This window comes from Adiantum capillus-veneris, chromosome 7 (assembly GCF_014529385.1).
Source record: "Adiantum capillus-veneris isolate H3 chromosome 7, ASM1452938v2, whole genome shotgun sequence".
Classification (NCBI taxonomy): domain Eukaryota; kingdom Viridiplantae; phylum Streptophyta; class Polypodiopsida; order Polypodiales; family Pteridaceae; genus Adiantum; species Adiantum capillus-veneris.
In genome coordinates, this window is record NC_140937.1 from 168,999,591 (window position 1) to 169,067,938 (window position 68,348).

Sequence of the window (68,348 nt, forward strand, 5' to 3'; positions counted from 1 at the left end):
TTTCCTACTTTCTGGCTTCCATGCTTAAAGGACAATGATCTCTCATCTTCTAATAAATGTGGGCAATTACATTCAGAATGAGCTTTTTTCTTCTTTTGAGATTGCCTTGAGTTAAAGTTTCATTGCATTTCTTCTTTCAATATTAGGATTATGGTTTGGGGTGGGAGTTGGGACATCCCTAGGACAAAGAACTTAAGAGCTACTACAGCACCACCATTCACCTGGAAAAGAAGAACCACGCATCCATTTACACGGTGCGCTTGTGAGAGAGCGCATTACGTGATGGGGTGAGTGCCGAGTGACAGTCAAAAAATCGGATGAAAGACCTTGGTTCTCTAGTGGTTTGAAGCATCTGCTTGTTTGCTGTCTGGTATCGTGTGTAGACATCATAGCTAGAGTCGGATTACATCCCCTTTGTCACCGATGAGCTTAGGGTTAAGACCTTCTTAGGCTGGATTCAGTCGAGCCTACATCTCTGTATATATTCCACCCAAGCTTCACTTCAGAATCTTTACAAGTTTTGAAACTTGTAGAGAGCTACTGCAATAACTTATTAACATGTGCTTCACAAGCATTACCATTAGCTCTCAGTCGGTGAATCAAGAAAATCATGGTTGCACTTGATTGAACATGTAGCTTCTTTCCTGAAGCCTACTAGCATAACTTTGTGACCTTAGACATTGAAAATATATCTATTACCCGTACCTATCAATCTGTAGGTATTACAAGCAAGATTCAATGGATCCATTGATGGTTATAAGTCTGCACAAAGTAGCCTTTCCTCCCGACACTAGCTCTCAAAACCAAGCCACTTATCTATGTTATGGCCGAAGTACACTCTAGTTACCACCCCAAAAGCACTAGTATTAGGATGGGAGGTGCTCAAAGTAACAATTGAAAAATAAACAAATAGACAAGCATGCCGCTATGCTATCGGTGAACCTTAAAAGAGTCCATGACACTGCGAAAACTAACGTAAGTTTCTTTCTTTCATTACGGCTTCGATTTTTGAAACGTCCTCTGGTGAATCAACTCCATGAGCTTCATGGTCGACTTTAATGACCTATATGGCAACATGTTAATTACATTATTAAATGTCATACACAGAAAGTCCCAAAACTTTTATAATGTATGTCAAAAAGAAGGAATTATTTACCTTCATTTTATAACCATTTTCTAGCACCTTCAACTGCTCCAAATCTTCTTCAAGCTGAAGAGGCGACGAAGGTAGGCAAACATATGTGTCTAGGAACTTCGCATCATAACACTAGAAATACAACCACAGAGGCATTTAGAATGCTGAAGATACAACATGACGTGGACTCCGCCGAATTGCTTACCTGTATGCCAAGGTGTAACAGATAAGGAAAGTCTGGATTCACTTGGCTTGACCTGACAAAGCAAGACCTTGAAAGTCAATACACAAACCAGACAATAAGCTTTTACACAAAGGGAATGAATTACCTACTTGTTGAATGGAATGAGACCCCTAGAGAAGTATATGGCATATCCCTTCGTATTCACCACACACTTCACTCTATTTGGGTTCATTGCATCTTCTGGTTGCAAGGCTGTAACTGCTGTGCTAAATACTGCATCAGGAGCTGCCTGCACAACAATCAAACCACATGGTTTCTAAAACACTCGAAAAAGAGAGATAACTAAGTAATTAACTGAGCTATCATCTGTAAGCATGCATGATGCAGGCAAGTTTGCAGAAAGATTTAGTATAGAATATTTTCAGAGTAACCCCATGAAACACATCTAAAATAACAGTCTTGACTCAAAATATTCATCTCCTAATTAGGTCACGTAAAAGGGATACTGTGATGTCCAAACAAGGAAAATACTCCAAGAGGGTAGCGGTAGTCTGTGCCATGCTGAACTGCTCCAAGAAAGATGTCCCCGAACTGTGTGTAGAAACAACTCTTGGCATAGACTCAACAGTAGTGAAGGAGTGCCCATAAGCCTGCAAACGTCAATCCTACCAAAGAAGATTTGTGGTCACTCATCTAAAGCAAAGAGAAAGCAGCTGCAACCCAAAGTGGCCAAGCAGCCGAGCCATGACGGTTATTCACCTCCCTGTCAGACTGCGCAGCAGGAGAGAGAGAGAGAGAGAGAGAGAGAGAGAGAGAGAGAGAGAGAGAGAGAGAGAGAGAGAGAGAGAGAAGAAGAAGAATATTGTTTTAACTTCGTAGGAAACTATCCCAAGAGACCTTAAAGATCTATCCGACGAGGAGAGTTGAACTCAAGATCTGTTATTCAAGAGGGAAATGGCATAACCAATCTACCACTCATGAGTGATAGAAAGGTTATACCATTTTCCTCTTTTTATTAGCGCGCACCCCCCCCCCCCCCCCCCCCCCCCCCCCCCCCCCCCACCCCACACCCACCCGAGAAGAAGATTGTTTTAACGAAACTATCCCAAGAGACCTTAAAGATCTATCCGACGAGGAGAGTTGAACTCAAGATCTATTATGCAAGAGGGAAATGGCATAACCAATATACCACTCTTGGGTGATAGAAAGGTTATACCATTTTCCTCTTTTTATTAGCGCGCGCGCACACACACACACACACACACACACCTGAGAAGAAGATTGTTATAACGTCGTAGGAAACTATCCCGAGAGACCTTAAAGACATAGTAACAGGGAATGGCCATTTTCAGGTCCCCGTTCCCCGTTCCCATCCCAATTTCCCGTTCCGGATCCCCGTTCCGTGTTTCAAACGTGAGTATCCGAAACAGGGAATGGCATTTCATGCATGTTGCCGTTCCCCGTTCCAATTTCCCGTTCCGGGTAACTATGCTTAAAAATCTATCTGACGAGGAGAGTTGAACTCAAGATCTGTTATCCAAGAGGGAAATGGCATAACCGATCTACCACTCTTTAGTGATACAAAGGCTATACCATTTTCCTCTTTTTATTAGCGCACACACACCCACACCCACACCCACACCCACACCCACACACACAACCGAGAAGAAGATTGTTTTAACGTCGTCGGAAACTATCCCAAGAGACCTTAAAGATCTATCCGACGAGAGAGAGAGAGAGAGAGAGAGAGAGAGAGAGAGAGAGAGAGAGAGAGAGAGAGAGAGAGAGAGAGAGAGAGAGAGAGAGAGAGAGAGAGAGAGAGAGAGAGAGAGAAAGAAAGAAAGAAAGAAAGATTTTTAACGTCTATGTCAGACCGAAATCGGCCTATGAGACAAATCAAATGTACATGGTGTGTATGTCATCCGTCTATCGGAAAGACAAATGAAACAAAAACTGATACAAAACTGAATTGAGTGTAGGTAGTGGGGTATCTGAGGAGGGATGGAGCTCTTATCTCTAGGGGTATATGCATGTCTATATGCTCAAGGTAGTACAATCATGAGAATGCATCAAGCTATCTAGCTCCATCCTGTACTAATGGGGGGATGTAAGATGTGGTACATGGGCGGGTCTGGTGCCAAGGCTGCCCGGATGAAAGCTGTCGGGTCGGCCCTCATCCGGGCCACTCGCTCCTCAGTGGCACGGCGCTCCCGGGCTCGGATCTCCTCGATCTGTCGGTGGTGGGAGCTCGCGCCCCTGTAGCCTGTGACTCGTGGTCGTCGTCTAGCTCGGCTCACCTCCGCCTGTGGGAGTGTCACTCCCCTCTGAGTGTCTGGTGGGGGAGGGGCGGTAATCCTCTGAAAGAAGTCTGTGAGCTGCGACTGTCTCCCCTCTGTCAGTGTAGCTGTGTGTGGCAACTCAATATCTCCGTAGGAGATTCAAAATACAGGACACCCTATGATTGGAGCCTGGCCACACTTGATATAGAGAGAGAGAGAGAGAGGACGGCAACTCAATATCTCCATAGGAGATTCAAAATACAGGACACCCTATGATTGGAGCCTGGCCACACTTGATATAGTGTGCCAATGCTTGGTCAAGAAAATCCTCTATAACTCTCCAATATTTTCTCCAAAACTGGGAAAAAAATATGAAATGGACAAAAAGCCTCGTGAAAACCCTATCTGTCCTTAGAATCCCTACCAAAAGGGAGAAACGGTGGCCAACACACAACCAAGGGCCTAAGTGTACGGGTGCAAGCTGAGCAACAGTAGTGAAAGCATCTAGAGGTAAACATAAAGGTCTAACACCCCAACTCAACAATAGATGCTGAGAAGCTGTGGAGGATATGGCTACTAGACTTTTTGCCAAGCTTCCCTCGCAACATGATTGTCTTTACCAGTCCCTTGTTTCCTCTGCTAGTGCTACCACTTACATCTCCCCCAAAAAACATCTTCCCCCCAAAATAAAACGTGAGGCAGTAAATTTTAACGCTAAGTAGGTAGCATAGGAAAAACTTCAACACACGCACACGGTGGCAATCCACAGAGGTAGCAAATGCTAAGGCTGAAGGGAGGTTAGGCGATAGCAATCCACACAAGAAACTCCTAGAACTGGGATACCATCTCAAAGTGTGCAGTAGAGGAGAAGCGACAATGGCACGCGAGAACACGGGGCGGGGGGGGGGGGGGGGGGGGGGGGGGGGGGGAGAAAGAAAGAAAGATTTTTAACGTCTATGTCAGGCCAAAATCGGCCTATGAGACAAATCAAATGTACATGGTGTGTATGTCATCCGTCTATCGGAAAGACAAATGAAACAAAACTGATACAAAACTGAACTGAACTGAATGTAGGTAGTGGAGTATTTGAGCATATAGACATGCATATACCCCTAGAGATAGAGCTCCATCCCTCCAGAGAGAGAGAGAGAGATTGAAACTCATTGAATTATCGTCCACGGAGGTCATTTATGACCCATGGGACCAAAACATGACATTACAGTAGTTTCATCTCAATGAGGGCTGATACATATCAGTTAAGGACTGAGGGTCCATCAAGAGGGTAGAGTAAAGAAAAGGATTTAACAAAATCTAAGGGGGGTCAGCTGAGGCGATAGCTGGTTTGGGCTTTTGAAACTCATGGATGATCACTTTGCCGCCTCGGTAGACTGTCCATTTGCCTTGCTTACGTGATTCATGCAACTTGTTGAGCTCACTCGCTTTACTCTCGAGTTGATTCGTTGTCAATTCTTCAGCAATCCAAAGCTTTTTTCCCTTGAGAAGTTGAGATTGGCGTAGCAGCTTCATACGCTCATCTTTGTCCTTAAAAGTGAGTATGCAATGCTCGGGTGGCACATGCCTATGTGTGTAGTTTCGGGCTTGATGTAGACAGGTTGAAGAATGTCGTTGAGCTTGGTGATTGCTTCCTGGAGTGTGTCCTCACTGGTACACCACGGTGAGTGGAGCCCTCTAATCCTGACCTTGAGGCCAAGAGATTCTTGTAGTCGGCATTCATGTAGGGCCGCTTGTATCTGTGTCAATCTTCTTATGTGTTGCTTCATGTGATTCTTTATGCACTACCATGACAGTCTTGGTGAGTGAGGCTTCAACTGTGTGTGCTTTTGCAAGCAGGGCTTGGCTCTCTACTTCCCTCGCATCTTCAAGCTTGCGTGCACGTTTTTTGAGTCTCTCATTCTCCCCGATGAGTTATTGAATCTGACCTTCGAGGGCTGTGATCCTTGCTTCTTGGCGGGTGGCAGGGTCCCTCCTTGGTGACGCTGCCACCACAAGAAAACTCTCGCGCGCAATGGGAGTACTAAAGGACGACATCCTTGCCACAAATGGGTCTAGTGATGCCTTCTCAAAGTTGCAATTGTGTCAAGCTGAGAGTGTGGTGAGATCAAAAGCTTACTGTGGTTCAAATAAATGGAAGCATTAATTAAGCTAGGCTTTGTGCCGGCATGTCCAAGGGTCGACAGGTCAGTAGGTCGAAAGCCGTGGTGTCTCGGGTTGAAGGGTTGGCGGGTCAGCAGGTGCCTCAAATAGCGTAGGGGGTCTGGCAGGTAGCTTTTGCACTAGGCAGGAAGCTCGCATAGAGACGAGGCAGAGGAGTAGGATGGAACTCAGGCAATGGGCAAGGCTGGCACATTAACGCCCCCCCACAGGGCCGCCCTCACCTAGGGGGAGACACAGAGATTATATTAGGTTAGCTTGAGGTTAGGGTGGGGGTTGCTTGCCCCCCCCCCCCCCCCCCCCCCCCCCCCCACCCCCACACCCACACACACACACACACACACACACACACACACACACACACACACACACACACACACACACACACAGAGTGAGTTAATCCCTTGCCAAATCCATCCTACACGCATGACATGACACAAGCCATGCTCACACATAAACGAGCATAGAGAGAGGACATCAGACTCACCTCCCAAATATAGAGCCAATACGGGCTCACCCTCGAGCTTGGGAGCTTGTAACTAACGGACGAGCCCCCTACCACAAGGGCTAGTGTCCCATACCACCAAGCCCACACCGATACGGGTGTGCAAGTAGAATTGCCAAGGGCCTAGAGTCCCAACTGTGGTGATCACACAAGATAGCTCACAAATGAGCCTAGGGTCATATTTATAGGATTCCTACCGCCTTAAACCATAGGGCCATGTTCACACTTGGCCAAACGTAGCTCAGACGCCCATCCTGATGTCTAGGGACGTAACACTTTCCCCCTTATTTTTAATTGTTGTCCTCAGCAATATCCTCGGTTAGAAAATGGAAGAAACAACTCTTCAATGAGCGTCACGATTCCCAAGTAGCGCTTGACTCAGGTCGATGCTTCACTTGATCAAATACTCGGGGTAAGAAGCCTTTCGAGACCACTTGACCCTTCGATCAAGAACCAATTTAGGTTCAAGTGGAATATAACGAGTGGTATTCTCCAAACTCGGAACTTCCTACAAAAGAAGCACTCGTTATCCTGTCGTCCCAACCGCTCCTTCAAGTGGCTAATGTGGAACACGTGATGGACATTGGGGACAGTAATGTCAGAGGGTAGATCCACTTTGTAGGAGACATCACTAGTCTTTTTTATAATTTTAAATGGTTCACAACATCGCAAAGATACTTTTGAGCATTGACCAATACAGATCGTTTTCAGAATCCTTCGGTACCTTATGGTACACCCACCTCCCCTCCTAGAGATCACGAGGCTGGGCGATGCTGGTTAGCGTAAAAAGTAGCCCTATCTTAGGCGATCTTTATGCTTCCCTTAGCGATCACGAGCATTTCTTGCTCCAACTACAAAATCCATAAAAATGCTAGTCCATTTCTTGTCGGGAATGACAGAGGATGTAAAAGCCCAGCACGGCTTTTGACGTTCAGCTTTGTTGAGCTGACAATGCACACATTCTCGCCCATACTTCTCAAATGAAATCTTTTACGTGGTGGGCTGCGGCTAATAGAACGTACCGGCTAACTAAGACCAAAGTATGGTGTTATGCCAGGGTGTCCCACACTTGAGCTTTGTGACACTCAAACAAAATTTTCTAGTGGATATCCTCATCAATGGGCGCACACATTTTGCCTTGCTTGAAAAGTAATCCACCACGGATGGAATACTTTTCCGCCACCTTTCTATCCGTAGCCAGCCGTCCGACGGGCGTACTAACTGCCATTGCTTTCCAGGCTACATAACCCTTTTTGGACTCGTCGCAATCTCACCAAAGTGAGGATCTGTCTAGCAACGCCCCCTTGAGAGAAAGATAGAAATCAATTGAAATTTAAGTGAATGAAAGAAAATTTACATTTGAGATCGTACTAAGGGCATCCGCCATCGCATTGGTAGTGCCCTTACAGTAGCGTATCTCAAAGTCCAACTCCTCCATGAGCTTGGCCCACCTTGCCTTGCAGCCTCAAAGGTCGAGTTGATCATAGAGATATTTCAATAAATGGTGGTCAATCCATACCATGAAGCGGGAACCCATACAGGTAACAACGCCAAATTTTTAGTGCATGGATGACTCCAATATTTCCTTCTCCTGTGTGGAGTAACGGGTTTGCATGTCCGCGAGATTGTGACTTCCAAATGCTACAGATCCGCCATCTTGATAGCAAACAACACCCATGGCAAAATTGTTGGCATCCTTTTCACCACAGAGGGTCTATTCGGATCCACTATCTGCAACATCGGTGCAAATGTAACAAGTTGCTTCAATGTTTGAAAACATTGATCGAGCTCATGGTCCACGTGACAGATGGACTAGCATTACACTTTTTGCTTTGACACCCTTTAGCAAACATGTAAAGGGTTCAGCAATCTTGACGTAGTCTTTGATGAGTTTCCCAAAAAATCCGGTCAAAACTAGAAAAGATGTCACTTACCATACAATTCATAAAACGGGCAACCATTGGTACCTTTTCAAAATCGATGCGGATGCCATCCACTGAGATGGCATGGCCGAGATACGACAACTTGTGCGGAAAAATTCGCACTTGGATTGCTTTGCATAAGACTTCTCTCGTCGTAGAATACGTAAGATGAGGCGAAGGTGTTGCAAGTGTTCTCGAAGATCCAACTACAAATAAGTATGTCCTCGAGGAACATGACTATCACAAGTTTGTCACGTGACATGTCCAACTTAAAAATGGGTTGAGAGGACGAGGGGGGTTAGAGGTTAAAAACTATAACGCTACCAACTTATGGAGCACCGGCCAAGGGGCCTAAACCCTCAAAACCAAAAGGGTGGGGGCTGGAGGAGATTTTCGTAAATTGCGCTAGCTGCCACGTGGCACTTTTGTGCGGATTTCCGCGTTTTGCGCTGGCTGCTGAGTTGGCAGCTTTATGCCATGCTTCTGGGAGAAGAGCTTTTGGTGCAGGAGCTTTTAAATGTAATGCTTTCAGGGCTCTGGTTTTGTGCATCCCTCCTACTCTTTATAAGAACTCATGGGGCTAGTCTTTAGAGAGCATCTGGACGCAGAGTCTCGAAGAGCTGGATCCTCAGGGAGTTGTACCTTTGTGAAGCGATAATGATGAAATAGAAGAAGGGGTGCCAATCGTTGGCGCCAAGTCTATTACAGTGGTATTAGATTTTAGACAATTCTTCTTCTACGGAGCATCCGATTCTTTTTAGCACAACACATGGGTTCTAGCAGTGAATCTAACAAACACCCCTCCGACTGCTCGTCTGCGAGGAGATGAAGAAAACCCGAATCCCCATGGGGGATATCACAAAGTGATGACGTGGCGTGCTCAACTCGAAAGAACTAGCCAAGAGGACAAGGGGTGAAAGAACAATTTGAGCCCAAAAAGTGTGGCTGAGGGGCCTAAAAGAGAGGGAGGGGGTTGGCATTTTTAATCCTAACCTCTATCAACTTGTGGAGCACCGGCCGAGGGACAAGCGATCCCTCGAGTTGATTTCCGTCAAAAGCATTAACTACTGTAGTGGCATGACTGTATGAAATTTCGTAATTTGCGCTGACTGCTAACGTGGCACTATTGTACAGATTTCCGTAAATTATGATGGCAGTTTTTGGCATGAGCTTTTGGTGGCAGAAGCTTTGGGTGTTTAAAACTTTTGGAACTAGAGATTTGGGGCTTGCTTTTGGGCATCCCACCCACCAAGGACCCTTTTCCCCTTTTATTTCTTTATTATTATGCTTCGCAAAGTACAACTCGCGAGGCTTTGTGTCCAGATGCTCTCATGAAAGTGGCTCCAAGGGTTCTTATAAATAGTACAAGGGATGTCAAAAGTAGAGCCCCAAAAGCTCTAGTTCCAAAAGCCCTTGCACCCAAAGCTTCTGCCACCAAAAGCTCATGTCAAAAACTGCCAAAAGCTGCCAGCGTAATTTACAGAAATCAGTATAGTAGTGCCACGTCAGCAATCAGCCCGTTTTACGAAAATCAGCTCCAACGATCAAGCTTCTGATGCTTTAGCTTTTAGGCCCCTCGGCCGGTGCTCCATAAGTTGGTAGAGGTTAGGATGAAAAAATCGTAACTTTCTTCCTATGTTTGTGTGGGTTCTTTAACCCCTTGTCCTCTTGGCCAGTTCTTTCAAGTTGGGCACACCATGACATCACTTTGTGACATTCCCCCTTCTTGAAAGAATTGTAATCGCCCTCAATTACGCCTACAAAAACATCGAAAGGACAAAAACTTTCGTTAGTACATAGTCATGCGCTAGAATTCCACAAATCCAGCACTTTCACACGGACATAAATCTCTGATCAGTCACATTTCCGTCAAGGGTCTCAGAGACAAATCATGATCATTGTAACATATTTAGCAATCATATCCAGAGCACGCTGATCTTTTCAGGGATTTTTTTTGAAATTTTATTACTAAAAGCTTTTTTTTTTCACATTTCAATCAAGCAAACCATGCATATGCCCATCCCACAAGACAATACATTCACATAGCAGGCAGTTTACAAAATCACACACTTAGTTCACACTGAACACTGTGTTTCAATCATTCAATCTAGCCATCTCATCCCGTCCAGAACTCTTGATGCACCTAGATCACTGTGCAGCCATCTCATGCTTCCGAAACTCTTGATGCACTCACAACAGTATCTAGTCATCTCATCCAGATAGAAATCTTAATGCACTAGAATCTCATTCAGTTCTCATTCACTTAGCCATCACATCCAGATCTCATTGATCTCTAACAAATGTCTAGATGCACTAAGTTCAAATCATTCATCAGGCAAAATGCTGTAGACATTTCATCTTTCTCTACATCTCTTTAACAATACACGCATGAACGAGTAAATGTCTTCAATTTAATGAAGAAAATTTCCAATTCAATGTACATATTGTCATAGATCATTCCGCAAAATACTGTTTTCTTGTTAGTATCCCTAAAATCTCAAGGAGAAATTAGTGACTTTATTCAATCTAGGCAATCTGTGACAAAGGAGTGGAGTGGCTCCCCTCTTGTGCAGTCCCCACCGCACCAGATTCAACCTGTTGATTCATCGGTAACTTTTGCATAGACACAGCTAATAATCCAAAAGAATTAAGGTACAGCTCAAACTGAAGAGAATTTGCGATGTTCTCCTCCTCCATCCACTTTGCATTGAGAGCCAAAAAGTACACTTGACCAAATTATCTGGTGGACTTGGCTTACCTTTCTATTCTTTTCTTGTGCCTGTGACATGTTGGACCTTGGTAGCCCCCTGGCCTCCCCTGTCCGCTGGTACCTCAATTTGAATTGTCTGAATTCTCTGATGAACTATCAGCTGGTTCCCTTGCTTCGTCAAAACTGTCGGATGTACTATCAACTGATTTCCTTACTTCTTTGGAATTCTCTGATGAGATTGTATCCGGCTCCCTTGGTTCTTTTTCTTTCCTGGAAAACTCTTTCCCTGTTGAGGTGGACACTGGCTTGTCCGTAGGATAGGTCAATGAGCCGGCATGCATACCAAAACCTTGCTTGGCATGTCCTATAAGTCAACTCTAAACGGAGTCAGTCTTTTGTTGCAAACAATACTGTCAAATTTCTTTTGGTAGTCCACAACAAAACCGCTCAATTTGGTCCTTCAAAGCGACCCTCCTAAACGAGGACACTAGCAGATAGGTATCTCAAAACCTCTGGCAGTGGTCATCCAAAGTGTCTTTCTTAGTCATTTTCAGATGATGCCAAGCCGTGATGACGTCTTCTTCACATCTTCCGTTATTCAGGTAGAAGTGAAAGTTCTCTTGAATTTTACCCACTTCTTAGGTGCTTCTTTGTGTAACAACAGAGTAGACCACCATGTCTGTGCATTTGCTTTCAAGTAAGATGCCGCTCTTTGCACCTTGGAGCATTCCGGGAAAGGACCTTCCTAGAAGGCGGCGTCAAACTGCTATATGAATTCAAGGGCTCCATGGGTGTCCTAGTAGCCTGAAAATGTGTCAAACTTGATGGCTTCACCCCATCCTTGAACACTTTGGTCTTCTTGTCCATGTGTTCACTGTCTGAACTATCAACAAAGGATAAAATCTCCTCCTCTGAACTGCTAGATGGCTCCCTTTGCCTTTTGGACTTTTTCATAAATTTGCTTTTCTGGCTTTTTTCTGCTTCTTTAGCCTTTTCTCATCCTCTCTGGAACTAGAGGATGATGAACTGCAGAAACTCGCTAATGACAAAGAAAAATTTGGATGGATCTGTTTACTATCTTGAAAGTCAACTTCCGGCCCAAATAACCTTGGAAATTTGCTGATTTCTTCTTCTTCGGAGAGGGCTTTAAGCTTTTTATCAATTGGTTAGTCTTCTTTTAAAGAGCTTTTTAAAATTCTTTCTGTGAGTATGAGAGGAGAAACAACAGCCTCTCGCCATCTCGAGTGAGTCTCATCAATCGGGTAATTCCTCCGGTGATTCACATATTTCGGGTCTTTGGAGTACTTGATCAATCTTTTCACACACGCGTCAAGCTGTAGTTGATGTTTGCACTCCATTCTGTCGAGATTCCCCATTGGAAATTTGCCCAAATCTCAGTTGTCAATTCCCACTCTAGGACTCGGCTTTTCTTCGTCTCCCTATAGACCAAAGGTCAGAGGGGTGTTGTCTTTGTCAGATTCTCCGCGAGAACCCATGTGTGCTGCACAAAAGATCTGATCCTCCGTAGAAGAAGAATCGTTTTGAGCTCTGATACTGCTGTTACAGGCTTGGACACTCCAAGTGAGAAATCAATAGCAGCACAGAAAACAAAAACTGCAAAATCACTGAACTTGGAGAGGGGTAGAGAGAGAAGAGGAGAGTCGACACGGCATGGCGAATTTCGGAGCCAAGACGCACTGGCCCCAAAGACTGGCGCCCCTTTCAGTATGTCTTTATTATTATGCTTTGCAAAGTATAACTCTCTAGGGTTCTCTTCTGCAAGACTCTGTGTTCAGATGGTGTCAGGAAAGTGGCCCCAAGGGTCCTTATAAACAGTACAAGGGATGCCCAAAAGCAGAGCCCCAAAATCTCTAGTTCCAAAAGTTTTACACCCAAAGCTTCTGCCACCAAAAGCTCATGCCAAAAACTGCCATCATAATTTACGGAAATCTGTACAATAGTGCCACGTTAGCAGTCAGCGCAAATTACGAAATTTCATACAGTCATGCCACTACAGTAGTTAATGCTTTTGACGGAAATCAACTCGAGGGATCGCTTGTCCCTCGGCCGGTGCTCCACAAGTTGATAGAGGTTAGGATTAAAAATGCCAACCCCCTCCCTCTCTTTTAGGCCCCTCAGCCACACTTTTTGGGCTCAAATTGTTCTTTCACCCCTTGTCCTCTTGGCTAGTTCTTTCGAGTTGAGCACGCCACGTCATCACTTTGTGATATCCCCCATGGGGATTCGGGTTTTCTTCATCTCCTCGCAGACGAGCAGTCGGAGGGGGTGTTTGTTAGATTCACTGCTAGAACCCATGTGTTGTGCTAAAAAGAATCGGATGCTCCGTAGAAGAAGAATTGTCTAAAATCTAATACCACTGTAATAGACTGGCGCCAACGATTGGCACCCCTTCTTCTATTTCATCATTATCGCTTCACAAAGGTACAACTCCCTGAGGATCCAGCTCTTCGAGACTCTGCGTCCAGATGCTCTCTAAAGACTAGCCCATGAGTTCTTATAAAGAGTAGGAGGGATGCACAAAACCAGAGCCCTGAAAGCATTACATTTAAAAGCTCCTGCACCAAAAGCTCTTCTCCCAGAAGCATGGCATAAAGCTGCCAACTCAGCAGCCAGCGCAAAACGCGGAAATCCGCACAAAAGTGCCACGTGGCAGCTAGCGCAATTTACGAAAATCTCCTCCAGCCCCCACCCTTTTGGTTTTGAGGGTTTAGGCCCCTTGGCCGGTGCTCCATAAGTTGGTAGCGTTATAGTTTTTAACCTCTAACCCCCCTCGTCCTCTCAACCCATTTTTAAGTTGGACATGTCACGTGACAAACTTGTGATAGTCATGTTCCTCGAGGACATACTTATTTGTAGTTGGATCTTCGAGGAACACTTGCAACACCTTCGCCTCATCTTACGTATTCTACGACGAGAGAAGTCTTATGCAAAGCAATCCAAGTGCGAATTTTTCCGCACAGAGTTGTCGTATCTCGGCCATGCCATCTCAGTGGATGGCATCCGCATCGATTTTGAAAAGGTACCAATGGTTGCCCGTTTTATGAATTGTATGGTAAGTGACATCTTTTCTAGGTTTGACCGGATTTTTTGGGAAACTCATCAAAGACTACGTCAAGATTGCTGAACCCTTTACATGTTTGCTAAAGGGTGTCAAAGCAAAAAGTGTAATGCTAGTCCATCTGTCACGTGGACCAATGAGCTCGATCAATGTTTTCAAACATTGAAGCAACTTGTTACATTTGCACCGATGTTGCAGATAGTGGATCCGAATAGACCCTCTGTGGTGAAAAGGGATGCCAACAATTTTGCCATGGGTGTTGTTTGCTATCAAGATGGCGGATCTGTAGCATTTGGAAGTCACAATCTCGCGGACATGCAAACCCGTTACTCCACACAGGAGAAGGAAATATTGGAGTCATCCATGCACTAAAAATTTGGCGTTGTTACCTGTATGGTTCCCGCTTCATGGTATGGATTGACCACCATTTATTGAAATATCTCTATGATCAACTCGACCTTTGAGGCTGCAAGGCAAGGTGGGCCAAGCTCATGGAGGAGTTGGACTTTGAGATACGCTACTGTAAGGGCACTACCAATGCGATGGCGGATGCCCTTAGTACGATCTCAAATGTAAATTTTCTTTCATTCACTTAAATTTCAATTGATTTCTATCTTTCTCTCAAGGGGCGTTGCTAGACAGATCCTCACTTTGGTGAGATTTGGCGACGAGTCCAAAAAGGGTTATGTAGCCTGGAAAGCAATGGCAGTTAGTACGCCCGTCGGACGGCTGGCTACGGATAGAAAGGTGGCGGAAAAGTATTCCATCCGTGGTGGATTACTTTTCAAGCAAGGCAAAATGTGTGCGCCCATTGATGAGGATATCCACTAGAAAATTTTGTTTGAGTGTCACAAAGCTCAAGTGTGGGACACCCTGGCATACACCATACTTTGGTCTTAGTTAGCCGGTACTTCTATTAGCCGCAGCCCACACGTAAAAGATTTCATTGAGAAGTATGGGCGAGAATGTGTGCATTGTCAGCTCAACAAAGCTGAACGTCAAAGCCGTGCTGGGCTTTTACATCCTCTGTCAATTCCCGACAAGAAATGGACTAGCATTTTTATGGATTTTGTAGTTGGAGCAAGAAATGCTCGTGATCGCTAAGGGAAGCATAAAGATCGCCTAAGATAGGGCTACTTTTTACGCTAACCAGCATCGCCAGCCTCGTGATCTCTAGGAGGGGAGGTGGGTGTACCATAAGGTACCGAAGGATTCTGAAAACGATCTGTATTGGTCAATGCTCAAAAGTATCTTTGCGATGTTGTGAACCATTTAAAATTATAAAAAAGACTAGTGATGTCTCCTACAAAGTGGATCTACCCTCTGACATTACTGTCCCCAATGTCCATCACGTGTTCCACATTAGCCACTTGAAGGAGCGGTTGGGACGACAGGATAACGAGTGCTTCTTTTGTAGGAAGTTCCGAGTTTGGAGAATACCACTCGTTATATTCCACTTGAACCTAAATTGGTTCTTGATCGAAGGGTCAAGTGGTCTCGAAAGGCTTCTTACCCCGAGTATTTGATCAAGTGAAGCATCGACCTGAGTCAAGCGCTACTTGGGAATCGTGACGCTCATTGAAGAGTTGTTTCTTCCATTTTCTAACCGAGGATATTGCTGAGGACAACAATTAAAAATAAGGGGGAAATGTTACGTCCCTAGACATCAGGATGGGCGTCTGAGCTACGTTTGGCCAAGTGTGAACATGGCCCTATGGTTTAAGGCGGTAGGAATCCTATAAATATGACCCTAGGCTCATTTGTGAGCTATTTGTGTGATCACCACAGTTGGGACTCTAGGCCCTTGGCAATTCTACTTGCACACCCGTATCGGTGTGGGCTTGGTGGTATGGGACACTAGCCCTTGTGGTAGGGGGCTCGTCCGTTAGTTACAAGCTCCCAAGCTCGAGGGTGAGCCCGTATTGGCTCTATATTTGGGAGGTGAGTCTGATGTCCTCTCTCTATGCTCGTTTATGTGTGAGCATGGCTTGTGTCATGTCATGCGTGTAGGATGGATTTGGCAAGGGATTAACTCACTCTGTGTGTGTGTGTGTGTGTGTGTGTGTGTGTGTGTGTGTGTGTGTGTGTGTGTGTGTGTGTGTGTGTGTGTGTGTGGGGGGGGGGGGGGGGGGGGCAAGCAACCCCCACCCTAACCTCAAGCTAACCTAATATAATCTCTGTGTCTCCCCTAGGTGAGGGCGGCCCTGTGGGGGGGCGTTAATGTGCCAGCCTTGCCCATTGCCTGAGTTCCATTCCTACTGCCTCGTCTCTATGCGAGCTTCCTGCCTAGTGCAAAAGCTACCTGCCAGACCCCCTACGCTATTTGAGGCACCTGCTGACCGCCAACCCTTCAACCCGAGACACCACGGCTTTCGACCTACTGACCTGTCGACCCTTGGACATGCCGGCACAAAGCCTAGCTTAATTAATGCTTCCATTTATTTGAACCACAGTAAGCTTTTGATCTCACCACACTCTCAGCTTGACACAATTGCAACTTTGAGAAGGCATCACTAGACCCATTTGTGGCAAGGATGTCGTCCTTTAGTACTCCCATTGCGCGCGAGAGTTTTCTTGTGGTGGCAGCGTCACCAAGGAGGGACCCTGCCCCGCCAAGAAGCAAGGATCACAGCCCTCGAAGGTCAGATTCAATAACTCATCGGGGGAGAATGAGAGACTCAAAAAACGTGCACGCAAGCTTGAAGATGCGAGGGAAGTAGAGAGCCAAGCCCTGCTTGCAAAAGCACACACAGTTGAAGCCTCACTCACCAAGACTGTCATGGTAGTGCATAAAGAATCACATGAAGCAACACATAAGAAGATTGACACAGATACAAGCGGCCCTACATGAATGCCGACTACAAGAATCTCTTGGCCTCAAGGTCAGGATTAGAGGGCTCCACTCACCGTGGTGTACCAGTGAGGACACACTCCAGGAAGCAATCACCAAGCTCAACGACATTCTTCAACCTGTCTACATCAAGCCCGAAACTACACACATAGGCATGTGCCACCCGAGCATTGCATACTCACTTTTAAGGACAAAGATGAGCGTATGAAGCTGCTACGCCAATCTCAACTTCTCAAGGGAAAAAAAGCTTTGGATTGCTGAAGAATTGACAACGAATCAACTCGAGAGTAAAGCGAGTGAGCTCAACAAGTTGCATGAATCACGTAAGCAAGGCAAATGGACAGTCTACCGAGGCGGCAAAGTGATCATCCATGAGTTTCAAAAGCCCAAACCAGCTATCGCCTCAGCTGACCCCCCTTAGATTTTGTTAAATCCTTTTCTTTACTCTACCCTCTTGATGGACCTCAGTCCTTAACTGATATGTATCAGCCCTCATTGAGATGAAACTACTGTAATGTCATGTTTTGGTCCCATGGGTCATAAATGACCTCCGTGGACGATAATTCAATGAGTTTCAATCTCTCTCTCTCTCTCTGGAGGGATGGAGCTCTATCTCTAGGGGTATATGCATGTCTATATGCTCAAATACTCCACTACCTACATTCAGTTCAGTTCAGTTTTGTATCAGTTTTGTTTCATTTGTCTTTCCGATAGACGGATGACATACACACCATGTACATTTGATTTGTCTCATAGGCCGATTTTTGGCCTGACATAGACGTTAAAAATCTTTCTTTCTTTCTTCTTTCTTTCTTTCTCTCTCCCCCCCCACCCCCACCCCCCCCCCACCCCCCCCCACCCCCCCCCCGCCCCGTGTTCTCGCGTGCCATTGTCGCTTCTCTCTACTGCACACTTTGAGATGGTATCCCAGTTCTAGGAGTTTCTTGTGTGGATTGCTATCGCCTAACCTCCCTTCAGCCTTAGCATTTGCTACCTCTGTGGATTGCCACCGTGTGCGTGTGTTGAAGTTTTTCCTATGCTACCTACTTAGCGTTAAAATTTACTGCCTCACGTTTTATTTTGGGGGGAAGATGTTTTTTGGGGGAGATGTAAGTGGTAGCACTAGCAGAGGAAAAAGGGACTGGTAAAGACAATCATGTTGCGAGGGAAGCTTGGCAAAAAGTCTAGTAGCCATATCCTCCACAGCTTCTCAGCATCTATTGTTGAGTTGGGGGTGTTAGACCTTTATGTTTACCTCTAGATGCTTTCACTACTGTTGCTCAGCTTGCACCCGTACACTTAGGCCCTTGGTTGTGTGTTGGCCACCGTTTCTCCCTTTTGGTAGGGATTCTAAGGACAGATAGGGTTTTCACGAGGCTTTTTGTCCATTTCATATTTTTTTCCCAGTTTTGGAGAAAATATTGGAGAGTTATAGAGGATTTTCTTGACCAAGCATTGGCACACTATATCAAGTGTGGCCAGGCTCCAATCATAGGGTGTCCTGTATTTTGAATCTCCTATGGAGATATTGAGTTGCCGTCCTCTCTCTCTCTCTCTCTATATCAAGTGTGGCCAGGCTCCAATCATAGGGTGTCCTGTATTTTGAATCTCCTACGGAGATATTGAGTTGCCACACACAGCTACACTGACAGAGGGGAGACAGTCGCAGCTCACAGACTTCTTTCAGAGGATTACCGCCCCTCCCCCACCAGACACTCAGAGGGGAGTGACACTCCCACAGGCGGAGGTGAGCCGAGCTAGACGACGACCACGAGTCACAGGCTACAGGGGCGCGAGCTCCCACCACCGACAGATCGAGGAGATCCGAGCCCCCGGAGCGCCGTGCCACTGAGGAGCGAGTGGCCCGGATGAGGGCCGACCCGACAGCTTTCATCCGGGCAGCCTTGGCACCAGACCCGCCCATGTACCACATCTTACATCCCCCCATTAGTACAGGATGGAGCTAGATAGCTTGATGCATTCTCATGATTGTACTACCTTGAGCATATAGACATGCATATACCCCTAGAGATAAGAGCTCCATCCCTCCTCAGATACCCCACTACCTACACTCAATTCAGTTTTGTATCAGTTTTTGTTTCATTTGTCTTTCCGATAGACGGATGACATACACACCATGTACATTTGATTTTGTCTCATAGGCCGATTTCGGTCTGACATAGACGTTAAAAATCTTTCTTTCTTTCTTTCTTTCTCTCTCTCTCTCTCTCTCTCTCTCTCTCTCTCTCTCTCTCTCTCTCTTCTCTCTCTCTCTCTCCTCTCTCTCTCTCTCTCTCTCTCTCTCTCTCTCTCTCTCTCGTCGGATAGATCTTTAAGGTCTCTTGGGATAGTTTCCGACGACGTTTTAAAACAATCTTCTTCTCGGTTGTGTGTGTGGGTGTGGGTGTGGGTGTGGGTGTGGGTGTGTGCGCTAATAAAAAGAGGAAAATGGTATAGCCTTTGTATCACTAAGAGTGGTAGATCGGTTATGCCATTTCCTCTTGGATAACAGATCTTGAGTTCAACTCTCCTCGTCAGATAGATTTTTAAGCATAGTTACCCGGAACGGGAAATTGGAACGGGGAACGGCAACATGCATGAAATGCCATTCCCTGTTTCGGATACTCACGTTTGAAACACGGAACGGGGATCCGGAACGGGAAATTGGGATGGGAACGGGGAACGGGGACCTGAAAATGGCCATTCCCTGTTACTATGTCTTTAAGGTCTCTCGGGATAGTTTCCTACGACGTTTATAACAATCTTCTTCTCAGGTGTGTGTGTGTGTGTGTGTGTGTGCGCGCGCGCTAATAAAAGAGGAAAATGGTATAACCTTTCTATCACCCAAGAGTGGTATATTGGTTATGCCATTTCCCTCTTGCATAATAGATCTTGAGTTCAACTCTCCTCGTCGGATAGATCTTTAAGGTCTCTTGGGATAGTTTCGTTAAAACAATCTTCTTCTCGGGTGTGTGTGGGTGTGTGGGGGGGGGGGGGGGGGGGGGGGGGGGGGGGGGGGGGGTGTGCGCGCTAATAAAAAGAGGAAAATGGTATAACCTTTCTATCACTCATGAGTGGTAGATTGGTTATGCCATTTCCCTCTTGAATAACAGATCTTGAGTTCAACTCTCCTCGTCGGATAGATCTTTAAGGTCTCTTGGGATAGTTTCCTACGAAGTTAAAAACAATATTCTTCTTCTTCTCTCTCTCTCTCTCTCTCTCTCTCTCTCTCTCTCTCTCTCTCTCTCTCTCTCTCTCTCTTCTCTCCTGCTGCGCAGTCTGACAGGGAGGTGAATAACCGTCATGGCTCGGCTGCTTGGCACTTTGGGTTGCAGCTGCTTTCTCTTTGCTTTAGATGAGTGACACCAAATCTTCTTTGGTAGGATTGACGTTTGCAGGCTTATGGGCACTCCTTCACTACTGTTGAGTCTATGCCAAGAGTTGTTTCTACACACAGTTCGGGGACATCTTTCTTGGAGCAGTTCAGCATGGCACAGACTACCGCTACCCTCTTGGAGTATTTTCCTTGTTTGGACATCACAGTATCCTTTTACGTGACCTAATTAGGAGATGAATATTTTGAGTCAAGACTGTTATTTTAGATGTGTTTCATGGGGTTACTCTGAAAATATTTCTATACTAAATCTTTCTGCAAACTTGCCTGCATCATGCATGCTTACAGATGATAGCTCAGTTAATTACTTAGTTATCTCTCTTTTTCGAGTGTTTTAGAAACCATGTGGTTTGATTGTTGTGCAGGCAGCTCCTGATGCAGTATTTAGCACAGCAGTTACAGCCTTGCAACCAGAAGATGCAATGAACCCAAATAGAGTGAAGTGTGTGGTGAATACGAAGGGATATGCCATATACTTCTCTAGGGGTCTCATTCCATTCAACAAGTAGGTAATTCATTCCCTTTGTGTAAAAGCTTATTGTCTGGTTTGTGTATTGACTTTCAAGGTCTTGCTTTGTCAGGTCAAGCCAAGTGAATCCAGACTTTCCTTATCTGTTACACCTTGGCATACAGGTAAAATTCGGCGGAGTCCACGTATGTTGTATCTTCAGCATTCTAAATGCCTCTGTGGTTGTATTTCTAGTGTTATGATGCGAAGTCCTAGACACATATGTTTGCCTACCTTCGTCGCCTCTTCAGCTTGAAGAAGATTTGGAGCAGTTGAAGGTGCTAGAAAATGGTTATAAAATGAAGGTAAATATTCCTTCTTTTTGACATACATTTATAAAAGTTTTGGGACTTTCTGTGTATGACATTTAATAATGTAATTAACATGTTGCCATATAGGTCATTAAAGTCGACCATGAAGCTCATGGAGTTGATTCACCAGAGGACGTTTCAAAAATCGAAGCCGTAATGAAAGAAAGAAACTTACGTTAGTTTTCGCAGTGTCATGGACTCTTTTAAGGTTCACCGATAGCATAGCGGCATGCTTGTCTATTTGTTTATTTTTCAATTGTTACTTTGAGCACCTCCCATCCTAATACTAGTGCTTTTGGGGTGGTAACTAGAGTGTACTTCGGCCATAACATAGATAAGTGGCTTGGTTTTGAGAGCTAGTGTCGGGAGGAAAGGCTACTTTGTGCAGACTTATAACCATCAATGGATCCATTGAATCTTGCTTGTAATACCTACAGATTGATAGGTACGGGTAATAGATATATTTTCAATGTCTAGGTCACAAAGTTATGCTAGTAGGCTTCAGGAAAGAAGCTACATGTTCAATCAAGTGCAACCATGATTTTCTTGATTCACCGACTGAGAGCTAATGGTAATGCTTGTGAAGCACATGTTAATAAGTTATTGCAGTAGCTCTCTACAAGTTTCAAAACTTGTAAAGATTCTGAAGTGAAGCTTGGGTGGAATATATACAGAGATGTAGGCTCGACTGAATCCAGCCTAAGAAGGTCTTAACCCTAAGCTCATCGGTGACAAAGGGGATGTAATCCGACTCTAGCTATGATGTCTACACACGATACCAGACAGCAAACAAGCAGATGCTTCAACCACTAGAGAACCAAGGTCTTTCATCGATTTTTTGACTGTCACTCGGCACTCACCCCATCACGTAATGCGCTCTCTCACAAGCGCACCGTGTAAATGGATGCGTGGTTCTTCTTTTCCAGGTGAATGGTGGTGCTGTAGTAGCTCTTAAGTTCTTTGTCCTAGGGATGTCCCAACTCCCACCCCAAACCATAATCCTAATATTGAAAGAAGAAATGCAATGAAACTTTAACTCAAGGCAATCTCAAAAGAAGAAAAAAGCTCATCTGAATGTAATTGCCCACATTTATTAGAAGATGAGAGATCATTGTCCTTTAAGCATGGAAGCCAGAAAGTAGGAAAGAGTAAGGTGTGAAGTTTGGGCTTGCGTTCTTAGCACTTGATGTAACGTTTTTGAATTTCTTAGGAAAAAATCGATGCATGGGCTGTTTTTCTTTCTTTTCTTCAATCACTTTTATTGTCCTAGTAAACCTTTAAGATGAGGAAGCTTTGTAGCATCTAAGAGTTTCTCAAACTCTTTTTGAAATGATGTTAAAAATATTGTTTTCTTATTATCAATGTGATGCTCTTCTTTCACTCAGAATTTACACTTCCATTCCCCTACATATTCTGGTTCTTTCACCACAAAAAATGTCTTCCACTTGCTTTCTTATGTTGTCAAGATCGGGAGTTGAGGGGTAGTGCATCAACTAGCATTTCCTGCGCATAATCAAAGCTGCAAGCATCAGATTTGCAACAGGTTAGCATGCGGAATCTATGCGATGGGGTAACAACAGGTCAGTTGTCAGAATGTGATGAGGTGTTGACACCTCGAAGCTCGTAATTCAGATTGTCTACATTCAAGATAGCTCTATGCACCATTGCTAACAGGCTCCCACATCCTTGCCAGTGCGTTTTTGCAGATTTCGCTTGTGCCACGTGTAGCCTTTGGACGGCCCCCCTCTTCCCGACTCGTGATGGTCCGGAATGGTTTGCTGCTTGTGACCATTCCCTTGGAATTCATGCTCCTGCATAGCTTTCGGCCTCCATCGGTCGTCATGCGTCGCTGCAATTCAGGGATTGGTCACTAGAAGACCATTCCCTACCCCTTCTTGCCAAGGGCATGTTACTTAATTGTGAGAGTGCATGTGCAGAGAGAGAGAGAGAGAGAGAGAGAGAGAGAGAGAGAGAGAGAGATGTGAGAGGGGACCGATCATCCCCCCATAATCATCATCAAACACAAAGAGCCAATAGATGACATATACACTTAACAAAGTGCTCCTAGCCTACGACATGCACTTGCGTACGTTAGAGAGAATGCACACTCGACTTGGAGGATTTGTAAAACCAAAAGATTATCTTCGAGGAGAAAAAGTGCAGCAAGAACTTTTTGCATGGTTGGGGATAAAATGTTGCTTGCTAATGAGCCTAAGGGACTTGGTCGGCATAGGAGTGCATAGGTTGCTACAATAAGTTCTAGTGTCTCAAGACGCTTTCTACCCAAAGGCAAGTGTACATACCAAAACATATAGAACAAGGTGAAGAATCACAGTGGCATGCTAAGGAAATGCAATGTAAAGTAGATGAGAGTTATGTTTGTAGGATTACTTTTACGTGGTAGAAGAATCCCAAGATCTATCCAATGTGTCTTGAACTCAAGACCTAATAATGCAAAGGAAACTAGGATAACAATCTACCACACTTAGGTGATACAAAGGTTATTCTGGAAACCTTAACGATCTTTGGTTCTTAACGATCTCTAGTGAGGCATGAACTCCACACCACACACTCCACACCACACACACACACACACACATAGAGAGAGAGAGAGAGAGGAGAGAGGGAGAGAGAGAGAGAGGAGGAGGAGGAGGAGGAGGCGGAGAATTTTAAGTCGTAGGGAAGGGGACTATCCCAAGAGGACCTTAAGCGACGAGGAGAGTGTTGAACACGAGAGAGAGAGAGAGAGAGGAGAGAGAGAGAGAGAGAGAGGAGAGAGAGAGAGAGAGAACTTATATTCTCTTTACAAATACAAATTTGGTACTCAGATCCATTTAGTGGCTTTCTTTCCTTTTCTATAAAGCACAAAATAGTGCTATAAACACAATTGAAAGGACACTCTTGCTTGGTTTGTGTAAAGGTATCGCAATGTGAAGCAAGAATGGAGTGGTGGTGAGCCCTAGCACCTTTACTTTGATAAGAGGTGACAACAAAGTCATCAATGTGGTTGAGGATGAATAAGAGGAAGATGCATGCATATATATTTATATTGAGGGAGAGGTTTAGTATATGAGTGGAGGAGCTATGGAGCCTTTGTCTTGGGAGGATGAGCTACTGCCCTTGATAGTAATGCAGTAAATTTCGTCTAGTTCACAATGGTACGGAATTGACACTGCTGAAATTTGGGGCTTTTGTGACAACGCATCAGCCACCACGTTCTTTTTCACTTGCACATGCACAATCTGAAAATGGAACATTGACAAGATGTTTGCCCATCGCATGTGCTTCTCAGACAACTTCGTCTGTGTAAGAAAATATCGCAAGGTTTGATGATCCGTTTGGACAACAAAATCAGCCCCTAGCAAATAGTGTTTCCAACTAGTGAGAGCATGAATTACTGCAAGCAATTCTTTCTCATAGACTTGCAAGTTCCTTTCAGTCTTCAAAAGAATTCTGCTCTCATATGCGACTACTCAGCCATTCTGCATTAAAACTGCACCAAGACTATGGCCACACGCATCACATTGAACCACAAAAGGTTTAGAAAGATCTGACAAAATAATTACCGGATCTGAAGTCAGCTTCTCTTTCAAGTGTTTGAACGCTAAAATTTCCTTGGCTGTCCACTTGAAAGTAACTCCTTTTCCTTGCAGTGCATGGAGTGGAGAAGCAATCTCAGCAAAATTTCGGATGAACCTCCTGTAATAGGAACATAAGCCTAGAAAGCTTCGAATGTCATGTACGGACTTCCAGTATGGCCATGACCTAATTGCTTCCACTTTAGCGGGATCCATGCGTACCCCATCCTTTGAAACAATGTGCGTTGATGATAAGCACTAATCCTATGTAGCTCATTGAAAACTGCTGTCAAGTGAGCATACCCTATTGCTCCTCTTCATGACTTTGAGTAGACAATCATTCATCAAAGGAAGGACCCACGAAAGTTTCTATGTGGTCTAAAAATTATGTCCATCATTCGATTAAATGTGGCAGGAGCATTTGTGAGACCAAATGGCATGACAAGACACACTCATAGAGACCAAATGTTGTCCTGAACGCATTCTATGGACATCTTCTGGTCTAATGCGTATCTGATGATACCCGCTCTTTAGGTCTATTCTTGTAAACAATGACGCTCCCTCAAGCGATCAAGAATGTCATCTATCCTCGGTATGGGGAAACCTGTTCTTGATAGTTCTATTATCTTATTCAAGGCGCGATAGTCAATGCACATGCGCCATGAACCATCCTTCTTCTGCACTAAGAGTACAGGCGAACAAAAAGGGGATGAACTGGGCTGAATCAGCCCCTTCTCTAAAAGCTCGTTGACCTGACCCATAATCTCTTTCTGTTGGGCTGCACTAACCCTGTATGGTGGTCTATTCGGTGGACTAGAACCTGGCACAAGATCTATAGTATGATCCTCAGGTCTCTCAGGAGGTAACTCCCCTGGCAAAGAGTCCGAAAAACAATCACTGAAACCACTCAAAAAAGTTGACCTGTCTTTATCTAAGGTAGACAAATTAGATACAACTTGAGGTACTTCTTTTGCAAAGATCAAGTACGCAGAAAGATGATTCTTTATTACAGATGAAATAGCAGAAGCAGAAACAACTGGAACAGACTCGCCTTTAAGCTTTACATCAAGGACATGAGTCTTTCCTCTATGTACAAGGGTAATCCTTTTGTTGTAAGTATCCACCATAGCATGCAACCTGTAACACCATGGGATACCCAATAACACATCACAGCCCTCAAGCGGCATAATATGAAATTCTTCCGCATCCACATAGCTCTGAATGTGCAGACGAAGCTTTCCCAGAATGGGAGTAACAGGCTCTGAATGTCCTGGGCATGCCAAACCTGCTTCGCCTGTCATACCCATCTCCTCTGCACGAATGCCCAACTTTGATGCCAATTCTGTTGATATGAAATTTGCACGGGCTCCTGGATCAAAGAAAACCAGCACTGTCTGGTCTCTAACTTTGCCCCAAGCTCTGCACAGCTCCGTGGCATCTGTGTTTGGCTGATCTCCAACCAAATCTGGAACAAGTCCTGCACTCGGCTTTGGCTTCTTCCCTTTATGGTCTGACTTGTCATCCTTATCCTGTGACTTCTTCTGTGGGCACTCATTTGCAAAGTGTCCTTCCTGTTCACAAATGTAGCATTTCTTGGCCTCCCTAAGAGCTTTCCTTTCTTGAAAAGTTTTCCCAGAAAAATGCCTTGTTTGTCCTTGTCCTCGTTCCGAAGAAGATTTAGACTGCTTCTTGGACGTATCAGCTTCTTGAGTGGAGGGCTTCTTTGCAGGAGACTCAGAAGGCTTTGCTACAACATTGCCCTTGGCTGAAAACTGTTTGCCCTGGGCCCCTTTCTTGTGGCTATTAAATCCATCGGAATCTCCCTTCGACAGATTGTTGGCCACTCTTGCATTCTCTATCAATTGAAACATATTCATGACAGTAGTCTTTGTGCAGTAGTCCCTGATTTTCTTGGGCAATCCGCAACAGTACTTCTCAATTTGTTCTGACAAAGGCACAAACCTGTAAGAGGTGACTAGCAACAGTGCGGCCCAAAACCGTTTATTGTACTCTTCTAGATCCGCACACTGTTTAGCATTCAACTCGTGCCATTCCGTCATTACATCCACTTCAAAAGCGTTTGTCAACCATGCAGGCGCAAAAAGTTGTTTGAATTGGACCCACGTTGTTGGGGCTTGACCCTGGTTCAACAATGCGGTCCACCATTGAAGCGCATTCCCTTTCAAGAAAGTGGCAGCCTTGCGTATCTTTGAAGATTCCGTGAAGTTGCCTCCAGCATAAGCTGCATCGAATTGCTGTATGAAGGTAAAAGCCTTTAATTGGTCCTCCGTTCCTCTGAAAGTTTCAAACTTCACTCCCTGTCCACCTTCCTTGTAATCCTTAAGGCTGACTCAAAGGAGCCACATTATCATAAACAGGTGCCTGTAACAGTGGTGCTCCATGAGTGTTCATTCCAACACTCGCATCAACTGTTTTCCCTATCATATCTGCATTTTGTACGTATGGTTGCGAAAAACCAGCCATACCAAATTGTGTTCCAGGCACTTGAAACTGGCCATAGGCACCCTGAAAACCTGGTTGGACACCCATGTTCGCGTACATAGGGTTACCCATGCCTGTTTGCATGGTCCCGAACACATTCCCTGGCATATAACCTGTGGAAGGTCCAGCCATAGCTTGAAACACTGAACCATCTCCAAAATAACGAGGATAAGTATTAGGTAATGGAAGGGTCTGACGCATAGCCTGTTCATTGCTCCCTTGACCATTCACAAACGGTTCTTGTCCAACTAAAGCAAGCTGCTTTGGATCATTGGACACCGCTAGTTGCTCAACCACATGGGCTTTCCCTCGAGCATCATGAGTCCTCTGCGCATTTGAAATCTCCTTTTCCTGCAACGGCTCAGTCATGCCCTGTGTAGGAGGCTGAAAACCCTGTGTCGGAGCCTGTAAGAATTCCTGCATCCTTGGGTTGTTAGCCAACTGCTGAAACATGTCCATGCAACAACGCAGTTTAGTTCTAAACAACCTGTCCTCTTCTTGAAGAGTTAAAGGAATTTTCTGTGTGCCATATGAGGAAGATCCCTCTTCAGGTACTTGGTCTCTCTTCTCTGCCATATCGACAAGCTCTGTGTTGCTTTCACCCACAACAATCCACGCTGCACTTTTTGAAGAAAAAGTGACTATCCCGTCGATGGAACCATATAACCGGTCTGTACAACGTAGAGGGCGGTACTATTTCAATTACCTGTTAACTTTACACAGAGCACTGAGAAGGGAAGAGAACACAGTTCCAGCGACTAGAATGTCACTGCGCACACGAGACCGACACCCTATAGGCCCCAAAGACTGGCGCCCCTTTCGGTATTTCTTTATTCAAATTAAGGTAGATGATCCGACCACTTAGCACAACCTTTCACAAAGCTGTCCAAACCTGGCGAGGGCTGAAAACGCAGGTTTTCGGCCGGATTTCGACAGCATAACGGCGCAAAAACCCCTGTAGGTCAAAAACACCTGTCTAGGACGGATTCCCTCGATATCTGGAAGCTTTCTGGTGAGCTGTCACAGAAATTCAGCGGGCTGTAATTCTCTGTTTTTCACTGCCGGGAGCCCAAAAGCCTGTACACGCATCCCAAGGCTCTCACGAGGCTCCCCCGATGTTCCCTTGCAGTTTAGGTGCGAAACCCTAAACCTGCAGAAAAACACAGCAGGCTGTAATTCCCCGTTTCGGATCGTTTTTAGCGGAGCAAACACGCCTACGCGTGTCCCAAGGGCTCCCGCACGCAATGGGACAGTTCCCCTGTGAATTGGACGAGTTTTCACGCGAGAAAACTCTCCAAACTCGCAATCTTTCGTGATGGAACTGTGCGTACCTGTGGGGGATTAGCAATTAGCTAATCCGGTTCCTGTTCAAAAGGTTCTTGCCTTGGCAAACGCGCATAAACCCCCAGAACTGTACATAGGTCAAATGAGAAGCCCACTAGTGGGGCATAATATATTGTACGTAGGGGAGAAAGAGAGCAGTATGTAGCGTGCGGGGCATCACTCCCGTCACCATACTGTGCATAGTGGGCAAGGTAAGCATTCCATAGCTTCTGTACCTGCTATCATCCACCTCAGGCTGAAAATGGCGCCCCCTTTGTTGATATGCAGCTCGTTTTTGCCTCCCAGAGTGGCAGAATCGCTCACAGGCTGACACGTCGCCCAGTTTCCGAGTTTGGGCTTTCCCTGCTAAAAATATCTCAACTAGTGCGTCAGTTGACTTGGCAACAGAGCAATAAAATGTTCCCCTTGTCATTCCAGAGCTAATGACGCGAACACATTTTCCGGTCAAAAATAGCAGTTCCCTAAATTTTAGGAGATGCTTCCATGGCGTCCCTATCGGTCTCCTGACCATCATTGAAGACTACCATTTGACCAACATCTACAATGTGGGTTAATTTATTGGCCCCTTTCAACTTATAAAGTTGCAGTGACTTGACGAGTGACCCAAATTCCAGTTTGGCGCACACGAGCTTCCATACTCATCAGAATTCAGTGCTAACTGGCCCGGGCAGTCCCTGTCTGACCGACCTAGATCCCCGATGTGAGAAACCCATTTGGCTGCAGCCGTTTCACACTGGCCATGCAATGTCCACTTGCACCTTTTCAAGGGTTTTGGGACAAACAAGTAAAAAGAAAATAAATATATCTAATACTTATTTACGGAAGGTAACACGAAAAATACACCTCCTGGTGACACGGAGGCTTATTTGGTGGGCTACTGCCTAGCACCAAATCTATCGCATGGTCCTCGGGTCTCTCTGGCGATAATTGAGACGGTAATGAATCGGAAAAACAGTCACTATACTGTTGTAAAAACATTGACCTTTCTTTATCTAGCACAGATAAATTTGATTCATCACAATCTGACACTTCACGTGCAAAAACCAAGTACGCAGAAAGATGCTTTTTCATTACAGAAGTAATAGCAGAAGCTGATACGGTGGGAATAGACTCCCCTTTAAGCTTCACATCCAGAATGTGAGTCTTTCCCCTGCTCTGTACAGTGATCTTTTTGTTGTAGGCATCCATGATTCCCTGTACACGAAATAACCAAGGAATACCTAACAACACATCACATCCGTCCAGTGGCATGATGTAAAATTCTTCAGCATCTACATAGGACTAGATATGTAGGCGCAACTTTCCGATGATGGGTGTCGCAGCCTCTGTATGGCCAGGACATGCCAAACCTGCCTCTACTGTATACCCCATCTCTTGAGGTCTGATTCCCAACTTTGAAGCCAATTCTGGGGAAATGAAGTTGGCTTTGGCACCAGGATCAAAGAAGATAAAACCTGTTTGATCCCTGACCTTTCCCCATGCTCTACAAAGCTCACTTGCATCTAAATTTGGCTTGTCGCCCACCATATCTGGCACTAGACCAGCCATGGGCTTCTTTCTTTCTTGTCCTCCTTGTCTTTTGAATCAGCTGGCCTTTTCTTTGTAGGACAATTGTAAGCAATGTGGCCAGGCTGCTCACAGATGAAGCATTTGTTCTCCGACCTCAGGACCTTCTTTTGCTCTTCCGACTTGCGAGGAAAACGTCTTTTCCATTTCTTCGCTGGTCCCTTTTCTGATTCAGCCGTAGCTTTGTCTTTCCCTGCGTTGGCTGGCTCCTGAGTCACTTTAGGAACCTCCTTGGGAACATACTTCTTCGTTGAATTTTTCTTGGCTGATCCTTCCTTGACGCCAGTATTAAATTCACAATCTTCTCCCTTGAGAAAATCATTGCCAGTGTTTGCTACCTCTATGAGCTACGTCAAAGTAGTGACTTTGGTCTTCGTGCAGTACTTTCTCAATCCTTTGGGTAGGCCACAACAGTATTTTTCAATCTGTTCTGTCAATGGCACAAACCTATAGGAAGTTACTGGAAGTAGAGCTTTCCAAAACTTCCGATTGTAGTCATCCAGATTCTTGCAAGTGGCAGCATTAAGCTGGTGCCATTCTGTCATGACATCTGCTTCAAAGTCATCAGATAACCATGCTGCTGCAAAAATCTGCTTGAAGTAAATCCATGTGGACGGAGCTTGCCCTTGCAGTAATAAAGTTGTCCACCATTGTCCCGCATTCCCCGTCAAGAAAGGGGCTGCCTTGCGGACCTTTGAAGCCTCTGTAAAATTTCCCCTGCATAGGCCTTGTCAAACTGCTGGAGGAATGAGAGAGCCTTCTTCCTGTCATCAAACCCTGTAAAGGTCGTGAAAGTCACACCTTTGCCACCTTCTTTGTACGGAGTTGGCCTCTCCAGCGACGTTAAATTGTCATATGGAAGTGACTGAAACATGGGAACACTGTTAGGGTTCATTTGTGTTCCCTGACCGCAATTAAGTTGATCTAGAAATGCAATATTTGGCTGCTGATTTGTAATTCCAGCCATACCAAAATTTACCTGTGGCATCCCAAATTGGCTCTGAGTGCTTTGAAACCCTGGTAGCATGTCCGTGACACCATACATGGGGTTAGGCATCATCGTTTGAGCACCCCCGAACACTGTTCCTGGCGTGTAAAACTGATTTCCAGGTGCATGACCAGCCATGCTCTGGAATACCGATCCACCTCCAAAATAGACAGGGTGTACTGAAGGTGGTGGGAAGACTTGTTGCATAGCCTGTAGGTTGCTTCCCTGCCCATTAGAACCAGCTATAGGCTGCTGAAAAGTGGCTGGCTGAATTGATACAGCTTGAAAGACTGGCATCTCAGCCACCTATTCTTGCACCTTAGGCACAAGTTTTGGAGACTACATGTTCTCCGTCAAGTGTACAGGTGTTTCCATTGACTGTGCAGTATGAATCACCTGTGCTCGAGCCTTAACAGGCTTTTGAATATGATCCAATGACCCAACTTGCTGAGACGAAAAAGGACGTTGCAGAAAGGCTAAAACCCTCGGGTTCTGCATTACTTGTGTGAACATAGCCACAACAGTAGCCAACTGGGTCCTGAATATATCATCATCCGTCTATGGTGGTCTTGAAGACTCACCCACTTCATGTGTCAGTCACATCATCTGATCTGTCAGCCATAATTGCAATTCCCTGTGTCTGGTCTATGATCCCCTGTGTCTTCAAGCCCAACCTGAACAACGCTCACTTCTATGGGAAAAAGTGATTTAGTCCCGGCAACGGAACCATGAAACCGGCATGTACTTTCAAAAAGGGCGGTAGACTTTAGACTTAAACCTTATTTGCTTTCACCCATTTAATTTGTCGCCCACTTTACCTGTACTTCCAAGACACAACAAAGGGGAAGGGATACAGGCTGCTAGATTGCACCTGTATGAGAAGACCGACACAAGATTGGCCCCTAACTTAGGCGCCCCTTTCGGTATTTCTTTATTGTTTAAAAGAGGGAATAAACGCTGTGGCTCCCTACAAGCTGCCCCGCACAAGCTTGGCTGAATTTCAACTGTTCCGGCCCGATTTCGGCAGCATAACTGTACTAGGATACTTCACAGTCAATATTCCCAGGCATTGACTGACTTTCCCGACGCATACAGGCATTTTGCAAAACCTGGCGAGAATCTGCAGCACGCTGAATTCTCTGTTTTCAGCCCCGAAAATGCGCCAGATCACCTGTACAGCGGTCCCCTCGCGTCCCCGAACCTCCTGGGGGTATTAGGGACCGTTTAGGGCCAAAACCCTAAACCTGCAAAAATACACAGCAGGCTGTAATTTACTGTTTCGGGCTCTGTTTCGCGTGCCGGTCGCATCCGTAGCAAGTCCTCGAGCTCCCGCACCTGTAGGGCTACTTGCCCTTTGAATCGAACGAGATTTCTGGCGTGAAACCTCTCCGAATTCTCCTGTACCTGTAGGGGATTAGCCGCTAGCTAATCCAGTACCTGTGCAAGAGGCTCTTGCCTCAACAATCGCGCATGAACCCACACAACTGTACATTGGTCAATTGAAAAGCCCACTAATGGGGCATAACATACTGCCATAGGGGAGAGTGTGTAGCGTGAAGGGCATCACTCCTGGCACCGAACTGTACATAGGAGGGAAAGGAAGCACTCCATAGCTCTTAACCTGTGACAAAATCTGCAAATGAGCCTCTTTCCCCTTCAAATTCAGCGCCACCTTCTCTTGCATGAGGAAAGTGCACAGAAATGTGCCACTTGGCACATTTACAAGTCATTTCCCCTTTCGGGGTTGCCGCCTAAAAATCTCCCAACCGGTTGCCCAGTTGACTTCACGACAGAGTAAGAAAATGTTCCCCTTTTCATTCTGGAGGTAATGACGCAAACACATTTTCAGGTCCCAAAATAGCAGTTCCTAAATTTTAGGAGATGCTGCCATTGTCTCTTTCTAGGTATCTAACCCCCTTTGTACACTGCAGCCACACCCAGAATTGAAATGTAGCCTCTGTAGCAAAGGATTCCACTTTGGCTAGTCAATGACCCCACTTTGGCTAACCATAGTCCTTGTCCAACCTTAGTGCTCTCTTGCCCTCACGCCTGGACTCCCTCTGGACAGTTCCACACTAGCTATGCAATGCAGGGCAGTTAGATTTCCCGAGGGGTGTTTCCAAAAAGTGAAAGTAAATAAATAATAAGAAAGAAATCAACAAAAAGGATAGATAGTAGTCACACGCTGGTGACAGGAACAATCCTCCTGGTGTAGAAACTTCTTCTCCAACTCCACTCTCATCACCCTTCACGCAAAGTATCCATTCTACTTCGGGTGATGACCATGCACTGAGTTCTTGGGTACTTAGGGTTCTTTGGTTCTTGAGGTTCTTGAGTTCTTGGCTTGAAATCTACAATTACGAAGGCTTTTCTCTTACCCAAGCTCAACTCTTTCCTGCGGGTGCACCCCTTGGCGGCCTTGCCTTCACACCAAGGTTGCTTTTTCCCACCTCACGTCGATTAGCATGCCGCTAAGTGCAAGGTTCGCTCTCAATGAGTGGAAAAGATGAATGAGGGGAGGCTGGACAAGCCCTTCTTTCTTGGGTTACCTGCCACTCTTCAAGATCACAGATTAGGAATCGACACGTCCAAGTGGTCTTGGATTACGTGCGACCACAACAAGCAAAAAAAAAAATCTTGTAGTTCTTTCCTTGAGTGATGATACCGAACACTTCCAAAGAGCTCTAATACCAATGTTATGTGCAGCGGAAGTGAATGATGGTGTATTGCTAAGGATGAGTGATCAGTGGGTGTCAAGGTTCCTTTTTCTGACGGGAAGGGAGAGCCTTCCTTGACTTAATGAGAGAATGTGCAGTGACCAAAACACAAGAGTGGAATGCAAACTGAGTGTGCAAGAGAGTGCTAGAGAGAGAGAGAAGAGACGACACCAGATGGGGTCCCAAAACCCCCTCCAAGGGCCCCCCTCTCTACTGCTAGAGAGGTATTTTCTTTAGATTGCACAAAGTCTGGTACAATGCTTCTAGATGTTGTGGTACTTGACGATGCCGAAGTTGACGACGATGTCGACGACAACAATGGTGACTGTGACGGTGTCATCGTCAAGTCCGGGACCTGCGATGATGATGATGACGATGGTGTCGACGACGACGGTGTCACGGTTGAAAACTGAAAACGCTAGATGCTCTGCTATGGATCTGCTACTATGGCGGAACTACGGGGCTGATCTGCAACCGCCGAGTCGTGCAAGGGCTGAGAGTGCAGAACGCTGGCTGTCTTGGCTGGAAACTGAAAACGTCAGGCTGATCTACTACTGGCTGGTCGATGCGGCGAGGAATTGCAACAGGAGTTGCGGTCCGGCACACAGACTCACCTTCCAGCCATAGAGCCAATACAGGCTCATCCTAGAGCTTGAAAGCATGCAACCAACGAGCTAGCATTTACCACAAGGGTTGGTGTCCCATACCACCTAGCCCTCACCAATACGAGTGTGCAGATAGAGCTACCGGCCTAGAGTCCAAGTGTGGTGATCACACAAGATAGCTCACAAATGAGCCTAGGGTCCTATTTATAGGATTCCTTCACCGCCCTAACCATAGGGTCATGTTCACACTTGGCCGGCAGAAATAGCTCAAGCACCAAACTTGATGTCGGGACATAAGGGAGGGGGGAAGGGGGGGGGGGGGGGGAGATGGTGAAGCCGATAATAACTCTAGAGGCGATACAAAAATACAAGATGCCCAAAGAATGGAGCCTAGCCAGACTCATATAGTGTTTCAGTGCTGGGTCGGGTAAACCCTCTAAAAATACCTTCCCAAAAATAGAAAAAAATTATAATATGGGCAAAATGCCATGTGCCCAGAATCCTTCCCAAGAGGGTGAAAGGGTGGCCAAACCACCACCAAGGGCCGAAGTGCACACATGAAAGCCGAGCAGAAGTGAAAGCATCTCAAAGGTAACCATAAAGCTCTAACATCCCCGTAGAGATATAGTCTGAATGTCGTCTCTCATCTTGCCTTAGATCATCGCCAGTGCTAATAGAAGGAGCCATTGGACTGCAAGGAACTCCTCTGAAAATAGCAAAAGCTCTACACAAAAACCCTCAATCCCAATCCACACCAGAATCAACCCAGACCTTTCAATCCCCGACCAAGCTGCCCCCCCCCCCCCCCCCAAAAGGAAATGAGGGTTTGTGAAGTGTACACACGTAAACATGAGTGTAATTGAAAGCATGTAAGAGAATGAAAAATGTTTGAGCATGTGTGTGTGGATGGGGGGGAGGGGGGGGGTTCGAGGCCTTGAAGATAGCATGGGAGGAAGAGTAAGAGCAAGTGAAGGAGGAGAGGAAGAATGAGGAGGATTGGACACGGAGAAGAGGTGATGAGAGAGGAGACGAATCTCCTCAAAGGGGAGATGGGCCACACATCTCTTGGAGACCAAGCATGGCGTCTCTTCAAGACGACACCCAAGAACAAAAGGAGAAATCCCTGAGGTGGACACATGCACATTAAGGAAGGACTTACTAAAGTGATCATTGCAAGCATAGAGGAGAAGATTGAAGCCAAGAAGGATGGCTGGGTGGAAGTGGAGAGATATGGGAAGAACCACAAAAAGAGGAATTGCAAACTATGCACACCGGAAGAGAAGTTGAGGCAAAGCCCACCGCCTCAACAACTGCATCACAGGCATCACCGAGAAGACCAACTCCACTCCCAAATTAGATAAAAAGACCCTTATACAAGAAGCTTGGCTATAAGGAAGAGGAGCCCCTCCCCTTTAGCAAAGCTTGGTGACCAAGTAAAGACACAACCAAGAAGAGGGCCGTTATCCTACAACTTCAGAGTGAGATAGAGAGGACCGCTTGCATGCAGAAGAGGGTAATATTACGCACTTTGGCTGGCGACCCATCTTTCATGATGACCTCAACGAATGCAAATAGACCATAAACGGTCATGCATGCCACTAGTCCCACAGGCCAAAAAAGAGGGCAACAGAGCTATATACCTTAATGATTGAGTCATCATTGATGGCAAGGCCATCGAATAGGGACTCGCATCCTATAAGACACCTTACCCAGAGAGACACGTGACAGAATGGAATTATAACGGTACGCTACAGACACACCCGGTGTGACTCAAGGAGGTCATGGATCGAAGAGACATTTTACTACTCACGAGACACATGAGAGCCCGGAGCGGGGATTAATGAGAGTACAAGCGTGTGTGTAGCCCGGCTTGTCACCTGACAAGGCGGTAAATCACCGCAAACAGACAAGGGAGGGAATTACATCTGAGTCAAAAACAGAACACAATCTCGAGAAAATTGCTATCTAGATGAATCTACAAAATGACCCATGAGGAAAATGCAAGCTACATATATTCATGGTACTCACAACAACACAAAACAAGTTAAGCCCAATGTCAGCTGATCAAGTAGTCGGTTTCATCATTTAGACACAACTAAGCAGTCCTCTTTGATAATGCTTCATAACACCTGGCACACAATACTGAAGGCTTCTCAAAATGTAGAGATGATAAAAGCTATTGTTTAAAGAAAATCTCTACTGAGAAATACCTGTAATGCCTTAGCCACGCCATTGATGACTTCTGGATCAACAAGGGGCTCATCCCCTTGAATGTTGACAACAATATCATACTTGTTCTTCAGCTTCTTTAATGCTTCTTGACAACGTTCTGTACCTGCTATCACCTGGTTATATTAACAAGAATCTCATCATTTCCAAACTGTGCAATATTGTTCCAAAGTGAAATGACTCATGTAATGTGCTAAATCAAATTTTGCTCACAAAAAATTGATAGAAGTCCTAAATCTGGCCACAGATATCATGTGTTTTCTCTCACCATTAACACAAGTTTCTGATGTCATGACAACATCTGCTCCGAAGAGTCTGCAAGAGTCTGCTATTCTCTCATCATCAGTTGCCACAACTACAGTGATAACCACAGGGAAAGATTAAAGACTGGAAAATATGGCACCAGCAAAAGTTAATCAACATCCCTTAATGAACTTTTTTATACGCACCCACAGCATCTAAGGTGGTTGCAAGCTTTGCCTGCTCCCATGTTCTCTGCAAATCCAATGCTTTGTTACTACCAAATTTGATGTCTTTTTCACTCACATTTTTCATTGGAATTTTTTACTTAAACCATAACAAAAGGAAGACAATTCAGATTAGTATGTCAAATGCATGCATACATTCTTCAAGCAAAAAAGACTCATGTTGCTTATACTTGGTGTTTTTTATGTGATAGGCAGTAATTGGAAAACATGCATCTAGGGGGTGTGCTTATACATGGCTTTTGTTATGTGATAGGCAGGAATTGGAGAACATAAATCCGAACCCCCAACAAAATGACCTCGGAAGTATAAAACACAAAAGGCACACAAACCCAGGTATTTTCAGGAAATCTTTGTGCTGCAAACTATTCGTTTATGAAGCAAACTTGAGAAATGATGTCAAGAACCACAAGATCACAATCTCATTTTCAGTCACCCATGTACGCATGATTCCTTTTCCTCCCTCAACTATACTTTGTGAGAAAAATGGCCTTTTAGTCAAGCTACTAGCCAGCTTGAGAGTAAAGTTGGCTAAAAATAATTTCATAGTTTGGTTCAGCTTACAATGCTTTCCATTTTGGTTTCTACGTTTGCTTATTCATGTGCAAACATAGACCCTTGGTTTTGGATTGGCTACCCATACAGCTGCCAGGCAGGGCATGCACAATTGTAGCATGAAACTCTATGAGACAGCTATAGGGAGAGTACAGACAGCAGAAGGTCTTTCAGTCTTTCAGAGCCTGTTCACTCTACTATTGGGGTGACGTAGGATGCCCACTTTCTTCGACTTTGTCTGGATTGTATATTGATGAGATTTCTGACTATACTGAGGCTCGAAGGGATAGAGGGGCACAATTGTCGATTACATAGATACCTCTATTGCTTTATGCCGATGATACTTATTTCAGACTCTCCAGAGGGTGTAAAGAGACATCTAGATGTGTTAATGATTATGCACATAATAGTGGGCTCTCCATCAACCTTGGCAAAACCAAGGGGATGGTATTCAACACTACAGCACATGGGTCAGGATATCAGCACCTATTTTTACATATAGATGGGAGATAGTGGAGCATGTAGACTCCTATACATATCTTGGTGTTGTACTTAGTGGGCCTACTTTCTCTATGAGAGGTGCTGCAGAGGCAAGATTGACGAGGGGATATGCAGCATTAGGAGGATTAGAGAGAATATGTGTTCACAAGAGCAGTTTCAAGAGTCACACACTAAGCTATGGCTGTTTGACACTTAGGTCACTTCTACAATGCTTTATGGAGTGCAAACATGGGGACCTAGCCTCGATCATCATAGTAAATCAAGGTGCATATGATGGATGGAGATACATGGAGAGACCACTTGTATCCACGATCTCCAGAATGATCCAGGCAGAAGCTTCAGTGTCGCATGAGATTATCAGAGCCGAGGTGAGTGCACCACCGATTGTCGTGGAGACAGTGTGGTAGGAAGCGGGCCTTCCCGTTCCCGGAACGCGTTCCCAAGCGTGGAGATCCCTCAAAATGGAGACGGGCACGGAACAGCGGGTAAAACTGGAACAGACCCGGAACGGGCAGAACGGCAAGCGGAACGTGGAACGGCAGTTTTGAAAAATCTGGTCCTTTTTTTTTTTTTTAAGGGAACATTTGGGCAATGCTGTTTGAATGTTTTTTTTAAGGGAAAGGGGGGTATTCTTTCTATCCTCTCCTATATAATCCAAACCCTCTCCCTCAAGCCTCAAGCTCTCCAGAGTCAAGAACAGGCCCTCCCATGGCATATTTTAGATTTACCGTTCCGGCCCCCATTCCCGTCCCACTGTTCCGGGCCCCCCCCATTCTGGAAATGTTCCGGAGGCCCCCGTTCCCGTTCAATGTACTCTGAGTGGAGAATCTTGCTAGATCAGCGTCTTTCATTCATAGTACATGGGAGCTCCCACGTGAGAGAGATGAACAACTAGCGCTTTGAGTCATCGTGACAGTTGGCCAATGAGGGCAATACTTCATGTTGGTTTGCGCAGATGTCACCTTGGTTTGAGCTACATGGATTTAGTATGGCCAAGCTGCCCCCTTTTCAGTATTCCCTATATGCACCATCCCTCACCCTCACACAGTTGGGGATTAGCAAGATGATCTCATTCAAATAGATACTACGACTTGCTGTCTCTTGTGATGGCTGTTTATTGAGACCGCACAAGAGCTGATGGATTTATCTCACGTCCCAAGTATATGGACACCCACCTATCTCATGGCATTATATGTGTTCAATAACGTAACTCATCGCATCGGTTGGAGATAGACTCACCAATACAAAGATGTACCCCCTGAGGAAAGATTATGCCAGGTTTGCCAGGGAGAGCCAAAGACATAGGAGTAATACATCTGCCAATGCACAGCATACTATGAGATCCGCCGGTGATTTCATTGCTTATTCAAAGAGGGCTTTGGCCCCGTATCCCGCATCATGTATTACTATGACCAAAGATGCCTAGGTCTCTTCTTGGCAGTGGCATGGCACTTGCTCCCTAGACTCAGAGAAAATACCCTTAGAAGCAAAGGAACTACACAAAGGATCCATACAGAGATATCACACTACTTTTTACAGAGGGACTACTCGTGATGGCCCATAACAGGCTACCCAATCACACCTGAATTTGGCCATCCTTCTTAATCGAGCCATCCAGCTTGGTTGCTTACGACGCTGGAGGATGCGAGGATCTTCACATCGAAGACTAGGTCTAGATCGGAGGCTACAAAGCATTGTTTAGATCGGAGGCTACGGAGCATTGTTGTGCAACATTAAGCACAGCCACCCCAGAGAGCTAACTATGGAGGCAAACTGCAAAGACACTTGAGAGAGTGCATGGGATGATCACCGTTGTACGCTTCCTCCATTGTACGCCTCATAGCCCTCATGTGATTGTACCCCTCCCCATATGTTTTGAGATGATGTATTATGTGATGTTTCGTTGATGATGATGATGAGGATGTAGGGTAGGCTTACATCCCTACCCACTCTAGGTACCCTCCATTGTACGCCTCATAGCCCTCATGTGATTGTACCCCTCCCCGTATGTTTTGAGATGATGTATTATGTGATATTTTGTTGATGATGATGATGATGAGGATGTAGGGTAGGCTTACATCCCTACCCACTCTAGGTACCCTCGTTTCTTTTTATTTTACGTTCCCCAAACACTGTAATAAAGTCGCACATGGATGTAACCTTTTGGTCTCATAGGTCGTTTTGTCCATTTCAAGACGTGACATCTCGTTTCATTCATCTCTCTCTCTCTCTCTCTCTCTCTCTCTCTCTCTCTCTCTCTCTCTCTCAAAGAAAGCACATCGCTGATTCTCTATTACTTTGATCCTTGTAGGCATTCAAAAGGTGCCTACTTACAGGGAAGTAAAACTGATACAACCGCCCGAGGGCAAAGTACAAGGCTCTTCGAAGACATAGAACCTGTAATGAGTTGAAGCCCAACAGAAACTGAAAAGACTGAGAGAGAACGCCCATAGGCCAAAACAAAATGAAGTACTAAAAAACCAAGGGGAAATCCCCTCCTAGTGAGAGTAAAAGTGCCCTAGGAACTAGGTGGAGAGCCAAGACATCATCAGGGCCTTGCAGGGGAGCGCGTATTCCCAATACTGTATTGCAGAATACTTCGCTGACCCACTTGCTACAGTTGATTTGGTCTGCAGATGTTCCTACTGCATGTGGTCTAGCTCGACAGCTTGCTTCTTGCATTGCTGCATCATCTGATGTCTGTAGACATGCAGTAGGCGAGAGACGTAGAGATTTGTTTCGACGTGAGTGGCAGCTTCAGGATACACTTGCTTGTATACGGCATTTGCTAGAGGATTATCCACGCAATGCATTCTTGGGAGATAGAGAGACACTCACTCTGGAAAAGTCTGACTTCACCTATCATGCTTCAGTATCCTCTTGGATTTCTAAAGCTGATAGGATGAACAAAGACTTTTTCGCACATTTTCAAGAGCGGCCGCTTGGGGCATCCTTACGGGCATTGCGGGATACCCAGGACACTCTACATATAGACCCAGATGTAGATGTAGTGCTCTCTCTAGCTTCAAACATATAGACCCAGATGTAGTGAGCATTTGTTTACAGCGGAGCCAATTACGCCTGCCATCCTAGAGGCTAGAGAGGAGGTTTGGTCTCATGTGCAGCATGTAGTTACAACGGATATGAGCATGATCCTATTAGCTCCATTCCCACTACAAGAGATGCATGATGCGGTGCGTGGCATTGATGGTGCCTCTTGTCGAGGGGATGATGGATTGACCCGCCAATTTTTTCTGGTACATAGGGATTTGATTTGTCACACTCTATTGCGAGGGTTGCAACATATTGTTGATACGGGGGAGATGCCTCTTGCCATTTCATCTGACTAGTATCTCTTATACCAAAAGGTGGGGACTCTACTTATATACGCCAGTGGCGCCCGACTACTCATGCCTTTAGTGTACAAGATTCTAGCCCATATGATTGTTGCTCGATTGCGACCATTTATGCTTCATCTCATTCATGCTTCAAAGACTAGCTTTGTTCAGGATAGATGCATCCTGGACAACATTTTCACTTTTTATGAGGCTTTGGAGTGGGCACAGCAGCTTGGCCAGCCGGAGGCTCTTATACTTCTTCACTTCGAGAAGGCCTATGATTGTGTGGATTGGGGTTTTCTAGAAGGCACGCTACAGAGGATGGGTTTTAATTTTTCCTACACGGTGGATTACGGGGGTTTCTTCCTTATACAGGTTTTCTTATAGTACAGTTGCTATTAATGGTCGTATTGGTCGTTGGTTTCACCTCTCGAGATCTGTGCGACAGGGATGTCCTTTGGCTCCTCACTTTTTCTTGTTCTTTGCGGAGGCTGTCTTTATACTTGCGTGGCAGAACTCCTTCGCTGCACAGTCTTCACATGCCAGTGCAAGGGGAACCAGATTTATTGAATCACGAGTACGCAGATGATGCCTTGGTTTGGTCTCAGTATGCACCTCATTTGTTGGACAGATTGCAGGATGCTCTTACTGAAATTTGCATTGCAAGCGGAGCTCTTATCAATTGGATAAATCGTTGGTCTCCTAATTGGCGTTGATGAAGCTCCGCAATGGGCTGTGCAAGATGGGTTCACTTGGTTGGCTCCTGGACACTCATGTCGTTACTCGGGCTTTCAGGTTGGCGTTGATGTATTGCCAGAACAGCAATTTGAGTCAGTTCTACAGTCAGTTAGAAGGAAGCTTTGTCATTGGTCATCTATGCATCTCTCTCTTGCGGGAAGAGCCTTGATTGTGAACCAGATTCTCCTGGCAACCACCTCCAAAATAACCAGGATAAGTATTAGGTAATGGAAGGGTTTGACGCATAGCCTGTTCATTGCTCCCTTGACCATTCACAAACGATTCATGTCCAGCTAAAGCAAGTTGCTTTGGATCATTGGACACCGCTAGTTGCTCAACCACATGGGCTTTCCCTCGAGCATCATGAATCCTCTGCGCATTGGAAATCTCCTTTTCCTGCAACGGCTCAGTCATGCCTTGTGTAGGAGGCTGAAAACCCTGTGTCGGAGCCTGTAAGAATTCCTGCATCCTTGGGTTGTTAGCCAACTGCTGAAACATGTCCATGCAACAACGCAGTTGAGTTCTAAACAACCTGTCCTCTTCTTGAAGAGTTGAAGGAATTTTCTCTGTGCCATGTGAGGAAGATCCCTCTTCAAGTACTTGGTCTCTCTTCTCTGCCATATCGACAAGCTCTGTGTTGCTTTCACCCACAACAATCCACGCTGCACTTTTTGAAGAAAAAGTGACTATCCCATCGATGGAACCATATAACCGGCCCGTACAACGTAGAGGGCGGTACTATTTCAATTACCTGTTAACTTTACACAGAGCACTGAGAAGGGAAGAGAACACAGTTGCGTCCAGCGACTAGAATGTCACTGCGCACACGAGACCGACACCCTGTAGGCCCCAAAGACTGGCGCCCCTTTCGGTATTTGGTCTCTCTTCTCTGCCATATCGACAAACTCTGTGTTGCTTTCACCCACAACAATCCACGCTGCACTTTTTGAAGAAAAAGTGACTATCCCGTCGATGGAACCATATAACCGGCCCGTACAACGTAGAGGGCGGTACTATTTCAATTACCTGTTAACTTTACACAGAGCACTGAGAAGGGAAGAGAACACAGTTGCGTCCAGTGACTAGAATGTCACTGCGCACACGAGACCGACACCCTGTAGGCCCCAAAGACTGGCGCCCCTTTCGGTATTTCTTTATTCAAATTAAGGTAGACGATCCGACCACTTAGCACAAGCTTTCACAAAGCTGTCCAAACCTGGCCAGGCTGGCCAGAGCTGAAAACGCAGGTTTTCGACCGGATTTCGACAACATAACGGCGCAAAAACCCCTGTAGGTCAAAAACACCTGTCTAGGACGGATTCCCTCGATATCTGGAAGCTTTCTGGTGAGCTGTCACAGAAATTCAGCGGGCTGTAATTCTCTGTTTTTCACTGCCTGGAGCCCAAAAGCCTGTACACGCATCCCAAGGCTCTCACGAGGCTCCCCCGATGTTCCCTTGCAGTTTAGGTGCGAAACCCTAAACCTGCAAAAAAACACAGCAGGCTGTAATTCCCTGTTTCGGATCGTTTTTAGCGGAGCGAACACACCTACGCGTGTCCCAAGGGCTCCCGCACGCAATGGGACAGTTCCCCTGTGAATTGGACGAGTTTTCACGCGAGAAAACTCTCCAAACTCGCAATCTTTCGTGATGGAACTGTGCGTACCTGTGGGGGATTAGCAATTAGCTAATCCGGTTCCTGTTCAGAAGGCTCTTGCCTTGGCAAACGCGCATAAACCCCCAGAACTGTACATAGGTCAAATGAGAAGCCCACTAGTGGGGCATAACATACTGTACGTAGGGGAGAAAGAGAGCAGTGTGTAGCGTGCGGGGCATCACTCCCGTCACCATACTGTGCATAGTGGGCAAGGTAAGCATTCCATAGCTTCTATACCTGCTATCATCCACCTCAGGCTGAAAATGGCGCCCCCTTTGTTGATATGCAGCTCGTTTTTGCCTCCCAGAGTGGCAGAATCGCTCATAGGCTGACACGTCGCCCAGTTTCCGAGTTTGGGCTTTCCCTGCTAATAATATCTCAACTGGTGCGTCAGTTGGCTTGGCAGCAGAGCAATAAAATGTTCCCCTTGTCATTCCAGAGCTAATGACGTGAACACATTTTCCGATCAAAAATAGCAGTTCCCTAAATTTTAGGAGATGTTTCCATGGCGTCCCTATCCGTCTCCTAACCATCATTGAAGACTACCATTTGGCCAACATCTACAATGTGGGTTAATTTACTGGCCCCTTTCAACTTATAAAGTTGCAGTGACTTGACGAGTGACCCAAATTCCAGTTTGGCGCACACGAGCTTCCATACTCATCAGAATTCAGTGCTAACTGGCCCGGGCAGTCCTTGTCTGACCGACCTAGATCCCCGATGTGAGAAACCCATTTGGCTGCAGCCGTTTCTCACTGGCCATGCAATGTCCAGTTGCACCTTTTCAAGGGTTCCGGGACAAACAAGTAAAAATAAAATAAATATATCTAATACTTATTTACGGAAGGCAACAGGAAAAATACACCTCCTGGTGACACATCACCCAAAGGACAGTCCCCTTTCTCTATTTTGGATGATGACATATGGGAGTTCTCTAGAGATGGTGACATTATCATTCTAGGGGACTTCAATGCTAGGACTGCCCATCACCAAACAGTGTTTTATGATACTTCAAAGGAGATGCTAAGAGAGCTAGATGTTGTAGAGACGGGACTGTCCAAACTATCACATGATGTGGAATATACTGAGTACGAGCGACACCTGATAGACATAGGCACCGCACATGGATTGGCCATCTTGAATGGCCTACGGAGATTTCCTGCTGCGAGAGGTTTCACATGCTTCCCACACAGACATGGAGCCAGCACAGTGGACTATGTCATGGCACAGCCGAATCTCATCTCTAGTATCCAGGATCTCACAGTTGGGCCCAGACCGGTCAGGGTGGCAGTGGATCATGCTCTGGTGTCGATGACCATCTCCTTCCAGTTCAGTGTAGCACACAAGCCACGGGTAGCAGCTCCTCCTCGCTACACCTTCACGCGGGAGACGAATTCTGTATACATAGACGGGATCTACAGACGCCTATGCACTGAGGACCCGGGGTGACCTCCGGAGGAGCTAACTACTACACTGACACAGACATTACATGATGCAGCAGCAGAGGCATACCCACACACCCAGCCTGAGCAGAGACGCCAATCAGGGAGCATGCCTCAGCACAGCTGGTACGATGAGGAGTGCCGCCAGACTAGAGCCAGACTTCAGAGGGAGGTGCTTTTGGGGGACGTCACTCACAAACAGTCACGGATTGACTTCCGACGCCTGGTGCGGCGGAAGAAGAGGGCTTTTTTGGCCCGACTCGAGTAGGATCTATACCAGCTATTCTTGAGTCAGGACTCGCGTGAGGCGTGGCGGCTCTTTCATGAGCAGTCCCCCCCCCCTGCTATTTCCTCCACAGAGACCTCGGGTCAGTACGCATCATCTTTGTACACAGTACCTGGACAGCCGCCCCTTCCCAACCCCCCCCGATCCATGCCCACACACATGTGCTTTCTTCACCGCTGAGATGGTGAAGAAAGCTATTGACAGGATGAGGACTGGGAGAGCATATGATCATGACGGCTTAGTCGCTGAGCATTTCATGCATGCCAAAGACCTACTAGCAGAGCTTCTAGCAGTTATGTTTAACCGTGCCATGTGTGAGGGCCTACCGGACACTTGGAGCCTATCTACGATTGTACCTATCTTCAAGTCAGGAGACCCCATGGAGCCTGGGAATTATCGCACTATCATGATTGGACACACACTGGCACGGTTGTATGCATCCATTCTTGAGCAACAGCTGAGTAGATGGGTAGAGAGGGAAGGAATGCGGGCAGCTGGGCAGGCAGGGTTCAGGAGAGGCTTCTCTACTCTTGACCATATCTTGACACTCAGGGCCATCATCGAGGAGGGCAGATCTCATGGGAGACGGATCTATTGTAGCTTTGTGGACTTCCGCAAAGCTATTGACACAGTACCCAGAGCTAGATTGATGCGCAGATTACAGGAAATGGGAGTACCCACAGAGCTCATTTGGGGGATCATGGCATTGTACAGATCAGTAGTAGGGCATGTATGCACCCCTGAGGGACTTTCTACACCGGTTCACTCCACTATTGGGGTGAAGCAGGGCTGCCCGCTCTCTCCTACTCTTTTCGGTATGTATGTGGATGAGGTTTCTGACTACATTGAGAGCGATGGTGATAGAGGTGCCCAGTTGGCAGGGACATGGATTCCACTTTTGTTATATGCTGACGATATAGTGTTGATCACCGAATCTCAAGAGGGAATGCAACGTCAATTGGATGCTTTGCATAGGTTTGCCCGCGAAAGTGGTTTGTCTGTCAACCTTGGTAAAACCAAGGTTATGGTGTCTAATACCAGTCCACAGTGGATCAGGAGGTCAGCACCTACATTCACATATGGCCAGGAGACTGTGGAGTACACAGATGCTTACACTTACCTTGGAGTGGTTTTTAGCGGACCTGCATTCTCACTCAGAAGAGCAGCAAAGACCAGACTGACTAGAGCCCACACAGCATTGGGTAGATTGGAGAAGATGTGTTCGCAGGTTCAGTTTCAGGAGCCCCGGACGAAGCTCTGGCTCTTTGACACTTTGGTGGCTTCAGCAATGCTCTCTGGAGTTGAGATATGGGGACCTTCATTGGATCACCACGGGAGGCCAGGTCGCACAGATGGATGGGGGAACATGGAGAAACCTCTCGTCTCTATGATCTCGCGGCTCATTAGAGCCAAGGCATCAGTACCACGGGCCATTATCCGAGCAGAGCTAGCGGCCCCCCCACTAGTGGTGGAGGCGCTCACCAGATTAGTCTCCTTCATAAACCGCACATGGGAACTTCCTAGAGACAGATATGCTCGCATTGCTCTTGAGTCCTCTCGACAGTTAGCCATGCAAGGAGATACAACATGCTGGTATGGGGAGATGGCATCATGGTTTCAGGCGCATGGGGTCAGCATAGACACGCTGCCACCATTCCAGTACTCATTGGATGCACCATCTCTCACTCTTACACAGTCAGAGATCACCAAGCTCATCCGCCAAGACCTGACCCAGCTAGACACCAGGAGGACATGGATACAGCCAGCACAAGAATTGGGCACGAAGATGGCTTTCTACAGACCACCTTCTCCAGCTTACAGAGGATGGTTTTGTGACGAGACCTAGATACATGGACACCCACTTGCCTCATGGGATACGATGTGCTATCGGCCAGTTACGCACATCTTCTCACCAGCTGCGGGTTGAGACTGGGAGATACAGCGGAGTACCAGCAGAGGCCACGACATGCCCCTTGTGTGACATGGAGCCTGAGACAGAGTTGCATTATACATGCCGCTGCCCCGTCTACTACGAGATACGAGGCCGCTTCCATTGCTTGTTCAGAGAGGGTTTTGGACCACTCTCAAGAGTCATGGGATACGAGGATCAGAGATGCCTGGGTTTGTTCTTGCTCAAGCTGCGCAGACACAGAGATAGCCTGATGAGTGGCGAGGCTAGCCAGTCTCAAAGATGGATCACAGACTTCTTCAGAGCAGACACGGGACAGCCGCAAGAGCCACTCCCATAGCAGAGCTCCCCCTCGTCGCACACCAGAGGCACACTGATCGACCGAGCGACTGAACTGGGGAAATCCAGGCGCCCACGACTGCGGAGGACTACACAGCATCGACGGAGGCTACATCAGAAGATTCGGAGCACTCTAGCCAGGAATGCACGACGCCCGGTCAGACTACTAACCACGGAGGAGATTGATGAGATCCGCCAACGATCGATGCTAGATCTCCTGTGATTCAGCTATCCCAGCAAGCCGCCCATTTTTTCTTAGTTCACATTGACCAATCTAGGATCCCACAGTATATATCTTTGTTTTGTACTGTTGTTATTTTGTTACTCTGACTTTGTATCAGATCCACCACCTTGTAACTTTCTGATCTCATAGGTCACTATGGCCTTTTGAAGACGTTAATATAACATTTCATTTCATTTCATCTCTCTCTCTCTCTCTCTCTCTCTCTCTCTCTCTCTCTCTCTCTCTCTCTCTCTCTCTCTCTCTCTCTCTCTCTCTCTCTCTCTCTCTCTCATGGCTCCATCAAAGGATCAGGATTATTCTAGCACGACATGGGAGACGCCGAGTACTACTATTTACAGAGGCAGACATTGACAAAGCTCTTCAATGACAGATGCAATACTGTCACGTGACACATCCAACCCTATGTGTCCATGGACAAGCTACAGCATGACCAGGGTTCAGTTCAGTCAAGTCAGTCTAGAATAGGAAGTGATCTGGCACTTTTGTGAGTCTGTTCGCAGACCGTGCATGTCCAGACACTTAGAGTAGATGCATATCCTCTGGTTGCACACAGCATAATCATCAGAATTCATTCAAAACCCATCAGGAGCATTTTTACAGTGCATAGACCTATTTTCCCTATTTTTGACATTTTTCACTCATTATTTTTAAGTGACTTTTGTTGGAAACTAGTTAGGGCAATTTTGCTAACTTTGTATAGATAGAAACCTAGCGCTAGCACTTTTTGACAGAAGACGCAACAGAAGCACTTGCTCAACTGGCACCTTCTCAACAAGACCCCACAAGACAGCAGGCCTAGCATTTTCTGCGTCAACATTGACCTAGCGTTTTGCACCCAGATCAGCCAGCGTTTCTGCATTGCAGCAGCCTGGCGACCGTACGACCTCAGATCAGCCCCAGCATTAGCAGATAGCAGATCAGTCCTAGCGTTAGCAGACTCCATAGTGACAGCAGAATTCAGCCCTAGCATTTTTGGAGCAGCAGGACATTCAAGGTTTTGCAATTCCATCGCGACAGATTCAGCCCTAGACTCGGCGTTTTCAGTTTTCAACAGTCAGCACCCGCAATAGAACCCCCGAACCTCGCAGATCTCACCCTCCCGCAGCAGATCCTCGCCACACGGTGAGATTCATCAAGGTTTACAGTTTCAGCCCGGAAAATGCAGATTTCAGCATCTGCGTTTTCAGCGCGTCGTCGTTGCATCGTCATCATCGACATAGAGTCAGAATCCAGCAGATAAAGATTTGCAGATTTCAGCCAGTCTCGTCGTCGTCGACATCGTCAACAAGTCCGAGCATTGTAGAGATTTGTGTCACCAGACACATCCAACCCTACGTGTCTGTGGACAAGCTACAGCACGACAAGGGTTCAGTCAGCCCAGTCGGTCTAGATTTAGAAGTGATCTGGCACTTTTGTGAGTCTATCCGTAGACCGTGCATGTCCAGACACTTAGTGTAGATGCATATCCTCTGGTTACACACAGCATGATCATAAGCATTCCCATCAGAATCCTTCAAGGGAATTTTCTAGTGCATTTAGTCTATTTTACCTATTTTTGACATTTCTCGCTTATTATTTTTAAGTGACTTTTGTTGGAAAGTAGGTAGGGCAAATTGAGTAAGTTTGTATATAAGCAAACCTAGGTTAGCACTAACTGGCAGAAGAGGCAGCAGGAGCACACGCTCAACAGGCACCTTCTCAGCAGAACCCCCCAAGAGACCAAGCGTTTTCAACACCAGATCAGCCAGCGATTTGCACTTGCAGATTTCGGCACCAGCAGAACATCAGAACAGCCTAGCGTTTTGCATTTTCAAGACAAACGGCGACAGATTCCAGATTTTCAGTCCTAGCGTTTTTGCATCTGCATCCAACCCTAGCGTTTTGCAGATTCTCCGCGACGGAACCTCAAGAACCATCAGCGTTTTCAGTTTTCAGCCCTTAGACACCGCAGATCAAGTCCCGAACCTCGTAGATCTCACCTTCCCGCAGCAGTTCTTCACCGCACGGTCAGTTTCCACAAGGTTTACAGTTTCAGCCCGGAAAACGCAGATTTCAGCATCTGCGTTTTCAGCGCGTCGTCATTGCATCGTCGCCATCGACATCGTCACCAACAAAGAGTCACAATTCAGCAAATAGAAGATTTGCAGATTTCAGCCCTTAGAGTTTTCAGATTTCAGCCTGTCTCGTCGTCGTCGACATCGTCGGCAAGTCCAAGCATTGTAGAGATTTGTGCAATCATAAGTAGACCACTCTCGCCATAGAGAGTGGGGCCTTCGGAGGAGGGTTTTACGTCTCTGGTGTCGTACTCTCTTCTCTCTCTATCTCTCAGCCTCATACACTTGCACGCACAATGTCCATTCACTTTGTTTGTGATCATAGCACTCTCTCATTAAGAACGAAAGGCTCTCCCTTCCATAAGAACAAAAGGAACCTTAAGCACAGTTCGGAGCACTCATCTTGAGCAAAGTTCAAACATTCATTCCGATGCACCTTACAGTGGTATCAGAGCTTTGATAGTGTTCTGTATCACTCAAGGAAAGAACCACAAGAATCACAAGAATTTTTTTGCTTGTTGCGGTCGCACGAACCCAAGTTCGCTTGGGCGTGTCGATTCCTAATCGTGTTTTTGAAGAGTGACAGGAATTCCAGGAAAGAAGGGCTTGTCCAACCTCCCCTTGTGCCTCTTTTCACTCATTGAGAGCGGACCGTGCACTTAGCAGCCGGCCAATCGACGTGAGGTGGGAAAAAGCAACCTTGGTGTGAGTGCAAGGCCGCCAAGGGATGCGCCTGCGGAAAAGAGCAGAACTCGGGTGAAGAGAAGATCCTTCTCGAACACAGATTGCAAGCAAAAGAAGACCCTCCAGAAGAACCTCAAGAACCTCAAGACCTCAAGACCCTCAAGAACCCAAGTTCTTCGTGAACTTAAGAACCAAAGATCATATTGCATCGTCATCATTCGAAGCGGAATGGATTCTTCGCTTGGAGGTGATGAGCATGAGAGAGGCGAAGAAGAATTTTCCCCACCACGAGGTTTTTCCGACCCTTCCCCATCTACGCCAAAGATTACACCAGATCCTATGGCAGCCATAGAACGGAAATACGAAGAACGAATGGCAACCATAGCACGTGAACGCGAAGAAAGATTGGCAGCCATCGAGCGTAAGTACGAGCAAGCACGCTTGGAAGCCAAAGAAAGGCAAGCCAAATTTGATCGCGAGAACAACAAAAGACAAGCAGAATATGATCGCGAGAACAAAGCAAGACAAAAGAAGGGCGACCAACACATGAAAGAGTTGTGGCGACTTTTTTCTCAAGTGCATGCGTACTTTGCACAGAATCAGGAAAAGGAGCCACTCTCACTCCCTTCTTCTCCTAAGCATGACACACAGGATTTGCATGATTATGAGAAGCACGATGAATTGAATGATAATGATGAGCATGATGATTTGAATGCCAATAATTTGCATGATGATTTGGTTGACAATGACAAGCATGATGATTTGCATGATCAAGATGTGATTTCTCACAAGCATGATGAGTTGCATGAAGAAGATGTGATTGTTCACAAGAAGGATGATGTGTTAGTGGATACTTTCTCTAGCAAAGCTAACCTCATTGCAGAGACGACCAATCAGGAAGAACCGATCTTGGCTCTCGAGCCTAGGTCCAAAGAACCCCTTCAAGAAGAACCGATCTTGGCTCTTGAGACTACGTCCAAAGAACCCCTTCAAGAAGAACCGATCTTGGCTCTTGAGCCTAGGTCCAAAGAACCCTCACAGGAAGTATTATGTGTTCGCATGATTCATACGCACGCATTGTTCGAGTGTTTCATTCGTGATCGTTTCCTGTATTTTAGTCAACATCTTTATGTGATCCCTTTTCCTAGCCATGACATATTGTATGTTGAGCACGTTTCACTCATGAATGAGCACGAATGTATGTGGATTGTTCATGAAAAGCTGAAAAGTATACATTCAAGGACGTCACATTCCATGTCTCTTCCTTGGCATGACACATTTGTAGCAAGAGCACATGAAAGTATGAGCACCAAGGATGTCACGTGACACATCCAACCCTATGTGTCCGTGGACAAGCTACAGCACGACAAGGGTTCAGTCAGTCCAGTCGGTCTAGATTTAGAAGTGATCTGGCACTTTTGTGAGTCTATTCGTAGACCGTGCATGTCCAGACACTTAGTGTAGATGCATATCCTCTGGTTGCACACAGCATGATCATAAGCATTCCCATCAGAATCCTTCAAGGGAATTTTCCAGTGCATTTAGCCTATTTTACCTATTTTTGGCATTTTTCACTTATTATTTTTAAGTGACTTTTGTTGGAAAGTAGGTAGGGCAAATTGAGTAAGTTTGTATATAAGCAAACCTAGGTTAGCACTAATTGGCAGAAGAGGCAACAGGAGCACACGCTCAACAGGCACCTTCTCAGCAGCACCCCCAAGAGACCTACCGTTTTTGGAGCAGGTCCAGTACCTAGCGTTTTCAACACGAGATCAGCCAGCGATTTGCTCTTGCAGATTCTGACAAACAGCAGAACATCAGAACAGCCTAGCGTTTTGCATTTTCAAGACAAACGGCGACAGATTCCAGATTTTCAGTCCTAGCGATTTTGCATCTACATCCAACCCCAGAGTTTTGCAGATTCTCCACGACGGAACCTCAAGAACCATCAGCGTTTTCAGTTTTCAACCCTTAGACACCGCAGATCAAGTCCCGAACCTTGCAGAGCTCACCTTCCCGCAGCAGTTCCTCGCCGCACGGTCAGTTTCCACAAGGTTTACAGTTTCAGCCCGGAAAACGCAGATTTCAGCATCTGCGTTTTTCAGCACGTCGTCGTCGCATCGTCGCCATCGACATCATCACCGACATAGAGTCAGAATTCAGCCGATAGAAGATTTGCAGATTTCAACCCTCACAGTTTTCAGATTTCAGCCCGTCTCGTCGTCGTCGACATCGTCGACAAGTCCAAGCATCATTGTAGGGATTTGTGCAATCATAAGTAGACCACTCTCGCCATAGAGAGCGGGGCCTTCGGAGGAGGGTTTTACAACGTCTCTGGTGTTGTATTCTCTTCTCTATCTATCTCTCAGTCTCATACACTTGCACGCACAGTGTCCATTCACTTTGTTTGTGATCATAGCACTCTTTCATTGAGAACGGAAGGCTCTCCCTTCCATAAGAACAAAAGGAACCTTGAGCACAGTTCGGAGCACTCATCTTGAGCAAAGTTCAAACATTCATTCCGCTGCACCTTACAATTTGTACAATCATAAGTAGACCGCTCTCGCCATAAAGAGTGGGGCCTTCGGAGGAGGATTTGACAACATTCTGGTGTCGTATTCTTCTCTCTCTATCTCCTCAGTCTTAGCACCCTCATTCACAGTGTTCACCACTTTGTTTGTGTCCATTGCACTCTCTCACTAAAGGAACGGAAGGCTCTCCCTTCCGTAAGTAAAAGGAACCTTGAGCACAGTTCGAAGCACTCATCTTGAGCAAAGTTCAACATTCACTTCCACTGCACCTTACATTGGTATCAGAGCTTTGGCAGTGTTTTGTATCACTCAAGGAAAGAACCACAAGAAACACAGTAATTGTTTTTGCTTGTCGCGGTCGCACGTAACCCAAGTCCTCTTGGACGTGTCGATTCCTAATCGTGTTTTTGAAGAGTGACATGAATCCCAAGAAGGGATTTCTGCCTCCCCTTGTGCCTCTTTTCACTCATTGAGAGTGGACCCTGCACATAGTGGCCGGCCAATCAGCGTGAGGTGGGAAAAAGCAACCTTGGTGTGAGCGCAAGGCCGCCAAGTGGTGCAGCCCACGGAAAAGAGCAGAACTCGGGTGAAGAGAAGATCCTTCTCTAACACAGATTGCAAGCGAAAGAAGAACCTCAAGAACCTCAAAGAACCTCAAGAACTCAAGACCCTCAAGAACCCAAGAACCACAAGAACCCAAGTTCCTCGTGAACTTAAGAACCCAAGACTTCAGTGCATGGTCATCACTCGAAGCGGAATGGATACTTCGCTTGGAGGTGGTGAGATAGAAGTAATGAAATTTTGATACACATATGTGTACACCTAATGCTTTCCCAATCCAATCAACTCAAAAACTAGAAACATGAGACTAACGTAATCTGCATGTAGACGCTACTACGTACCCACATAATTGTATCAATGCCAATATGCGCCTTGTATATTAATCCATGCAAAAAGCTTTGTGAATAGTCAAGATCTATCCAATGGATTTCATGCAAGTCTTGCAAGCATGCTTAACAGAGTGTCAAACGAAGATTTCCTACACTTACCTTGGTTTTTAGATACTAATGGCATTTCCACATTGCACACAACACCTCTGTACACATGACAACACTTCCGCCCCGCTACTTAAAAGTTTTGTAGTGAATAAGTTTCGAATTTGATCAGGCTTCTAAACTCAATCACAAGTCAAAAAACGCGTTCAAATGCTTCCTTCTCATCCTGTCAAGCTCCACTGTTGGCATACCACCACTCACATTGTCATAGTCAATCCTTGGAAGAAGCTCCTTTGCGAAATAATCAACTAAGCACTTCCTAAGGTAAACAGCACTATCGTAGTCCTTGCTTGATACTTGTGACATCCATGACCATTCAATCTAGCTCCTTCCACTTTAACATGTATCCATCAGGACATATAAAAGCAAGATCATTTCTGCTCAACTTCTGGAAACAGTTCTTCCTCAGGCTGACTTGTGCCTCTATAATTTTCATTCAGTAGCATCAAGATCTCACTTCAATATCAAATGAAGCAATGCAAATTACTTGAAACAATACAGTGGTCCAGATCTGTCAGTGTTTTTTGCCTCTCTACGTTTCCTTTAATAGTATCAAGATCTCACTTCAATGTCAATACAGTAGTCCGGATCTGTCAGTGTTTTCACCCTCACCATGTTTCCTGCATTCAAGGGCTTGTATCGCCGTTTCCTTTGCATGCATTAGACCACTTACAATTGGACGTGCCTGAACCTGACAGAGGTATTCGAAAGAAGAAATACCTGAATCATGGGCTTGCCTTGGATAAGAGCAAGAGCCTTGCCTGGGAAACGGGAGGAGGCGTAGCGGGCAGGGATGATGCCCACAACTCTTCTGCGAGCTCGAGAGGCGAAAAACTTGCGACCTACGGCTGCCGCTGCAATAATGCCCAACCCCGCCACTGCGGCTGCTGCCATTGCTTTCCCTCTTTTTCCACCCCTATCTCCTCCTGCCCCCATTACTCTCTCTCTCACACACACAGCAGCTTCAAGCTGGCGAAGTATGGGTCATGGTAGCTGCTAGCTGGCTGGTTCTTCCTTTAGTAACTGGAAAAGCCGCAGGAGCAGTTATAGACTCGATACCCACCACACCAATCGATACGTTTTTAAGAGCGGTTCTACATCCTTGTTGATTGTGGGCCGTTCGATTCATTTGGAGAAAAAATACCTTCCCATCTTGGAGCAAATGTCTTACCACTACATTAGCGTACACTTATTGTTATGTAAGAAAACAAGTGAAAGGGTCACGACAGCTTTTAAAAACAATAAGAAAGTGATAAAATTGTTTAAACTGGTATCAGTGTTTGGGAAAGGATTGCATCAGCTTAGTCTTGAGCCGATTGAAAATCGAAACTAGCTAGCTGCAAACCATGGTAAACGAAAGAAAAACGGATGAAATATGTGAGAAAGTCGTCCAAACATTTTGCAAATCTCAAAATTTTTGCTAGTAATTTCGGTTTTTTCTTTGTGAGGAGAAAACTCGATCAGTAGCCGCTTAATAAAAGAGACTTTCTTGAATGTTAACACTAATTGGAATCAAGCTATAAAATGCAAGAAATGTAAAGCCATGTGAAGTTGTGAAATGAAAGATGAAATAAAAAGAACTAACTAATATATGTGTGTGTAGAATTTATTAGAATTATGCAAGGTGAAGCTTAGCTTTAGCATTCTAAAACAATAGAATTGAAAAAAAACATATATGTGTGTGTGTGTGTGTGTGTAAAATTTACTAAAATTATGTAAGGTGAAACTTCACTTTAGCATTCTAAAACAATAATAGAATGCAAGAAAAGTAAATACAAGATGTGAAATGAAAGGTAAGTCTCCATCATGCACTGGAAACTATGAAAGCCCCCCTAACCCAGCCCAACACTAAGGGTTTCTTTTAGAAAGCCAAAAATGCAACATTATATTGAGTAGTTCCAGCACATCTGCATTTTAGTTCACACCGAAAGTTTACACCAAGTTCACATTTAGCACCACCAAAATGCAGTGCACATACCCTATGGAGTTCACACCCACTTCACATGCAAGTTCACAACGAGTTAGAGCTTACACTTAGTTTACATCTAGTTCACATTCGAGATCAACAATTGTAATCTTCACCAACATGTGACGCCAATTTTCAGCCATAGATTTCCTCTAAAATTGAGGTGTCATTTAGTGACAAGGGATAAATACCATCTCACAATGGGACGAGTGGCAAGGTTTACAAATTGAGCTACCGAATTATTTTCATATATTTAAATTCGGGGCCACATTTCAGCGAAGTCCGGTTAGCTGATTGGTTCAAGGCTCACTTTTCACCGAAGTGGGGTTTGTGGCTGAACCCCTGTCCATCTTGGGATAGGGGAATTCGGCTACCCAGCTCATATCCACCGCAAATTTTGCGAAATGTAATTTTTTGCCACACAATTTTGAGGTTGGCTTATGCAACTGCTGCCCATCTTTAAACACCCCAGTGTATAAGCATCCTAACATAAAGACGCTTGAAAAACAAGAAACTTGCACATTCGCGAGCTCAAATGGGATCAACAAACATCGCGAGCTCATAGATCATGGGCATTGGAATGAGCGAGAAACGTTGAAGGCATATGTTAATCCCTTTGTTTTGCCTCTACAATTCGATAATCCTATGGATGACATCACAAACTATGTTGTTGCTCCTCTACGCTGGGAGCGATCGATGTGGATTATAGAGCATCTAACCAACCCATATGGCGGGTGTGACCCATGTATAGGCGAGTTAAAGTCTCCATTTGTAGTTCATACTCCCAAATTTCATTTATGATTTCTCCATCTAGGATTGAGGTGCTAGGGGTGTCCTTCGAAGTAGATGCAATGTGGCTCCCTATGGTCTGACCCTTAGTAGCTGTTAATTTGAGAGTACTCGATTGCTCGACTAGCATGGTCGTTGTCGTAGGGGGGCTTTGCATTTACTTCTCTGCATTGTTCTTCCTTGCGTAAGTTTTCAATTTTCTTTTCCCTAGGTGCACGGATATAGCGCTCAACCTCTTGCACTTCGGAAAGACTCCCACCATCAAATAACATAACTTCAAAGGGAAATAGCTCTGAAGGGCCAGGGAGTGTAGTGGATGGAATATTCACATGGGCACTCTCAAGGAGCATGGGATCTACATTAGACATGAAAAGTGATTTTACTTTCCCACCCCCTTCATTTACTTTGCTCGCCACATGTTCGGAGCGAGAGGCTCTACTAAAGGTCTCTTTTAAGCGGCTAAACACACTTGGCCCGGATTGTGGGCCCAAGGCATGCATGTCTTGACTTGAAATCTGAGGGTTTTGTGTAGGATACCCCTCCATGATGTCGTAGTTAAAGGAAGTGTCGCTAGACGTGATATGTGGGTCTTGGGTCACACTACCTTGGGTCCGGACCGAAGGTCGAGAACCTAACGTAGATAGATATCGAATGCATGTATAATTGGAAGCACTCTCAAGTCTTTCAGACTCTAGGACTCATGCAGAGCGTAGATACATGTGAGGCGCGTACCCTAAAAGTGTTGACGAGTAGTCTAAGAGGCCTCGCCACTAGCTCTTTTGGTCATTTTCACTTGATTTTTTTCTTATTTTTTGAGGTGCGTAATGTAAAATCGATCATGTGATAGCTTGAAATGAGCGTATAGTTTAGAGGAAGGTGGCGTGCTTTACAGCACACAATTCACCTACCTGAAGCCCTCATAATCTCCAAAAAAGTCATTTTCTACTTGGACATGTAGGTAAAAGGGGAAATTCTAAAGGAGGCTTGTGGAGAGAAAAGGGAGGATTCTTTATTCCACATGCTTCTTTTGCCCTTGAGAAGTGGGGTATATATATAGGATGTGACACACTATTCCTTCGTTTGAAAGGAAGCTATGGAGAATCCTACTTCTTGTTTATATAAACCAAGACTATGATCAAAGCCGGGCCCACTCCTACCCTTTTGCACACTCAATTTTTTATCCTTTTCTTTTGCACACTCAACTTACATGAGGATGGTTTTTCTTATAATTATTTTTATTTAAAAAATCTTTTTTTGAATAGAAAATTTGCAAAAATAATTTAAAAATGAAATAAAAAGAAAAAATTACACTAACAAAACAGCTTTTTCTCAGTCCAAACAACAAATTGCAAAAAAACTGCAAAGAAATAGCAACACAGCTGTGTCTGTAGTGTGCACAACACCTCCTCGAAAATGGCACCAAAAATGTCAAATTGCGGGGGACTTGCTGTGTGTCATGTGTGAGCCACTACGGCTGCAAACACACAACATGTGTGCATGTAAGTTCATGGATGCAGACATGTATGTCAATCACCTTCGTGTAGCTGTCAATGCAAGAAACTCGCCATCGTGAAGAGGGAGCTTGCCACTGTTGCTCAATGTCTCGTCGCTATCGTATCACCACTCGCTCGCTCGCTTGCTTACACACACACACTCCACGCTCACACACTACAAGAGATAGCACAAGAGAGGAGGAGAGCAAGAACAAAACCATACATTCGAGAATGAGCAGAAGTTAGGGTTACAGACCACTTATGTGAGTCGTCCCATCCACATACGGACGCCCAGACTTGGCCGACAGTCTAACATGTTCTCTCTCTCTCTCTCTCTCTCTCTCTCTCTCTCTCTCTCTCTCTCTCTCTCTCTCTCTTAAATCTGATGTGCGCCTATCATCGGCAATCACCCATGAATAAACATGTGGAACCGACAAGTCCAGCCTATGACTCAATAAAAATAAATGAGAATGCTGCTGAAAGTGAACATGCATACGTTCATAATACGTCTACATACATGCATTCTTAGCTAATCATATATGCTCCTTTATATGCTTATTTTTCATATGTTTTAGCTTAGGTAGATAGAAAACTCAAGCTTAACCCCATATTCTTTTGAGGATATAGACAACAAGGAGGTTTAACTCAATGGTTAGTTACCTTGCGGTTAAGCACTCTCCTACCAAAACAGAACTGGGATGGGTGACCTTCAATAAAATTTTGAGTCCTGGTAAACGGTTTTCCCTCACACGCAATCAATGATGTCAACGAAGCCTTTGTAGACTCTTTGCCAAGTATGTCAAGGACTATGCCTTGGTTACCACCTTGGAGGGAGTCAAAGAGAGGAAAGGAGGTGAAGGGGGTGGTGTTGGGATGATGTGTTGTCATCGTCGCCCAGAATTTTTGTTGCAGAGTTCTCTTGCTCTTCCTCTTTCTATGTTCTGTGCTCACCCTCTACCTCTTTTTATACGCTTTAGGTGTGCATTATTCTCAACGCATGCTTTTCATATCCTTGCCGCATGTATCATTTTTTTAGCTACATGTCTCTCACGTCAATGCTTTTTGTGTAGTTAACTAAGGCTGACCCTTGCTTCTAGCTGTGAGTTCACACTAGATTCTCTTTTTGGAGTCCTTTTATCTCGGTTACCCGGGAGCCACAAAATATTCAACACCCTTTCCTAAAAATAAGACCTCCAAAACCTTCTCTTATTTCTCTAAGATTTAAAACATAGAATTAACATAACTTAAACATTGAATGTCCCGTTTCACAATCAATTGTCTTTAAAAAATCCCTAATTATTAATACACTTAAGAATGATCCTAATCTTAGAATAAGGACCTTGAGTGAAAGCAAAATTTATTGATAATATTCAGGGACATTACATGTTTCTTCTATTTCTCCACTTGGAAAAATGAATAGCCCAGATTACCTAACGATCAATTTGTCAATGTGTCACTTATTTGCCCCATGCGCATTGGACATGCTACTCACTTTACTATCCTGGATCCCACGGGGTCTTTAATAAAGCTCGAGCGATGGGATCCAGGATAGTCAACCACGATCGAGAAATTTAAGCGGGGATAGACCGTCTTATGGGGAGGGCTTCTATCCGAGTTTACTTTTATTGTCCCAGTTTATTTTTGCTTGCATATGTTGAGAAAAATGAGACAATATTTTCACCTAGTCCCTATACTATTTGAAGGTGGGAAAGAATTTTTCTTAGGAAGGACTCTCTCAACCCTATTTCATTTATTCCAATATTGACTTACTTCGAACTCTCTTTTGATCACAGAGAGGTAGTTTGCATTTCTACGCAAGACCCGTGTATCTCTATATATGACGCTCTCCGATTTTAATGAGGCAACTTAGTTCATTTTTATGAACATATATTGTGCCTCACCCAGAGGAGTTACTCTAGGAGTTGTAGCACTTATTGGTTGTACGGATAGCCAATGACAACAGGTGGAGTTAATATCGATCGGATGAAGTTTCTACGATTCTATAGTATTAAAATAAATATGAAGCAATGTTGTATGTTGAGTTTTTCCTAGGACGTATTGTCTTTGTGCCAATTCTTACTGCTTGCAAGGGTTATTTTATCGAACATGTGACTATAACCATAAGCAAAAAAAATTGTGTTGTGAACAACAAAGTGGTAGTAATTAGGAAACAAATTCAAAGTGTAAGTGTGGGGATGGAAAGTGGAGACAGGCTCAAGTTTCCATGTCTATGGATGGATGAACCTAATTTTGTCGAAAAACTCTCCACTACGAGAAAAAATGCATTTGTGGATCGCTCTTTTGGAAGATGAGAATTAGGAATGCTTAACTCTTGCATGAGTATCATGCTTCCCTTGTGAGAGAGGGCTAGGTCCCCTCTTTAATGGCTCGGACTCGAGTTACTTTGTGACTAGAGCTTGTCTATTGGATCCGGAATTCTCTTTACTTGTTTCGACAAAGAGGACCTAGCGGCTTGTCAGGTGCCCTCCAGTTTCCAAGTGGTTATGGTGATGGGTTGGGGGACCTTACACTTGCTAGGAATGTGAATAAGATAAAACCCAAAATTGAGAAAGGAATTTTTCCATCTCATTTGTTTGTCAAGATAATTTTTGACTTTGTTTGTAGTCAAAACTTTCCACTTTGCTAGTTGAAGATCCATCCCTCTTTTTTGGAGTTTTGTGAATGATCAAGGGTCACTCTTAGCCTTATTACCAAAAATGCACACAATTCAATGGTATTTTCGTACTCCCTCATGATGCATAATCATGTAATGGTAATCATTTGTAAGTCGTTTTGATCCCAAAAATTATCTCAAGTTTCTTAATGTTTTTTTTTTAAAAAATGAAGGTTCTTAATACTTCTACTACTTTCTCATCTTATCCACTTATCATTTGAGCTTCTCGAGCAATAAAAATACGATTTCAAGGTCATTTTTTAGGTATTTTGTTCTTGAAAAAAGCTATCATAACCTAAAAGAAAGTTAGCAGCTTGTGAATCTTCCAAGACTCATTAGGCATCTTATAATTTGTTATTCTCATTCCTCTTTGTTTTATGACATGTTTTAGGACAGATACAAACATTTTCTCTCTCCATCTTAGAGAGAAAATATCACTTGTTAAGTCTTAAGTGATGTTAAGTCTTACACTTTGTGTTTTGATTGCATGTAAATAAATTTTTTGATGATCCAAATGATATTATGTGTCTTAAAGAAGCAATTAGACTAACCAAGATACAAATTCACTGACACACCAAAAAGAGACTCAAAGGTCTGATAACTCATTCAAAGATGCCAATCAAACATCTCTCAAAATTAATGAAGTGTCGCACATTATTTAGCATGAATGGAGAAGGACAAGTCGTGAGTCTACACAATGCTCATGAGCATGTGTTTTTTTTTCCAAACATTACATGTATGTAAGTGCCTGCATAACAAGGAATGCTTGGAAGTAAAGTAATCCATTTTTGTGTCATGCATCTATTTAAACTTGACCTCAGCCTACAATACTCACTTTTTCATAAGAAAGAGCTTCTATATGTTTTCAAATGTATCCTCATCATTTGTCCTCCCTTCTTACCTATGGACTTTGTAGATGCTTGATTTTACTATGACCTCTTAAATGCTTGAAGAAAAAAACCAGTGACTTGGGTTTTTAGCTAAATCCATATCCCAATGGCAAGGTGCAATGCAAGTCTGCATCAAAAAGTGCACACATGTTGATCAAAGTGTTCAAAGCTTTGTCAACCATGGTAAATGGAAATATGGATTAATCAAAGTGGAGCGTCATGGCCTAATATGGCTACGTAAAGTCTAATTGTATCTGTTGGATCCTTATTAAACTTATTTTTAAGGTGTTGGAGGGATATTGTGGGACGATTGAAACCTAGTCAAAGTGATGAGTTGGTGGGACTCATACTTAAAGATGCCAAACATGTTCATGTAATAGTTCATTGGAACGAGGACAAGCAGAAGAGACACTACACATGTGTGTGCCCTCATTAGAGCTACCTATTAAAGATATGGAGATAAAAGGTGTTTGAGCTCCACGCTAACATTGTGTGTATTTTTAGTTATATTTTTGGAGTGGTTCAATGACAACGCCTGATAGAATGTGACAATGAGATGGTAGCCTGAGCTCATATGAGTTCCAATTTTTATCTCCTATGCTCAAAGTATATGCTCATACTAGTTAATTTAATTATTGTCCAGTCCAACAACTAGTTTTAAGCTCTTCGTCTACATATCACTTTGTAGAATATGAAAGAGCTTTTGACCTAATCTTTAAGAAAGACCTCTCTTCTCCTTTGACACAAGCTCAAACTTCCATAATTTGAAAACTTGGTTTATACTCTATGTTGATGCAATGAAGAGCTTCTCTCTTTCTCTACTCTCTTGTATTTTGTCTTGATTATGTGAGATTTTTTTCTATTTGACATTGCAAGCATGCTTGTGACACTATGTGCATGCTTGTGTGTGTGCGAAGAGAAGTGATCTCTCCAATGCTTGTATGTGTGCTCTTTTGAGTGTGTGCACGTACTTCTTATTGGAATTTGGGTTGTAAGAATGTACACACAACTTGGAGAAGATGAAGAAGCTCAAGGCACACACTAGAGAGTATTTTTTTTCTTAGTGCACAAATAGAAACATAAGTTGGCCCTAGAGTAATGGGTATATATACAATGCATAGGGGAAAAAACCTCCTAGTGAGGGAAAAAAGTGCCTTGGAGGTCCTAAGTGTGTTCACACACATCACTTCCACATATATGTGGTAGTGATGTGTGTGAACAATGAGGAAAAAAGTGCCCCGACAGTCCTAAGTGTGTTCACACACATCACTACCACATATATGCTAACAAATCTCCCTTGAGAGTGATGTGGTGAACGAGAGCTAGCACATAGTGTATAGGGAAGTGCCATGCCTTGAGGACATGATCAATCCTTAAAGGGAAGAAAGCCCAAAACTTTGCAAAAAGCTTCAAACTTCTCATGAGGCAATGGTAGATCTGCAAGGTTGTCCTGTGTTGGCACATAAGCCAAGATGATCTCTCCTCCTGAGAGTCTCTCCCCTTGACATAGTGATAATGCACCTCAATGTTCTTTGTGCGAGCATGAAAAACTAGGTTCCTTGCAACTACCAATGCACTCTGACTGCCATTGTAGATGATGTTGGCAATGTATTGTCCAACACCCAAATCAGGCATAAGGCGTTTGAGCCATACACACTCTATAGATGTGAAGATTTTCACAATTGGAAATGGTCACAGTAGGTTGCTTCTTGCTCAACCATGATATTCATGAATTGCCGAGCATGAAACAAAAACCACTTCTGGACACTCATGTGTCATAACAACTAGCCCAACTTGACTTCCAAAAAGCATCCAAATCTGGTGGCAATGATCCTCCCTTGGGATAAAACAACCCAAGACGTAAAGTGCCACTCAAGTGAAAAAAGATCCTTTTAACAATTTGCCAATGCTTACAACTTGGGCTATGCATAAATCTGTTGACTTGTGATATTGCAAACTAAATATGCGTCCTCGTATTGCATACATAAATAAGGCATTCACTGATAAAAAAGAGTGACATCAACAAGATCTCCACCATCATGAAGACTCAATTTCAAACTTGTTTCCATTCAAGTAGCATTAGGTTTGCAGTCCTCAAATCCAAACTTACATTGTAATGTTTCTATGTATCTTGCTTGACACAAAGCAGTACCAACATCACACTACTTAAACTGCATGCCTAAGTAATGATGCCAAGGCTCTAAGTCTTTCATCATGAAAGTTGCATTTGATTCAGCCTCGAATTTACAAATGTGTGTCTTGTTCCGACCATTAATCAACAAATTATCTACATAAAAAAGACGATGAGATATGTATCACCCTCATGTTTGACATGCAAAGTGCTTTCAATTGTATTGTTACAAAAACATTGCTTAACCAAATGAGTGTCAACTTTCTAATACCAAGCATGAGAAAACTACTTCAAACCATACAAATCTTTCTTGCATTTGCACACTTTTGTTTCCCATCCTTTCTTGACAAGACCGTGAGGCTGCATCACATATCAGTAACAATGTTTGATAGATGTACATTCCATACATAATGAGCTACCAATGCACATAGAAAATGATCAATTGTCATACGAAAAGTGGGAGCAAAAGTCTTTTCATAGTCAATGCCTTTTTGTTGTGCATAACCTTTCGCAACAACAAGTCTAGCTTTGTAGAGATTAATTTCACCATTCGGCTTACATTTCAACTTGTAAAACCCACTTCATATTAATGGCCCTTTTGCTAGGAATCAAATTATATAAGGTCCATGTTTCATTCTTTATAAGTGCATCATATTCTAATTGCATTGTAGCCATCCAATTTTTGAATTCTATTTCATCAAAAGAAAGAGGTTCTCCCTTATCACATAAATTAGAAACAACAAAAGCATAAAAATCTGAAGCATATGATGAATGGCAAGAACTTGAATGAGTATGACTATACATAGATGCATCCAACATAGTATCACGCAAAGTATGCACTAGCCATTTTGGCATACCACTAGCCTCTTCATTCTCAACCCTTTCCACATCAACTACATCATGTACATCTGCATCAATAATAGGCTGATGCATAACATTTTCAAAAAACCCCATAGGTTGTACATGTGGCTCATTGGAACTTACATTTAAGCTTCCACCATTAAAAGAATCAATAAAGTGTCATAAGTGCCCTATGAGCTTACATTACTATGTCTGGTACATGATATCAAATGTTGAACATAAATTTCTACAAATACAACATCTCATGAAGACAAAATATGCTTTGTTATGAATGGTACTACCTACAACCCTTGCTTTCAAGACTGTAACCAACAAAAATGCATTTGACAACCTTGTCATCCAAATTTTTGCGCTCCATTTGTGGCACCAAAGCATAAGTTACACAATAAAAAATGTGCATGTCATCAATAGATAGCCTCTTATTGTGCCATGCTTCAGAAGAAGTCAAAGAATGTGAGACTTTGGTAGGACTCTTTTATAAGAAGAGCTTCCACGTTTTGTTTATGCACATATAACCCATAACCTTTACTTTCAGAACTATAACCAACAAAAATGCATTTGACAATCTTGTCATCCAAATCTCTACACTCCGTTTGTGGAACCAAAGCATAAGCTAAACAACCAAAAATGTGCATGTGATCAATAGATAGCTTCTTATCATGCCATGCTTCATAACAAGTCACAAACTGCAAGGCTTTGGTAGGACTCTTTGCAAAGCTTTACTCAAGCAAAAATGAATGTGGTAAAGCTTGACTCTTGACCCGTGCCATCTCCGTAAGCGACCTGTTTTTTATTTCAGCTACACCAATTTGGTGACGTGTATATGGAAATGTACATTGGTGTTTTATCCCATGAATAGCTAGAGATACATTAAATTCATGAGACATATACTCCCCCCCCCCCCCTTGATCTGAATGAAGGGTGCCCATAGTATATATAGAGACATTTTCAACCACCATAACCAAAATTTCTTGAAACACATGAACACTTTGGACTTAGCTTTAAGCGGATACACCCATGCACACCTACAGTAATCATCAATGAAAGTTTGAGAAACAACAAAAGCCTGCTCAGATTGCACAATTTTTAGCTCTTTTATTTCTTGAAAGTGACTCTTGCAACTAGCAATTTACATAATGCATCATACTTGACAACTTGAGGGTTTCCTTGGGTCATAAAGTACTAGCAAAAGTATGGTAAGAGTCTGGAAACACATCAAGAACAGTCTACACAAGTGAGCTGTAAAAAATAACCACTTGAAGAAATGAGTTTCTCATTGATATCCTTGGTACTAGCAAGAAAAGTGTCCATGTAATCTTCCTCTTGCATAATCTTTGACTCCATTTTGTTATACAGCAATGCAATTTGAGCTTCATTTACGACTTCCATACTGGACTTGATGTGAACTCCTCCAAAAGAGCGAATTCTTTTTTAGGATTACCACAGCCTGAAGACGACTAGTCCTAAGGGACCTGTTCTGCAAAAAATTGCCCTCACAAAAATTTTACTCAAAAGGACAAAATTGCATACACAATGCTACATGTAGTGAAAACGGAGGCCAAAATGAGTCCGAATCAAAATTCTTAGCACACCAAGCTCTACAAGCTTTCCCAAAGTATTACTCGACCAACCGGTGCTCACGAAAGCTCACCCAATTTGGAGAAAGTTAGCAGGGGGTGCTGGCAAACTGGCGACTATGCTCGAGAGGATGCAACCTGCTTTAATATTGATTGTTGGAATAAGGGTGTGGAAATGCACAAGCAACTTGAAGAAGATGAAGAATCTCAAGGCGCACAACAAAGAATAGATTTCGTGTTACCATATACATGTGGTAGTGATGTGTGTGAACACACTAGGACCGCCGAGGCATTTTTTCCCTCTTTAGGAGGTTTTTCCCCCCGAGCATTGTATATACGCCCATCACTCTAGAGCTATCTATCTTTCCATTGCACACTAAGTAACACACTCTCTATTGTGTGCCTTGAGCTTTCTTCGTCTTCTCCAAGCTGTGTGCGTTTCTCTGCAACCCTTATTCCAACAATTGGTATCAGAGCAGGTTACATCCTCCTGGGCTTAGTCGCCAGCTGCTCCAGCACACGCCTGCTCACTTTCTTCGATTACAGTGAGGTTTGGCGAGCATTCGCAGGTCGACAAATATTACGGGTTAGCCCGTAGAGCTTAGTCTACTCAGATTTTTTATTCGAGCTCATTTCGGCCTCCGTTTCCACTACAGACAGGTCTGCACAGGCAATTTCGTCATTTTGTGCAGAATTTCTGCATAACAGGTGCCTTACAGTCTTCTACGGTTTTTACTATATAACACGTGTTGTTCCCGCTCCGTTTCCCCTATTTTCGAGCAGTTTTCACATCAGGTACAGCATTTACCATGGCTGACAACAACACAGATGTGTTCAAGATGTTTGTTGCTAAGGACAGGTTGGATAGGGACAACTTCCCTATGTGGGCTTATATGATGCAACATGTTCTTGTGTCAAAGGGCGTCTAGAACATTGTGCAGGGCATTGATGTACGTCCTGGTTCTAAGGATGTTGAGGATGTTGCAGGTCTTGCTGCGAGGATTGCTGCTATTAGAGTTGTTTTGCCTATGGTAGAACAAGCTCATTGGGATGTAAAGGATGCGCAGGCTCATGCATTGATTGCACTGTCTGTGAAGCGCACCATTGTTCCTCACATCCGTTCAGCAAAATCTGCAAAACAGGCTTGGGATATATTGGCTGGTCTTTATGCAAGTCGCAATGAGGCTAAAAATGCTTTGCTGCGTAAAGAGCTGGAGTCGAAGATTATGCATGAGGAAGATGATATGGACACTTTCCTTGCTAGTGTCAAGGATATCAATGAGCACCTTATTTCTGCAGGTGAAGTCATTTCAGACAGTTCCCTTGTGCAGACTGTTCTTGATGCCTTACCAAATTCTTACCAGACTTTTGCTAGTACTTGGAGACTTATGACCCAAGGAAATCCAGAAGTTGTCAAGTTTGATGCATTATGCACATTGTTGTTGCAAGAGTCACTTTCCAGGAAAAACAAGACTAGACAGCGTGCAGTTTGCTTCTCAAAGAAAGGGTGGTAACAGCAATGCAGCCACTTCTTATGGTTCTGCTACAAGTGGCAAAACTTATGTTTCTAAT

At 44.7% G+C, this 68,348-nt stretch overlaps 1 protein-coding gene and 1 pseudogene across 3 annotated transcripts; one reads left to right on the top strand and one right to left on the bottom strand.

Annotated features, from left to right (window-relative positions):
• Nucleotides 1–599: 599 nt before the first annotated feature.
• CKS (Nucleotide-diphospho-sugar transferases superfamily protein) lies at nucleotides 600–55,438 on the bottom strand. 2 transcript variants are annotated; one of them, XM_086516894.1, is made up of 8 exons: nucleotides 55,116–55,438; nucleotides 37,029–37,074; nucleotides 36,848–36,934; nucleotides 36,561–36,688; nucleotides 1,469–1,608; nucleotides 1,341–1,392; nucleotides 1,157–1,267; nucleotides 600–1,063 (listed from the first exon to the last, which is right to left on the bottom strand). In XM_086516894.1, the coding sequence occupies exons 1-8, from the start codon at nucleotides 55,329–55,331 to the stop codon at nucleotides 971–973; spliced, it is 873 nt and encodes a 290-aa protein (XP_086373020.1). In that variant the 5' UTR covers nucleotides 55,332–55,438; the 3' UTR covers nucleotides 600–970. The 2 variants fall into 2 exon arrangements, with proteins under 2 accessions (XP_086373020.1, XP_086373021.1); XM_086516895.1 differs by having other exon boundaries at nucleotides 36,561–36,685; nucleotides 55,116–55,436.
• On the top strand, nucleotides 13,756–21,522 carry LOC147455026 (3-deoxy-manno-octulosonate cytidylyltransferase, mitochondrial-like; annotated as a pseudogene). The gene is made up of 6 exons (XR_015188732.1): nucleotides 13,756–13,980; nucleotides 14,185–14,271; nucleotides 20,570–20,736; nucleotides 20,813–20,864; nucleotides 20,935–21,044; nucleotides 21,138–21,522. The product of XR_015188732.1 is annotated as a 3-deoxy-manno-octulosonate cytidylyltransferase, mitochondrial-like (transcript).
• Nucleotides 55,439–68,348: the final 12,910 nt, after the last annotated feature.

Excerpts from the sequence above, each read along its gene's own strand:
- CKS (XM_086516894.1), bottom strand. The coding sequence starts at position 55,331 with ATGGGGGCAGGAGGAGATAGGGGTGGAAAAAGAGGGAAAGCAATGGCA. Across the intron at positions 1,609-36,560 it reads GCGTGGCTAAGGCATTACAG|GCAGCTCCTGATGCAGTATT; the intron begins GTATTTCTCAGT and ends ATTGTTGTGCAG. Across the intron at positions 1,268-1,340 it reads TGTTACACCTTGGCATACAG|TGTTATGATGCGAAGTTCCT; the intron begins GTAAGCAATTCG and ends TTGTATTTCTAG.